The sequence below is a fragment of the Zea mays genome, chromosome 5 (genome assembly GCF_902167145.1).
Source record: "Zea mays cultivar B73 chromosome 5, Zm-B73-REFERENCE-NAM-5.0, whole genome shotgun sequence".
NCBI classification, from domain to species: Eukaryota; Viridiplantae; Streptophyta; class Magnoliopsida; order Poales; family Poaceae; genus Zea; species Zea mays.
The window spans coordinates 130,268,262-130,340,350 of NC_050100.1; the positions used below are offsets into that span (position 1 = coordinate 130,268,262).

A 72,089-nucleotide genomic window follows, 5' to 3' on the forward strand; every position below is an offset into this window, starting at 1 on the left:
TGAAGAAGCTCCAGTGGTCTTAATGTCGTCATCACATTCTTGTTGTGATGAGTGCTTCCCACCTGTTTTCCTGCCTGACACGCTGCGCAGCGTCTGTCTTTCTCAAAACAGACATCGGTTAGTCCTAATACATGATCTCCCTTTAGAAGCTTATGAAGGTTCTTCATCCCAACATGTGCTAGATGGTGATGCCACAGCCAGCCCATATTAGTCTTAGCGATTAAGCATGCATCTAGATCGGCATTCTCTTTCAAAAAGTCAACTAAATAGAGCTTGCCGTCTAATACACCCTTAAAAGCTAATAAACCATCACTCCTTCTAAAGACAAATACATCTACATTTGTGAATAAACAATTATAACTCATGTTACATAATTGACTCACAGATAACAAATTATATCCGAGCGATTCAACTAAAAACACATTAGAGATAGAATGCTCGGATGTGATGGCTATCTTTCCCAATCCTTTGACCTTGCCTTGGTTCTCATCTCCAAAGATGATCGAATCCTGGGAATCCTTGTTTTTGACGTAGGAGGTGAACATTTTCTTCTCCCCCGTCATGTGGTTTGTGCATCCGCTGTCGATAATCCAGCTTGAGCCCCCGGATGCATAAACCTGCAAGGCAATTTAAGTTTGGGTTTTAGGTACCCAACTCTTGTTGGGTCCTAAAAGGTTAGTCACAATATCTTTTGGAACCCAAATGCATGTTTTGTCTCCCTTGCATTTGGATCCCAACTTCCTAGCAACTACTTTTGCATTCTTACATAAAAGTACAAAGGAAGTATTGCAAGTATGGAAAACATTAGTAGGATCATTGCAAGTTCTCCTAGGCGCATGAGACATAGCATAATTATGCCTAGGCCTATTTCTACCATAAGCATAAGTAGAGGTAGAAGCAACCATAGTATGAGAAGTATGATAACCAGGTAAAACAACATGATCATAGCATCTATCATTATGAGCATGCCTAGTAAATTTCCTATCATACATATAGGCATGGTTCTTTTGAGAACTACTAGCCATAGGGGCCTTCCCTTTCTCCTTGTTGAGAACGGGAGTCTTTTGGCTTGTTAAGTTCTTGGTTTCCTTTCGAAAACCAAGTCCATCCTTAATTGAGGGGTGTCTACCAATGGTGTAGGCATCCCTAGCAAATTTTAATTTCTCAAAGTCATCTTTGCAAGTCTTAAGTTGAGCATTAAGACTTGCAACCTCATTGTTTAATTTAGCAATAGTGATAGCATGTTCATCAAAATTAACATCTTTACACCTATTGCAAATAACTACATGTTCTACACACGAACTAGTTGCATTTGCTTTCTCTAGTTTAGCATTAATTCATCATTTAACTCCTTTAGACTAGAGACAGATTCATGACAAGCAGACAACTGAGAGGATAACATTTCATTTCTTTTAATTTCTAGAGCAAGAGATTTTTGAACACTAACAAATTTATCATGTTCCTCATACAAGATATCTTCTTGCTTCTCTAGCAATCTATCCTTTTCATTAAGGGCATCAATTAATTCATTTTTTTGTCTACTTCATTTCTATCTAATCCTTTAAACAAATTAGTATAATCTACTTCATCATCAGATGACTCTTCATCACTAGAAGAAGTATACTTGGGAGAGTCCCGAGTACGTACCTTTTTCTCCTTAGCCATGAGGCAAGTATGGCGTTCGTTGGGGAAGAGCGAAGATTGTCAAAGGCCGAGGCAGCCAATCCTTCATCGTCGGAGTCGGATGAAGAGCAGTTAGAATCCCATTCCTTTCCAAGATGCGCCTCGCCCTTCGCCTTCTTGTAATTCTTCTTCTTCTCTTTCTTCCCATGCCTTTCATGTTCCTAGTCATTATCATTATCGGGGCATTGAGTTATGAGATGACCAGTCTTACCGCATTTGAAGCAGGAGCGCTTTCCCCTTGTTTTGTTCTTGTTGGGGTACTCCTTGCATCCTTTTAGCACGGTCTTGAAACGCTTGATGATGAGTGTCATCTCATTTTCATTTAGCCCGAATGCCTCTACGCCACCTTTCTTGGTAGCGCCTCCCTTCTGCTAGTTGCTTTTAGAGCAACGGGCTGTGGCTCGTAGACGGGCAGTGGACCGCTTAAAGCATCGTCCACATATCGAGCTTCTTTCACCATCATACGCCCGCTCACGAATTTTCCGAGGATTTCCTCGGGCATCATCTTAGTGTACCTGGGGTTTTCACGAATAAGGTTGACAAGATGGGGGTCAATAACCATAAATGACCTAAGCATGAGTCGGACGACATCATGATCCGTCCATCTTGTGCTTCCGTAGCTTCGGATTTTGTTGACCAGGGTCTTGAGCCTGTTGTAGGTTTGTGTTGGCTCCTCTCTCCTGATCATCGCGAACCTTCCTAGCTCACCTTCCACTAGTTCCATTTTGGTAATCATGGTGGCATCATTTCCCTTATGAGATATCTTGAGGGTGTTCCATATTTGTTTGGTGTTGTCCAAACCGCTCACCTTATTGTATTCATCCCTGCAAAGAGATGTTAACAAAACAGTAGTGGCTTGGGCATTTTTATGAATTTGTTCATTTATAAGCATAGGGTTATCAGTACTATCAAAATGCATCCCATTCTCTACAATTTCCCAAATACTAGGATGGAGAGAAAATAGATGACTACGCATTTTATGGCTCCAAAATGAATAGTCTTCTCCATCAAAGTGTGGAGGTTTTCCAAGAGGAATTGGTAGTAAATGCGCATTTGAATTGTATGGCATGCGAGAATAGTCAAAAGAGTAGTTCTGATTGACCGTTTTCTGTTTCGACAAAGAGTCGTCGTCGTCGCCTCTTGGTGAAGAAGAGGAGGCATCGCTATCGTAGTAGATGATCTTCTTGATGCGCCTCTTCTTCTTCCCGTCCCTCTTCTTGTGACTCGAGCCTGAGTCAGTGGGCTTGTCGTCTCTTGGCTCGTTGAAGAGGGACTCCTTCTCCTTGTTATTGACCACCATCCCCGTACCCTCAGCATCCATCTCTTCAGGCGATTAGTCCCTTAGATGAAGAGTACAGCTCCGATACCAATTGAGAGCACCTAGAGGGGGGTAAATAGGTGATCCTGTAAAATCAAAGACTAAATAGCCACAAACTTGATTATAAAGATGTTAGTGCGAGTTAATCAAGTTTATGGAGCGAGCTCTTACGAACACAAGCAATCACAGAGAGGAGCAACACAAGAGACACACGATTTTTATCCCGTGGTTCGGCCAGGTAACACTTGCCTACTTCCACGTTGTGGTGTCCCAATGGACGAGGGTTGCACTCAATCCCTTTCAAGTGATCCGATGATCAACTTGAATACCACGGTCTTTTCTCTTTTGAGTATTCTTCCCGTTTGCGAGGAATCTCCACAAGTTGGAGCCTCTCGCCCTTACAATATAGATCACAAAGAAAGCACAAGAGTAAGGGAGGGAAAACAATGCACACAAGATTCAATCCGTAGCACACACACGCACACAAGCCAAGACTTGAGCTCAAAGCACAGCATAGGGAGTTCACAACTCGAACGGAGCTCAAATCACTAACACAACGAATCAAATGCGTGGAGGCGGAGTCTGTATGTCTTAGTATGCTTAGAGAGTGCTTGATGTACTGCTCTATGCGCCAAGGGGTCCCTTTTATAGCCTCATGGCAGCTAAGAGCCGTTGGAGATCAATTTGGTAGGCAATTCTTGCCTTCTGTCGAGTGGTGACCAGACAGTCCGCTGCACCACCAGATAGCCACTATGGCAGTCCAGTGCACGATCTCCTTCCATATCAGGCGCATCCGATCGTTGGGCCTTGGGACCGGTTGGCGCACCGAACACTGTCCGGTGCACACCGGACAGTCCGGTGTGCCCAACTGACCGTTGGCGCGGACCACGTGTCGTGTGTTGATCGCGGGGATGACCGTTTGCCGCTGGCGCCGTTGGCTCACCGGACAGTCCGGTGAATTATAGCCACGTCGCCTTTCTCTTTTACCGAGAGCAGCAAGTTCACGGTTGACCAGCCTGGGGCACCGGACACTGTCCGGTGCACCACCGGACAGTCCGGTGTGCCAGGCCCGAGCTAGTATTGGCTGCTCTTTGCCAACTTTTCTCCAATTCAAATCTCCTTTTCTTGGCACTATTTCTAGCACTTAGATAACCATGTTAGTGTTCAAAAACAATTCACTAAGTCTAGAAACATACCTTGTTCTTGATTTCACACTTCTCACTCATTTGGCACATAAGAACTCACTCAATATGTGTTGGACATTTAATCACCAAAATACTTATAGAAATGGCCCAAGGGCACATTTCCCTTTCAACGACCAAACGACGACCCAGCACGGCCCGCTAGGCCCAACGCCTCAGGCACGGCACACCGGTCTACTGACCGTGCCGAGCCAGCCCGTCGAGCCATTTGGTTAAATCATCGTAAAATGTTAAAAAGCGGTGCAGGAGGTGGGATTTGAACCTACACCCCGATAGAAGAAGGGTGGGAGACACTGGTCGAAGCTATCTAACTAGTAGAACATCTTGCTCAACTGTTTATAATATTGAATATAAATTCTACATATGTATATATATATATGATTTTTTTGTAAAATAAAAAAATAATCGTGCCGGGCCAGCACTACGAGCCGAGGCTACGACCCAAGCACCACACGACGCTCGTGCCTGGTTGGCCCAGGCACTATTAAATGGGTTATTCCTCAGGCCGGCTTGCCAGACACGACCCTTTTGGCCATCTATACCTCCGCACGATAATGATGGTCCTCATCTTAGTTGCCACCACCTCGTTCACCATCTTGCTTCTTTTCTCTCTCCCCTCATGCCTCCACCTCCGCACCACCCCATTCTCGGCACAGGGCGTAGGAGCAGGTGCCTCCTCCCCGTATTCGTCCGACACCAGCCCGACACCGACTCGCGCAGTGGCTATTGCATGTCCACGAGGACGTTTCAAATCATGCGCGCACCATCGTTTTTGCCGTCGTCGGATGTCCCGTTTGTCTTCCCGGCCTTCGTCCTGTTCTTTCTCCCCAACCTGCTGCCCCCACCCACGGTCGTAGCTGCGACCCGACCGACGCTCGTCGACGCAGGTACAGGGCGAGTCGGTCATGCTCCTGGCCTTTCTCTGTGCGTGTCGTCGAGGAGGACATGGTGGCGCCTGCCACGCTTAGGTTATCTTGGCGATGAGGAGTCCAGGTCTGAGATATTGGACAACTAAGGCCCGTAGCATGGCAGCAGTCGGCATATGCTATGGAGTTGGTGGTGGTGTTGTGTCGCTTCGACATGTCCAGGGTTGGGAAGACACTCACATTCTCTCGCTCTTCTCGGACTGACGTCTAGTGCAGGTGCCTCTCGGTTTGGAGCAGCTCCGGCTGGGCTTCTTTCCCCGCTTGCGTGCTCTCTCCTTATATGTATCTAGCGGTATACTACCTATGTCGTCTCCAGATACCCAGGTCTTCGTCGTGTCCTTCTCCGGCAACGAACAGGTATGCCCGCCTCCTTCCTTCCCCTCCTCCTCTACGAAACCTTGGGTGTGGGGGAGGCGAGGGATGGGGTCTCTAATTTGCTACATATGGTACCCGTGCGTTCATAAAAAATATTATGCGAAAAGCGGAGACAATCAATAAAAAAACTTGAGATCTTTCTGATGGATAGTTTATGTGGGTATTATTGTGAGCCGTCGCAACACACATAAAAACCGACTAGTATATATATATATATAGTTATAGTATTAGGAGCCCTCGGCTTCCATTAATGCAGGGAGCCCCTGCCAGTCTAGTTGTGCCGGGTGCGGGTCGACGTGGCAGGTGGTCCGAGTACCGCGCACATGCACCGATTGAAGGTGGGTCGTACGTGCGCACCCTCTATTACCATTTATGCATCCGTTTCATTCAAATTACGTATGCATAAACACGTAACTGACACGGTGAGTGCGTATGCTCCGCGCGGGTTTTCTGGCTTCGTGGTCACGACCCGCGTTGTAGTTGGCCGCGTTTATACTTGCATATTATGACTCCAACCGTTTCATAAATTGACACGTCGATGCGGCTTGGTCGGTGTGGTGTAGTATTTGGGATTTATGATTGTATACTTCGATGTTAACAACTACATATCATTTTGGGATTTATTATATTACGCACTTTGGCGTGGGTCTTAATTAATTATTTTTTGTAAACTGTTTACGATACTTTGCACAGCTATTTATGCTTCTTATGATCACGCAGTTACCAAACCTTCACCCTGACTGTGCGCTGACTAGTGGACCCACAGTCCCTCGCCGCTCCCCCGCGGGCCGACCGAGCTAATAATTCAGCTCGGGTCCACCCACAACAGACAACAGACACAAACCCTAAAAAAATCAGTTCCTCCCCGTCGTCGTCATTCGCTCCTGCGATCGCCATCGACGACCCCCCCCACCTCTTCCACCGCCGTAATCTCCGCTGTTCATCGATTCACCGCCGTCGTTCTCCTTCCCTGGTACGTTTCCCCTCTCATTCTTTCGAGTTCCCCCCATTCTTTTACATAGTTCAGTCGCTAATGTCCATCAGGTTCGCCCCGCCCCTTCTACATCCCTTCAATTGATTCGAAATTAATTGAATCGCCTCATTATATGTAGTATCCGATAATGCCTTCCAATTTTTTCAATTGCTTATTTGTTACATTCTGTTCATGTTTATATAGGTACTGAGTGTTGTTTATAAACACAATATATTTTTTTTACAATAGCAATCAATAGATTAGTGATGTTATTGTACTGTGTTATTATTGTTGTTTCTGATAGTTATACTACATATACTTTTATTAATTATATTGCATAATTTATTTATGCACACTATGTACTGTTTTATTTAAATGTGAGTTTTCACATATCTGTTGTTATGCATTCCTTCTTCTCATTTACGTTGTCTACATCTGTTGTTATGCACAATACACACACTATACATACCCCAACAGTTTCATAATGTTATTTTTATTCAATTATTATGTATGGTATAGTATTATTTCCTGATGTTCTTTTTCATTTACTTAGTTTGTTCTACCCCAAAAAATGAAGTCAGTTGATCGTCCTCCCGCTAATCCCAAACACATAACAATTGAGTCAAGCCAAGAATTCTTTAGTGTTGAGATACCACGGCCGGCCTCTATTGGAGTTCCTCCAAACACAAAGCATTCTGATCAGTGTCCTGCACCTGTCGAGAAACCATCTGTTATTTATGAAGCCAATGAACAAACTGGATCTGGCAATGACGACGATGACTTCATGACACCTACAAAGAAGCGTAATGCTGCTGGAAGTCATATGAATATCTTACGGAAGACATGCACAAAGAGGCCGAAAGTAGTAGAAACTCCACGGCAGGTTATATGTTATACTTATGATTTCATATATATTAAATACTAATTAGTATTCAATAATTATGACCTGATACAACATATTAGATATTATTTAGTAGTATACAGTAAGGATGAATCTAGTCGAATTTTCACGTTAGGTTCCAAGTTCTGAATTGCATTTACAATATCATATTTATTTTACAACTCTTGGACACTTTTTTATTGTCTACAGATAATGCAGTTTAGTTTATTTAACTAGGTATTATGTTATTTTAGTTGCATCCCTTACATTATGAGTGCTAATTTTATAGCTCATGCCACATTTATTTCATTGTTTTCATAACATTTAACATACATTATTTTCAGAAACTCAATGTTAGATGCAACCCTCAGGATGTGATTATAACTATTAAGATATTGAATGAGAGGCAACGACAAGCCGTTGCTAGAAAAGGATTTTCCAATATTCTTGACATGACACTTGATGCACTGGGTAGCCGTTCTCATCTTCGTTGGTTGATGGATAAGTTGGACCACAAGGATATGACTATTCGCCCTAGAGTTGGCAAGGAACTAAAGATTACGAAAGAAACTGTCCACCTTATACTAGGCCTTCCGAATGCTGGCGGTGGTAAGCCACTAGGAATCGATGAAGCAGTGGCGGGCAATAACTTGAGGGCTGAACTTGGATTGCCCAAGGATGAGTTTGTTGTTGCATCTCTTCAGGACCGATTGAGAAAAGGAAATGATGATGACCTCTCTATCAGATGCTTCTTTTTGATATTGTTCAATAGATTGTTGTTCCCCACTTCCAGCTGGGGCATATCTAACCATGAAGTGTTATTGACGGAAGAAATGGACCGTTTCCACGAAATAGACTGGTGCCACTTAATTTTTAACGACCTATGTGAAGCTGCACAAAAGTGGCATACAAGAAGCACTTCTAATGTGTCCACGACGATATATGGATGCTCAGTTGTCATACTAGTAAGTAAATAACATTGGACTGTTCATTTTTTTCATATCGAATTGAATCTATTTTACTTGCTCAATTACCATCCATGATAGTATAAATTAGTTATTGTTTTTTTGTAGTTGTACTATTTGGACCACTTGCATGATGCTGCAGCCCCCCCAATAAACGTGGCACACCCCGCATAAAATTCTTTGATAAAAACATTATCCAAGCTCTGACAAAAGCTGATAAGAGGAAGCCACGCCAAAGCGGTGAACCTTTTGGCCATTGTGAGGTATGTCATCTGTACATAAAATAATAGGAATGCATTACCCTGCATAAATATGCATTTGCTGTTTTTAGGTGAATGTTTATGCATGTAGTATCTCTATTAGTTGTCGTACCATTCTGAATAAACTCGTAATAGACACCATATACTTCATTTTTCAGTGGGTAACACACTTTATTTATGGTTATCTTTCATGTATTTAATTATATTACAAATGTTTTTTTTCAGTTCCGAATCTTTTCTGAAACTTGCTATTCTGCTGTCCCTAGTGTGCAGTTTCAATCAGAGGTCAGTTTATGTCAAAACATACATCCCATATGTGTCCATAAATTCGATATGTACATTACAGATGTTTTATGTAATATTATATCCTTATGTTTCTAATAATTAATTATGATGCATTATCATTCATTACATCACAGCATAGGGACAGGACAAACATTTTTTATGTCCCTCGTCCCGATCCTTGTGGTCATCATACTATTCATATCCAGCTCCCTTTGATCAAGGATATGCTTTCAAGTAAGATAAAGCAGCTCCAACCACGTGACCGACCAAAATTCATTGAAAAGTTTGTTGAGTATGATTCTGAAGTTGGCAAAGCCTGTTCCATCATAAAAAGTACTCTTACCAAGATGGTTGTGAAGCAGTATGAACTAGCGGACACATTTGCTGAGTTAATTGATGATGTCCTTCGCGCAGAGTCTGGCGACCCAGACAATGTTGCGGAAGCGCCTCAAACAGATAAACCTCCAGATATATCTCAGCATATGTCGTCAGGTTACCTTCACTCATTGTCATTTATTCAATTCATGTACTTAACTCTATGCATTTATCAGTTCTTGCTGTTTGAATACTACAACTTTTTAATTACAGAGGAACAGATCCATGAGGGTACCCAGAATACCTAGGACATGACTATGCCTTCACAACCGAATACGGAGTTGACAGGTACCCAGTTTGAAGAAATACACGAAAAGCAACAACAAATGCGTCGTGCATTTGAGGGCTGCCCTGACGATTTGGAGACGAACATAACCCCAAATGCCGAAAACCAGGTATTTTATGCAGTCTGATTATGGTTACATTACATGTTAATTTCCAATTTTCATCCAAAATATTAGACAAAACCATAATAATGTATACAGGATTTCTGTTTTAATGTTGGCAATAATATGCCGAGCGACACAAACATGTCTCATCGACATGTACCAGACTGCAATCCTATGAGCTCATTTCCGTCTTCCCACTTGCCGATGTTTGACGCCACACCGCAAAAACATGTATATGTTTCAGCTTTGTTTTATCCATTGTTATCTCAATTATGGATTATATTTAATTGACACATGATTGAGGCTTAAAACATAGTATCATTGTTTCTTTGGGTCAGGGAGGAGACATTGGTCCATCTCATGACACTCCAACTTTCACGGGCCCCCTTTTTGATCAGACACCTAGTGGTCATGTAAGTAATCCAGTTATACATTTATTGCATGCTTGCTTCTCATAACTCATTCATAATTTACTATACTCTCTACCTGCATTGTGTTTCAGGTTGCAGATGGTGAGGAAACACATAGCTTGCACACTACACATGACCACTCTGTGCCACGTTTAACAGAATTGGACTGTGCTCGGTCGCTTCGTGATTTTTTGTGCTCCTCAAAAACTGACCCAAACAGGTTTTTCTTTAACTATTAAGTCAAAATAACATGTAGGTTGTTGCTTACATATATAATGAATAACATATCCTTTTTCATTATTATATAGGAAGATCATAGAATTCGATGAATGTATTGGAAATTGTCTCGATATACAACAATCATTTGCAGATGGGATGTGTCTGGATAATGTTTTCATGCAGTGTTTCATCATGGGTTTTCGCCATGACAAAAACAATAATTGCTCGTCCATCAACAAAGACAGATTTGTACTGGATGTCAATGTTGGTGTATGTACAATTCACTAATACCTATTTATTTTTGCAATTGTTTACATACAGTTTTATATGACACAGTAATTATGATTATGCAGATTCTCCTCAACTTTGAGGAGCATGAACGGTACAGTAAGTCTCCTCAGATTTTTTATCAAACTGTCCTTGATGCTTATCTCGACAAGACCCTGCCCCAACTGGACAATTTTGGTGACTACAAAACGGTATACTTATTTATCTTTGTATCAACGCTCTCCTGTTATGCAATTATATTCATCGCTCAGCTACACACTAATGTTATCATTCTGTTTATATAACTCCTGATATTTGACAGATTATGGTCCCTATTCTTCATATGGGACATTGGACATTGTATGTCATAAATATCCAGTTACGATGTATTCACATTTTAGATTCAAATCCATATGGTCCGGAGTTGGGTGGTACTTCATGGAAGATGTTTCATTACTCCCAAAAGGACATAGGGACCAGGAAACTACCATGGGCTAGGGTTATAATGAACAGATTGAACAAATCTTTGCAACAAGTCCGGCCCAATTCACGCATCCCAAAATTTGGAAATTTCCCAATTGACATGCCACCTATGTGTCCCACCATGATAGCTGGATCTAATGACTGTGGCTTTTTTGTCATGAGATACATCCAGTACTATGACCATACGGATGGTTCTATCAAGCAATTTATAAAACGAGTGAGTCATTTTATGATTATGCTGTTTGTATTTATACATTCAACATTTCAGATATAACTTATTCACCTCAGGATAATGTGTATTATGCAGGAAAACTCTGGTGACCTACGATCTCTGGCTCTACATTACCTCACCTTCCATAGCAAGAACAAGTGCCTCCCGTTGCCTCCAGAAATTCAAAGATTCAAGTTTGGACGCTAGCTGTGTCGCTGGATCAACATTTTGTGAATCGCAACTGTTTGATATGGAACAAACATTTTGTGGCTTCCTTGTTATGGAACAAGATGTTGTGAAGCCAAACCTCCTTGTTGCATGTCTATGTAACCGTATTGAAACTTTCTATGTTTTTCACCCAAGCTATCAAGACACTCATGTCTAATGCAGTTTTTAGATATAAATTTGGCCTATGTGTGTTAAACAAGTTATGAAACATCTTCAGTTCAAATTTCGACTGTTTGGTCATATTTATATCAGTGATGTACTCACTAGTTATTGTTATTCTCTGATTTCTTCACAAATCTATTATTTACCAGTATGTGTCACAAATTCTTATGTCTAATAAGAATTACGCTGTTTTGTTAGTTCATTTACGCAAATTTGTACCCAGTTTACAATAATTTTAATTACATACGAATTACGCTGTTTTGTTAGCTCAATTATGCAAATCTGTACAGCCTTATTGTTTTGTCAATAACTACTGGTATCATTTGTCTACTCGCACACATGTGTAATAAAAATTATGTTACTACATTAAATCACAATTTATTGTGTCGTTTGTTTTCTTCACAAAGACATTTTTAGCCAGTTTTTGCCACCAAAATTTGTATAGCGTCGAATTACGCTGTTTTCATAACACATTTACGCATATTTCGTATACAGTTTACACAACATTTCAATACATGCAGTAAATCATTATTACTTATACTTTGTGAATATCGACTGGTTCCAGCATTTATAAATTCACCCATAGTTGTAATAACAAGTATGGCACTACATTACATTTGTCATAAAATATGAAATCATCTACTCCCCACTAGATGAATCATTGTCTGTGACACCTCCTTGATGTTTTTTTGAAGTGCATGCCTCATTCCAGTTTGGAGCGCTAGATGAACCCTTGTTCCTAGAACCTATGGGCCGCCCTCTCTTTCGACCAGTAAGGCTGGCCAACCGAAGCCTATTCTCCTCCACGGATAGACAAGTGCGACTATTGTGACCATCAGCAATTCCACACCTTTGACACTTTCTGTTCTTTTTTTGTCTTCTTTTGCCCCCAACTTAATAACTCTTTTTTCGGTATCACTGATTGTTCTGCCCTTTGGCTTCGCGTTATCCGGTCTTCTCAAGCTTACTCCACTCACATTAAAATCTAGCTTCTACAATTAAGAAAAAAAATATGATATTTTTAAATATTAGTACTTAAATCCAATTATGTGTATGTAATTTTAAATAATATACATGCACATGCGTTTTTAATAGCACCATTACCTTTTTAATCGTCAAATCTGTACCACTCACATCAATCAGTGCTGTGCTAGTGGTCAATTGTCCATAATCGTGCTGCACACATATACCATTATTAATCATTCATAATCAGCAACAAGGTCCAATCGTTACTATTTTGTATTACAACAACTTTTTCCTCTTTTATAATCATGTATTACCTGTTCCAATATTTGTTGTGGCATAACACATTGGGTATCGCTCACACCACCTTCTTGTAAAGTAGGCACCAATTGAATTACCTGTCAAATAATACGATTGACAGTAAATAGGTTTGTTTATGACAAACAGTACACACCATTATACATAGTAAACATCATATAACATATTACACATACACCAGCCTGCGCCATTCTTGTCGTTATATTATCTCCCATCATGTCTCTTACATCATTCCTGTCGCCCTGTATCAGGCAAGTTTCTCATACTTTCCATTCACCAAAACTTATAACTCAGTATATCAATTAAAATACACGGCTATTACAATTAATATATTAAATACCTGTATTCCTTCGCCATCACTAGTACTATCATCACCTTCAATATCTGGCTCCAACCGTGAAAGTAGCAAAAGCAGTTCATCCATCATCTCCAGGGCTCTATCATATCCAGCCTTTGAAAGACTTGCATGATGTACTACTTTCATTGACTTTTTAAGCAACATCTTCTGCCTATATGATTTAGTCTCACCGTCTTTACCCTTCAAATTCTTATCATCCCTTGAAAAAGTCACATCTTGTATAGCAGAGTAGGTGTATCTCTGAAGGATGTATTCCGAAGGTATTCGATCAATTTGAAGATGCATAAATGTTCGTAAAAGATGCACACAAAGCAGACCTACAACAAAGCATGTAAAAAATGTCTTCGTTTATGTTCACTCATTATAATTAAACATTTTGATTCAACAATTACGCAATATGACATACCTGTATGCTCCCAATGCTTGCATTCACATTCATACTTTCCAGCATCTACATCAGCCATTACTTTGAATTGGTGTTGCCCCCACACAATCTTATTTGACCTTGAAGTATGCTGAACCACCCATTCATTCACACCACCATCTGGATCATGTGATATCTTGTATGCAGTAGCATATTTTAAAGACTCGTGAAACTTATTCATTACAGCCCTTGTGTATGTCCTCGCTACACGTATCTCAAACATATACAATGTATTTGTTTCCTTTTGACCCTACAGTAGACAAAATTATACGTTATAATACGGTACGTTAAATATTATGATATAATAATATTCTATGTACTCACCATGCATCCTAGTGCCTCTTTTGCCTCTTTCATCTTCCTACTGTGTAGAAGCTTCAACATTTGCTTGGCGAATTGATGTAGTGGCGTGTTTGCATCGACATGAGCACTTTTGACGAGTTTGTTCATGCTCTCGCTACGCTGTGTAGAGACCATCAACCCACAATAATCATGTTTAAAAAAAGCTGGTATCCAATCTTTACGAATTTCATACATTCTGGAAAGACTGATGTTATCATGTAGATGGAAATCATCAATCAGCATTGCCCAGGCAGTCTCAAACTCAGTTACAGTTAAAGGATGATGTATTATAGATTGGAACCTTGTTTTGAAATCCTCTTCCTCAAATCTAGCGTACAACTCGTTCAAATACGGCATATACCTGTTCTGAACATGCCACAAACACAAACGATGGATTGTGTTTGGAAATACCCTGCCTAGTGCAACTGGCATTGCTGGATCTTGATCTGAAATCATATATTTTCACAACATTATGCAACACATTACCAACTATAATTACATTCAATACAATCATAGTAGAACGTAATAATTGTTTAGCTTATTAATCATACCTGTAAGCATTACTCATGGTCCTTCAGCTCCCATGCATGTTTTGAATGCATTGAAAACCCACTCGAATGTGTCTACAGTTTCGTCACCCAACAATGTGAAACCAAATACGGTGCACTGCTGATGGTGGTTACAACCAACAAACATTCCCAGGGGTTTGTCATATAGATTTGTCTTATGAGTTGTATCAAAGGTAACTGCATCTCCAAAGTCAATGTAATCTGCTTGCTGGCTAGCATGGGACCAAAAAATGCTCAAAATCTTTCCTTCTTGGTCTAGTTGGAAGTCAAAGAAAAATTGTGGGTTATCTTTTTTACACAATGCAAAAAAAAGATAGGAGCTTAGACACATCATTGGCATTTCTTTCTCTTTGTCGCGCTTTCTTCCTGTGAACATTAAACAATATGCCATATTCAATACGTACACAACGTCATTATGTCATTATATCAGTGTAAATAACAAAATGACTTACAGGTTGATCATGTCTTGTGTAGTTAACGGTACATTCTCTGGTCCACCATGCATTTCTGAAACAAAATCCATAATACAGTGTTGCGGAATCCTGCTTTCTTGCATCGCACTAAGGAACTCCATGTATTCTGGATCATGTGTCTTGTTGCACTGTAACTGATTCTTTTCTGTATCCTTTCTGAAGAACTCATGATTATGTTCCAAATGAATAAGATCAATCCGCACTGAAATGATATTCTCTTTGGCATCGTCATAGATTTTTTAAAGTTTCATTCCAGCTCTGCATTGTGTTCGCTTGGAAATTGTATTTCGCACTTTTGGAGTACCATTTCCTCTTTCGACACGCTTGCCTTCCATTGAACAATTCAACCACTTGCAATTTTTTCTCTCCCTATATCTCTTCAATGGAAATCCAACTTCATATGCATATCGGCTATAAAATTTGTATGCCTCGTCCACATTACTAAATGTCATACACACCTTCGGTACCAATCGTTGATCTATACTATCATCCTATTCAATTGATGGAGTCGTCATGCAGTGCACATATATTCAATTAATGTCATACACATTATCCCTTTGTATTCGGTGAAATCATAACTTGCACGGAAATTGTATAACAAAATACATGGGTATTCCTTTGAACTTACATGGCTTTGGAGAATGTGTGGTGTGTCCTGCTCATGTTCACCAATTGTCCGCATGGGTATCCGCTGACTTGTTCCCACCAAACTTGGATGAACTGTGTTGCCTTCTTCAACAATTCCTGGCGCCGGTAACGCAGCCGGTGGAGTTACAGCATTCCGGCCATCGGTCGTACAGGGTGTCGTCATCGCCGTATCTTCTCCACACTGTTGCGATCCCCTGGCCGTCTCCTTTGTGTATGCCCTAACTCTTTGTTGGGGACTTGTTCTCAAAAGCTATGAATTAAGAACAAGGCAACATAAAATGTTAAATGTCAACGTCCTTCGTCCATGAAACATTATTCCCTTGAGGATAATGAGCCTTGGACGAAGGTAGATAAAAGTATAATTACGAAGCTTAAGTCTTCGTAATAAAATTTCAATAGATATTATAAGACAACATAAAATAAAGGGTATAAAAGTGGTAAATAAATCATAGACGATTATATTATATTTATTCAATATATTGAATCATTGAATACAATAATACCTCTGCCTTGGCAAAGGTTGGTTTCCGAAAGATGCGATTGCAATTACCAGAAAAGCGTGAACAGTAAAGGAATACTGTTCACTATTTATAGGCACAGGACACAGCCTGTGAGGAATTACAATTATGCCCCTCATAAAAGTTTACAACATTGACTTAGACCTTTATGGACTAAAAGGTCATTCTATCTTTAAGTCGGTTTGTAATACCGAAGCTTCATGAAGAGGAACCTTCGGCCGTCTCATACAAACAGCTTCAGCCGAGAGCCGCTTCTTCCTAGAAGACCTTCGGCGACGAAGCATATACCCAACAGTAGCCCCTTTCGCGGTGCTAGATCGTTTTTCGTAACGAGCTTGATCCGTGAAAAAAGTCTCTTAAGCTTCGGAGCGCCGAAGGTCTAAAAAACACCTTCCCTGAGCTCGTTGTCGAGAAACGATTCAATTTCCCAGCGCGTAGCGGCCCCACCTTGCAGAGTTACTGTTTGGTCTCTGCGGTCCACCACGCAGTGAGTGCGAGCGGGTGTCCGCCTGGTGTAAAAATCCTGGCGCTTCGCCTTCTTACCTGCAGTACTATATAAACAGACGAGTAGGTGTGAAGTTACCACAGCATTCATTGCTATTTGCACTGTTTTGATGCCAAAATTTTTAACCATCGCCGAAGCTTGTCTGTCGGAATCGAACGAAGCTCCAGTTTGAAGCGTGCTTCATCAGAAGAAAAAACTTCGAAAGGAAAAAGTATTAAATTTCCACAAATTCATAATTAAATGGCCAGAGTGCGTTCTACCGCCAGGGTTGAGCGTGAGGGGGGCGAAGCTGAAGCTTCGGAGACTGTTCCCATCTCCGAAGCCATGCAACGATCCGGGCTGATGACTTCGGAAAAGATTCCTAGTGATGATGCAGAACAAGCAATCGCTGAAGCAGAAGAAGAAGATATTGAGGAAACTGATCCCGAAGATGATTATCGTATTGCCAAGCCAAGCAAACCCAGCCACTTGGACTTCGGGAAATCTACTGTTTCGAAGGCTGATCTCTCCAAGATGGTAAAGGCGGGCTTTTTTACTGAAAATCAGAAGAAGCTATTGCGCTTCGGGGGAGAAGAGACTACCCCAAAGCCGGAGAAGGATGAAATTGTTATTTTCAAAAGCTTTCTAAAGGCTGGATTAAGATTCCCCCTACATGGGATTATTGCAGAGGTACTGAAGAGATTCGGTATCTATTTTCACCAGCTGACCCCTAACGCTATCGTTAGGCTTAGTGTTTATATCTGGGCACTCCGAAGCCAAGCAGTGGAGCCATTTGCGGACAGCTTTTGCCGGGTTCACGAGTTGCATTATCAGACGAAGGCTAGAAAGGATGGATTGCACGACAATTTTGGTTGCTATAACTTCGCCTATCGAAAAACCACAAAGTTTCCTGTAATCAGCTACCGAAGCAAATGGGCAGCAGGCTGGAAGTCAGAGTGGTTCTATGTCAAGGTTGATGACGACAAGGAAAAGCTTGTGCAAAGTCCACTCGAACTAATCTTCGGAGAAACCCGACCTCGCTGCAACATGACACCCGAAGGTCCAACACAACAAGCAATGAATGAATTCAGAATTATTGCAGAGCATATCAGCACAAGGGACCTGGTTCAGGAGTTTTTGGCTTTCAAAGTTTTTCCCAATTTGAAAGAATGGGAAATGCCGAAGCTAAAGGGGGAAAAGAAAGAAGGTGAACTTGTACGTTTACCTTACTATTTCAAGTTTAAAAAGTACTTTAAAACACCTTGCCAAGAGTGGCTAGATACAATTGAAGTAATGTGCAATGAAATACTTGGCAATTATTCCAAAAAAGAAGATCAATTGATGACCGCAGCCTTCGGCACCCGTCCAAAGCGAAGGCTAAATCGAGTGCTGGACGCCTTGGGCTTTGAATACCCTGACTATGAAAATCTGAACAAAGGTGCCGGAGGCCAGAAAAGGAAAAGGATAACCGAAGCCTCAAATGAAGATGAAAAAGAGACACCAAAGAAGAAAATTCCAAAGAAGAGGAAAGCATCTTCTCCGAAACGAAAAATATCCGACGAAGAAAAATCCCCCGCATCACCCTCTGCCACTGATGTGGAGGCAATTTTGAAGGTAATGACTGAATCCCTGCCTGCGAAGCTAAGTCCTTTGGGGCCTCAACTGACAAAGTTTTTTCAGAAGGAAAAGGAGCCCGAAAAAATGAAGAAAACGACTAAAGTGAAGAGACAGAGGATCATCGGTGTGACAGAGGTAATTGACAAGACACCGCCAAGAGCTTCAGCTCAAAAAACACCAGCGACTGTGGAAGGGACAGATATTGAAATTACACCTTCGGAGGTCGCGGCTGCCGAAGCTGCCTCAGCTGAAGATTTGAACCTGGAGAGCACAATCGAACACATTGACAGAATACTGCTAGATATGGCTGCAGAAGAAGCTACCACCGCAGCCGAAGAGGCCGTAACCGCAGCGTCGGGGAAAGGGAAGGAAATTGCTGATGAAGCTTCAGAAAACGAAGCCTTCATGTTCCAGAATTTAGTTGGAGGAAAACTGTCTAAAGCTGAAATAGAAGAGCTTAGAGAGTATGCCAAATCCTGCGGATACAAACCTGGAGCACTCCTCTTCGGAGGCATTAATGATGAAAAATTAGATTGTATTCGAGATCAAACTGGAGCCAAAGTTATCGGTACTCTGTCAAAGAGTATCGGTTTTCCGAAGCTAGAAACAGACATCAGCCGCTACCGACGACAACATATCGTTGGTAGTTTATTTTATTCCAATTTCAAGGTGAACTACTTTTCCCTTAGCTTTTATTGTTTCTAATAATGAAAACATGTCTGACGAAGGTTGTTTTCGTGCAGAGTATGCTGTTGAGCAAAGCCTTGAAAATGCAGCAAGATTTTGAAGATAAGAAGCACGAAGTTATAATTGAAAATTTGGAAAGCAGAATAAAGGAGCAATCAGATGCTATCGAGAAAAAGAATTTTGAGCTCCAGGCGACCGAAGGTTTATTGGCGGAAGCTGAAGCAAAAATAACAGAACTGAACACGAAGCTTCTCCGCCAATCTGAGCAGTTTGAACGAGAAAAACAAGATCTTAATGCAAAACTTGAAGCCAAAGCTCAACAAAATTCAGATTTGATAAAACTATTGACGAGCCTTCAAGAAAAATGTTTGGAATTTAGCAACAAATGCATTCAACGATTAAGAAAAATTTTCCACTCAGTTGGAGCCAGCAGTGAAAAATTCACCCCCTCAGCTGAAGATCTACCGAAAACCTTCGAACATATTGAGGGTGAGATTGACGAACTCGACGAAGTCATAGCTGGGCACGGTGACTTCTGTGCCTGGGTGGCTTCTCGGGGCACTGCTGCAGCTTTCCTAAAAGCTGGCTGCGATCATGAAAAGATTGTCAATAGGCCAAATTTCACTTTATCACCATCAATCCTAGATGACATTCCTGATCTCGCCCGAAGTATCTCTAATAGATTTGTAAAAATGATATGGACAAAAGGTGGGCGAGAGAAGGCTGGAGACGAAGCTCGGAGTCATCTTGAACCAGTAAGAAATCATACCTTGTGCTTACCTCTTCCTGCAGGCTCGATTTTGACTTACAACAACCTTATTCATGTAGGATGACGAAGCCGAAGCCGATGATTAAAAAAGACGCCGAAGCTGAAGCTCCTTGGAGACTAAATAGTAGACTGTAGACAGTACTTGAGAAACTTTTGAGATAACTTTTATAAATGTAACTAAAACTTGTCTTTAATGAATTCTGTTCATACCTTGTAATATATCCTTATCCTTCCATTGATGTATGAGACGTGCTTTGATGTGGACGAAATTTTCTTTTTTGAGCCGAAGGCGAAAAAACACCTTCCCTTCTTTTCGTACGCAGCGAAGCATAGAAAACAACATTTCCCTTCTTTCCGAAGCTCTCCTTTTTGTACACGAAGCTCTTCCTTCCTTTTTTTTTCTTTTTGCCGAAGGAAGCACTTATGCCATGATGATGATTATCCTACATATGCCTGGATGGATGTTTATGAATGCAAATGCTATGATGTAATGTGATGTGCAGATGAATGTCCAAACGCGTATCCGAAGCCATACTCATAGCCATTATTTCCTTAGAGACAATCACACATCAGCTCTGCATTCCCTTAGGAACGACTTTGGAGCTTCTTCGCCTTTTACTTTTGGCGGAATCAGCGTTGACTTTTCGCTGTAAGCTCTGCATTCCCTTAGGAACGACTTTGGAGCTTCTTCGCCTTTTACTTTTGGCGGAATCAGCGTTGACTTTTCGCTGTAAGCTCTGCATTCCCTTAGGAACGACTTTGGAGCTTCTTCGCCTTTTACTTTTCGGCACTCGATGGTGCACTTTCAGCTTTTATATTTACATTCCTTGGGGGATTTTGCTCTTATAGAACTAAAAAAGGAAATTACATATGATGGCCCCATTAAAAACCTTTCTCCCCCTTTAGAAAGGAAAAGGGTGCCATAAAAAAGAAAAAACATAAAAAATTACATCAAGTTACACATAATATCGCCGAAGCTCATCCGCATTCCAAGATCTAGGAATGTCGTTGCCGTCCATATCCTTCAATCTGTATGAACCGGGTCTTGACGAAGATGCTACTAAGAAAGGTCCGTCCCATTTCAGCTGCAACTTGCCCACTGTGTCTGGGTTGGCCACTCTCCGAAGCACCAAATGTCCTGACTCAATATTCTTTAGCCGAACTTTTCTATCTCGCCACTTGATTGTTTCGGCTTGATATTTATTGATATTCTCCACAGCTTGAAGCCTGATCCCTTCTAAAGCATCTTTTTCCACAGAATAAGCATCTTCAGAACCTGATTCTGCCGAAGCTACTATTCTTATTGATCCAGTTTTTGCTTCCTTCGGAGTTATTGCTTCGTCACCGAATAATAACTTGAATGGAGTAAAGCCTGTAGACCTTGATGTTGTTGTGTTGTGGCTCCACACCACTTTGGTTAACTGATCTGGCCACTTTCCCCTGGGTTGATTGAAGATTAACTTCATTATTCCTGTCATTATAATGCCGTTGGCTCTTTCAACGAGCCCATTTGACTCCGGATGTCTGACTGATGCAAAATGGATCTTCGTACCAATTTGCTCACAGAAATCTCTGAAAGCTTCGGAGTCGAACTGTGTTCCATTATCCACAGTGATGGCCTTTGGTACTCCGAAACGACAAACAATATTCTGCCAGAAAAACTTTTGAATGGTGGCCGAAGTTATTGTGGCTAAAGGCTTTGCCTCAATCCATTTGGAAAAATATTTCACAGCCACTACAACATATCTTAAGTTCCCTTGGGCCGGTGGTAGTGGACCCAACAAGTCAAGGCCCCACCTTTGCAATGGCCAGATGGGTTGTATGAGTTGTGTCAAGGACGAAGGTTGTTTTTGATCTCTTGCACATTTCTGACAACCTTCGCATTTTTGAACTAATTCCGCTGCATCCGAAGCTGCCTTCGGCCAATAAAACCCTTGACGGAAAACTTTTCCAAGTAACGGCCTAGATCCAATGTGAGATCCACACAGGCCTGCATGTATTTCTTTCATCAACTCTATGCCTTCGGTTCTAGATAAACAATTGAGTAGCGGAGCACAAACTCCATGCTTGTACAACTCCCCTTCTATCATGACATATGGACGAGCTCTTGCCTCTATCCTTCTGTTATAAGTTTCGTCATCTGAAAGGAATTTTCCCTGAAGGTAAGAGATGATCTCAGTTCTCCAATCTTCGCTATAAACAGGAGATATATTGAGAACTGCTCTTTCAAGAAGTTCTACCGAAGGTGCTTTTATTGTTTCAAAAAACACATCCGAAGGTAAAGGCAGCCCATGTGCTGCTGACTTAGCTAGCAAATCAGCATGCTCATTTTGTCCTCGAGGGATATTTTTGACAGAAAATCCTTCGAAGGAAGCTTCAACTCTTCGAACCATATCCAGATATTTTTCAAGCTTCGAATCTTTAGCCTTGCAACTTTTGTCAATATGACCCGAAACGACCTGGGAATCAGTTTTAAGTATGGCCTTTCTGATTCCCATTGCTTTTAACTTCCAAAGACCCAGAAGCAGGGCTTCGTACTCGGCAATGTTATTTGTGCAACTAAAATCAAGTTTTGCCGCATAGCAAGTTTTAACTTTGGAAGGTGAAACCAACACAGCAGCCGCTCCCGCTCCGAAGGTTCCCCAAGACCCATCGCAAAACACTATCCATGCTTCGGCGTCTTTATTTGTTTCTTCCTCCTGAGCCCCTGGCGTCCAGTCAGCAATGAAGTCTGCTAACGCCTGGGACTGAATCGAAGATCTATGAACATATTCAATACAAAATTCGTTGAGCTCTGCAGCCCATTTTCCAATCCTTCCAGTAGCTTCTCGGTTCCTCATAATATCCTTCAGAGGTTGTGAAGAAGGAACAATTATGTTGTAAGCTTGAAAATAGTGTCGAAGCTTCCTGGATGCCATCAAAACAGCATATAACACCTTCTCTAATTCTGTGTAGTTTTTCTTTGATATACTAAGAACTTCAGATACAAAATACACTGGGACCTGCTTCCTGACTTGGCCATCAAGCTTCTCCTGGACAAGTGCTGCACTTACCGCTGAGTGCGAAGCTGCCACATATAATAACAAAGGAGCCCCTGGCGTTGGTGGAGTTAGTGTTGTTAGATCTATCAAATACTGCTTCAGCTCCTCGAAGGCTTTTTGTTGGCTTGGTCCCCATTGAAAGACTTCGGCTGATTTCAGCACTTCGAAGAATGGTAAGTTTCTCTCTGCTGATCTGGATATGAATCTATTGAGAGATTCCAACCTCCCTGTCAATCTTTGAGCCCCCTTTTTTGTAGTTGGTGGCTCCATCCGAAGTATAGCTTCAATTTTACTTGGATTAGCTTCAATTCCCTTTGTTGAAACCAAGCATCCAAGAAATTTCCCCTTCTTTACTCCGAAGACGCATTTTTCTGGATTCAACTTTAAGCCAGCTTGTCTGAAACTGGCGAAGGTCTCCTGCAAATCAGCAATATGATTCTCCTGTTTCGTGCTTTTTACAATGATGTCATCAACATAAGTTAGCACATTTCTGCCTATCTGAGACTGGAGAACCTTCGCAGTCATTCTGCTGAAACTTCCTCCAGCGTTTTTGAGCCCCTCAGGCATCCGAAGATAGCAATATGTGCCACTTGGAGTTATGAAGCTAGTCTTCGGCTCATCTTCCTTCTTCATCCAGATTTGGTGGTAGCCTGAATAACAGTCTAACAGACTCATGAGCTCTGAAGAAGCTGCTGCATCAACTAAAGAGTCTATTCTTGGCAATGGGAATTCATCCTTCGGACAAGCCTTGTTAAGATCTGTAAAATCGATACACATTCGCCACTTGCCATTGGCCTTTTTTACCATAACAGTGTTAGCTAGCCATTCTGGGTACTTTACTTCTCTGATAACTCCTGCACTGAGGAGTCTTTTGACTTCGTTACGAGCACCTTCGGCCTTATCATCTGACATTTTCCGAAGCCTCTGCTTTCTGGGTCTGAAGGATGGATCAACATTGAGCGAGTGCTCAATAACATCCCTATTAACTCCGTAGAGATCATTGGCTGACCATGCAAAAACATCCTTGTTGTTGAACAAAAACCTTATCAAGGTTTTCTCTTGCTCTTCGGATAATTGAGAGCCCAACAGCACCCTCTGCTCTGCTATGTCCTCACATAAGAGCATGGGCTTCGGCTGATCTGCTGAAGCTGCTTTCTCCCTTCTGAATTTGTATTGTTCACAAGCTTCAGCTCCATCTATGTTATGGATTGCTTTTGAGTCAGTCCAGTTTCCTTCGGCCCTTCTGGCAGCTTCCTGACTTCCATGAATAGCGATGGGTCCTTGATCCGAAGGTATCTTCATGCAGAGATAAGCAGGATGAAGAATTGCTTCGAAAGCATTGAGGGTGCCACGACCAATAATTGCATTGTAAGGGTATTCCATGTCAACAATGTCAAACACAACTTGCTCAGTTCTAGTGTTGTTGATGAAGCCGAAGGTTACTGACATGGTGATCTTACCCAGTGCTACAATCTGTCTTCCTCCGAAGCCACAGAGAGGATGTGTAGCATCATGAATCTTATCTTCTGGCTCTTGCATTTGTCTGAAGGCCTTAGCAAATATGATATCAGCTGCACTGCCTGTGTCAACCAAGACATTGTGGACCAGAAATCCTTTGATAACACAAGAGATAACCATGGCATCGTTGTGTGGGTAATCCTTGAGCTGAAGGTCCTCTTGGGAGAAGGTAATAGGAATGTGAGACCATCTTGACTTGATGAAGGGTCCTAGCACCCCAACATGCTGCACCCTTCTCTGTGCTTCCTTCTTTTGTTTCTTGTTGGCTGGCTCTGAGGACGAACCACCTGTGATCGGGAGCACCAGCTTCGGGTCCGAAGCAGCTCCAGCTTGATCGTTGAACGAAGCCATCAGCTCAAAAAGTGGAAGTGAGTTCACCGGAGGTGGGCGCCAATGTTGGGGACTTGTTCTCAAAAGCTATGAATTAAGAACAAGGCAACATAAAATGTTAAATGTCAACGTCCTTCGTCCATGAAACATTATTCCCTTGAGGATAATGAGCCTTGGACGAAGGTAGATGAAAGTATAATTACGAAGCTTAAGTCTTCGTAATAAAATTTCAATAGATATTATAAGACAACATAAAATAAAGGGTATAAAAGTGGTAAATAAATCATAGACGAATTATATTATATTTATTCAATATATTGAATCATTGAATACAATAATACCTCTGCCTTGGCAAAGGTTGGTTTCCGAAAGATGCGATTGCAATTACCAGAAAAGCGTGAACAGTAAAGGAATACTGTTCACTATTTATAGGCACAGGACATAGCCTGTGAGGAATTACAATTATGCCCCTCATAAAAGTTTACAACATTGACTCAGACCTTTATGGACTAAAAGGTCATTCTATCTTTAAGTCGGTTTGTAATACCGAAGCTTCATGAAGAGGAACCTTCGGCCGTCTCATACAAACAGCTTCAGCCGAGAGCCGCTTCTTCCTAGAAGACCTTCGGCGACGAAGCATATACCCAACACTCTTCGAGAGCTATGAACAAAAGCTGCGGCGGCTGTGTGTAGGCCGTTTTTTTTTCACCTCCTATACTCGCCTAAACCGTCCTGGCCTATATTCATGGCATGATCCAATATCCTGCGCGATTTGCTGCGCAGTTTGCATGTCGCGAGATTTACGTGAACTATCCGTTACGATTACATGACCATTGTGTTACATTTCCATAAACATGCATCACCCCATCGTGCGACCGCCCCACGTTCCCGAACGACGCGCGCGTCACCCCACTACCCGATCTGACCACTCTCGTCCCGTCAGATGCGAATTTACGCAGCCAATAACGGCAAAATACGCAAGCATAACGCGCGTCCCACGTCTACACACCCGACCCCCGGCCCCTCGTTACCATTTATGCATCTTTTTCATTCAAATTCCGTATGCATAAACGCCCCACCTTGAATCGATGCATGCGTGGGTAGTCCCACCACCTGCCACGTCGACCCGCGCCGAATTTACGCAGCCAATAACGGCAAAATACGCAAGCATAACGCGCGACTCACGTCTCCCCACCCGAGCCCCGGCCCCACGTTACCATTTATGCAGCTTTTTCATTCAAATTCCGTATGCATAAACGCCCCACCTTGAATCGGTACCTGCGCGCGGTAGTCCCACCACCTGCCACGTCGACCCGCGCCCCGCACACCTAGCCAGGCCGGGGGCCGGGATTCTCTCTAGTAATGGAAGCCCTGGGCTTCCATTATATATATATATATATATATATATATATATATATATATATATATATATATATATATATATATATATATATATATATATATATATATATATATATATATATATATATGCGCGCGCGTGTTTCTATAAATGTATACACGAGAATTTAAGTAACCTATGAATAACTAAATCACTTAAAGTAAATATTATTTGTCATATTAAAATAAACCTAGAGATAGAGATAAGTTTTAATAGTTTAAATGATGCATATCGTTTATTATATTAAAATTAATAGCACTTACATTACTAATTAATCAGAGATATAAGTTTTATGGTTTTCATGTTTAAGGATAATATAAAATATTTTATATTTTTCGATCATGATATGGAATCGGATAGAGAAATACCTTAAGAAATGGATATATCTATCTTGTATCCATATTAAATTGGAATAAGGATCTGGATATCCATTTAAAATGAATATCTATATCAAATCTTTTGAATCTTTTAACATGTGGATCTATCGTCCCAAGCTCCTTGTACAGTCATCTATCTAATATATGACGCACGTGCATAGTTCGCATATTGACACCGACGGGGCGACCTGCCTCACACGATTGCGACCCCACCAGCAGGCTTCTCGAAGCCGTGCCATCATCCCGTGCTTCTGCTCCAACTAAAAGCTTAGGGGCCTAAATATTTATACTCTCCATATTTTAATTTAGAAAACGTTTAAATTATTTCCTTTAGACGATTTCTATATAACCCTCTAAACTACTTTTTAGTTTAATTTATCCCTCTACCTTATTTTAAGTTGGTTCAATCTTCCTCTTAAGAAAATTTATCTTTTTTATTTCTTTATGTATATATTGAGTTCCCGGTTTAAATTGTTAGTTAGTAGCTAATTGTCGGGTATGAAAATTAGGGTACCGAGATTACACCCCTAAAATGTGCTTAACCCCTAAAACACCATCAAGGTACGTCCACGAAGACGAAGGATCATAAGTCGCGCTTCGTCCGAGGCCCCTCTCAGGGGTCTCCACAAACTCCGCCTCGAACGGGGTGTGTTCTCGGGAGAATCCTGGTTTCGGGCAAGGTGCCCTCACCCCATAACGGTGGTCTCCGCCTCGCCCAAGCTCGCCTCGGGTCAGGGAAACAAACTCAGGGCAAGACTAAGCCCTAAACCCTAAAGTCAACCGGGGACAACATCATTCAATACGCATACCTACTCCACGAAGGGCTGCAGGTGTACAAGAGCGACAAGACCGGAGTCCTGTCAAAGATTCACCAACTATGATTACGCATGCGACCACTGTTCCTGCACGCCGTCTGCCGACTTTCGATGGGACGTACAATACGACCGGAGCACAGGCAAGCCCTCGAGCGCAAACTCCGCCTCGCCTGAAGTAAAACTCGACCTTGGGACAAACTCTGGCTCGCCCGAGCCCGGTCTCGTCTACCCACTCCCTACAAATCCCACAGAAGGCCACTCCTTCAACTGTGGCACACGTCTTTGAATCCAGAACGGGTTCGGTTGTGACCTCGGGCGGACTTCCGCCTCGCCCAAGCCCGGCTCTGACTTCGATATCCGCAACGGGAAGGCGCCTAATGTCATCAGACACTGCAGAGCTAACACACTACTTAAGGGGCTTTTTCCTATAATTAGTACTGTGTCAACCACTATGGTATGGACAACCCCCTCGCCAGGGGGCTCGGATGCGTGACCGAGCCCTCGGCCCTGGCCTCATCTCTCAGCAGAAATCGAGCAAACACAAGTCAACAACAAGTACGAAACCATACTTTAGACTATACCGTCTACAGGACCACGGTGACACCTCCTCAAAGTGTGCGGCCAACTCCAGTACTCTAGGCAGCCGCTCCTGAGGCTATAAATAGGGTAGCCTACGACTTCAGGAGGACAGACGAACACTTCATAGTTTTCTCCTCCACCACGGTATTGGCACTTGCCTTAATCAACCACAGGGACTTAGGATCCTTCCCTCTCCCGCTCACCTTATATTCCCTACTACAAGCAGTTAGGTGCAAGCAATATAACTCTCATCCCCCTCTACTGGAAGTAGGGCCTCTTCTTGCCCGAACCAGGATAAAAGACTTGTGTCAACTTGCAACACCATTTGGGTTAGGGGCACACAACATTATTTCACTGGTTGGTTAGGTACTCGGGTCCAAACACCGACACTAATGTCATAACTTATCCTAGAAAATTATATTATTGTTGGTCACCTATGTTGGATTCATGTGTCAAACCAAAACAGGATAACACAATTAAGTTTATTATGTCTTCTCTCTATCTCCACTCACAAAGAGACGAAGAAACACAGGGAGAAGGCTAAACAAACGCGGATAACGCAAAGAGAAAAATGTAAGGAAAGCGGTGAGTTCTAAGATGTATTCATTAAGCTTTATCATTGTTTCTCCATTATAATTTGTTATATCGTTACCTTCGGGATATGTGGATGTTGCCCGAAGATATTTATGCTCAATGAGCTTCGAAGAAAGAGCATTCCAAGCCAATAGAGAGTACGTGGGCAGCAAAAAGGTTGTCCCTTTGTGTGGGCACTGTACACCTATTTGTAGGGACACAGTGACACACATCTTTGTCTGAAATAATATTTGTGCCCCTAAACTTTATACACACAAACTACGGAATCCAATGAGGGTACTTTCCTTTACAAAACATGTCGTGCAAGTCTGTTCAACCTCCCTTAGCTCTGGTGACACCAAAGTTGACTAAAAGTTGTCTAGAGGGGGGTGAATAGGTGCAATATAAAATTTATAAACTTAAACGCAAACTTCAATCCCGGGTTAGCGCTAGAGCGAGTATAAAGTCAATCAGAGTGCGGGGGATGTGTTCTCTTGCCAAGAGCTGCACTAATGATTATGGAATTACTTGGGTGCAACTCAAATTGATGTGATCAAATGCAAGCAATAGAACAAGAGAGAGAGAGGGGAGACGAGAACCAAATCACAAAGCATAGCTTAAAGCAATGAACACGAGAGATTTGTTCCCAAGGTTTGGTTATGAAGAACCTACTCTCCGCTGAGGAGTCCACATAGGACGGGTTTATTCAACCCTTTCTCTCAAATAGTCACTTAGATTAATTGAGTGCTTTTTATTAATCACGAGGGTCACTCAGACCCAGTAAGGATCACCACACACTTAGGTGTCTCTTGCTAGTTTTACATGTCAATGAGATTTAGACGAGGGAGGAAGAAAGCACGATCAAGAAATCCAAGCAACAAGAGCAATAAGAACACACAAGATCACACTCTCTATATTTTCTTCAAGGCACTAAGCATTAAAGATTACATAAGGCTTTTAAGTGTGGCTTGAAGTGAAGTATTGCTCTATGAATGAGAGTTGTGAAAGATTGAATGCCATTCAAGAGGGTGGTTGGGGTGTATTTATAGCCACCAACCACTTTCTAGCTGTTGCCACCTTACTGCCACACAAAAACGGTCCGCGTGCCTGGCCCGGACGTCCGCCCTTCACATCATTGGTTGTATTGCAATGGTTTGTTATAACGGCTATATCAACGACATAATTACATTAAATGTGTTGTCAGAAGTTAGATAAATTATGTCGTGGACGATCTGGTCGTGCTTCCGGACGGTCCACGTGGACGCTATAATTCATTTTACAAAACCCAGCACCTTCGGTTGGATTGATCTTCAACGGGTGGACGGTCCGCGTATAGTGTCGGACGGTACGTGACTTTCCTTCGGACAATCCACAGTAGAAATGTGCATTTGCCATAGCTCCTGTCCAAAGTTCATCGAGGTGTTGCAGACGTTATTCCAGACGATCCGTACTAGAGCCTTGGACGATTCGTGATATGCTGTTTTGAGGGTTCATCTTCCTTGAAGTATTTTCTGAGTACCTGAATTTATAACTTAACAAACTAGTTAGCTTGATTGGTTACAGTGGTCGTCAGTTACCAAAATAAGTGTGGAAATGATTTTTGGGCCTATTTCCCTTTCAATGACATTCGGTTCTTTTGAAACCCTTCACCCAAGCTCTAGCGACGAAGCTGCTACTACCCTTTTCTGGCAACGAAGATTCCATAGATGAAGCTTATGTAATTACCCCGAATCAAACTTGGAAACAAAAAGAATTCACGATTTGAGGACCTTCGGTAAAGGCACATCCTCAAAAGTAGCCCCTCGGGGGGTTAGATTGTTTTCTATAACGGGATCAAACCACAAATAAGTTGAAATGACGGGGCCTTATACCTAAGGTAAAAAAGACCTTCCTTGAAGGCGTTATCGAAAACATATATGCTCAAATAAGTTTTAACGAAGGAATTGTGAAAAAATGATTAGAACGACCCACTATTCAGCGTGTGATTATCAACTACCTTCTCAACTTCTATGCTTTTCGGGTATATAATCATACCTAGATGAATCTTATGTGTATGAAATGTTATTTTGTGAGTTGTAGGAATTCACAAAAAATAAGGAGAATTTTGACCTTCCTGTAATTCATTATGTTTGACGACTTTGTGTGGTCATCGGACATAAGAGTATGAGGTCCGACGACTATCCGTTGGCCATCTGACATACCATTCACTTAAGTCTGATGGCCTGTATGCAGCAGTGGATATAAGTTGGTTATGTCCGACGACCCGCATGCAGACCATCGGACATAACGCTGTAGGACCCATTGGATGCCATCACGGCCATCACATAGTTTAGCCGCCAACGTCCCCTAGCGGTCGTCAGACATAACTTATCTCTGACAGCAACAATCAGAGATAGGCCCTAATCCATCGAATTATGTACATACATATATGCCACTATATAATCCACCAGTTTAAACTTTGCAAAACCCGCCAAACCAAATCACCCCACACCCATAACCTCCAGTAAATCCACCAAACAAATTGCACCAAGACATAACATAGTATTAAAACCAACGGTTCAGATCGCTGGATAACCCCCTCATACTTAAATCCAATGAACAATATTATTTGGATCATCCCTTATCACTTATCCTTCATCCCCCATCAAACGTGGCTGTGTCACCCCCAGCCTCCCCTCCCCAGTCTCCCGCGTCCTCGCCGCCCTCTCCTCCTCGCTCGTGTCGCTTCCGCCAGACCAGCAACCCTTCCCATCGTGTTGCTTCCATCGTCGACCCCTCCTTTCCACAGGATCGCAGCATTAACAGACGCTATATACTAGTGTGTGTACATACATACATACACACACTAGCCAATTGCCCGTGTTTTATTGCTACGATTGTTATATATCATATAAATATGTATTGAGATATCAATTCAATTATAATTATTGTTTATTTCTAAACACTGGGGTAAGTGTCATCTGGTGGTTAGCCCCAAATTTATGGAGTAGGGGGGCATGGGGTTGGAGTGCTCGCTTTGTACTATTTTTTGCGCGATGTGGTAGCGGGATCGGGTGATAGGCAAGGGCAGTAGCTAGCTGCATGTGCGCTGGGGTCCACAAGACAGTAGGTGAGAGGCGTGGGCGTTGGGTGTGGGGCTCACAGAGCACGGCACCGAGGTGGGACGGGAAAACCATTTGAAACGTGTTATTTGGAATGTGCTATTTATCTATCAACAAATTTGTTCCAAAAAATCCATCAATACGTGCTACGGCCTACGACTACGATTATGGATAATTAATATAAATATAAGTTTTGGGGTAAGAAAAAGATAAGAGGAGAGCGATCTATAGGCCCCATATATACTTTTTGCATTCGATGATTTAAAAACTGATAATTTTTTTTGAAGAAATATGTTGATACATAAATAGCATTATCCTTATTATTTTCAATATTCTTCAAGTTCAAGGTGATACTAGTCATGCTCCCTCCACCCAGCACTGTAACTTTCCATAAAATATACTTAATTATTATTGCCCTAATCCGCCCCTTCCCACTCCACCATCTAATTGATGCCTACCATTTTTATGGGACACCACATTACCCTTGTCTTTGTTACTGTGACTGTCGTAAGACTTTTATTTGTAGATGGAGAGATGGAATAGCCGATTATATGCTATAAATAAATTAGAGGCGTGGTGACCGAAGATTTATTATTATTATTATTATCCAATGTAGATATGATCTGAATAAAATAGTTTTGAACCGTGGACGCGTCTGTTGGGTCTCTGCAGACAGCTATATACCGAAGGACCCAAAAAAAAAAGAAAACGAAACAAAAAGATAGCAGAAACGATAGGCCAAAAAGTCAACTATGGAAGCTGGTCCACGCATACGTAAACCATGGGTACGTTGCAGCTACTACGTACGTATACTATTGCTTAAGAGTTAAGAGGTTGGAGAGTAATGATGATGTGTAACTGCTGTACGTAGCAATCCCTTCGCCTTTTTGGCCCCATCCAATCAACGTCGTGGGACTAGCCATCTCAATGCAGGCTGTAGACACACTATCCGAATCTGGTTCTTTTCTGATTATTTTTTAGTTTTTTTTACCGAGTATGATGGATAAAAAGTACTCAGTAAAAAAATCGTTGCTGGTACAACATTTTTTTTGCGAGTGTTATATTTAGCAAAGTCTTCGTTGAATGTTTTTCAGGTTTTACGGATTGCTTCAGACACTCGACAAAACAACAGTTTTCGGTAATGATAGAGTTTAAAATATAAAAAATAGAAATGAGTGATCTGATGAAGAAGATAGCCCGACATCCTATCCTACTCGAGTGCAGCAAAGATCGATTATACGTAGCCGTATCATCCACCAGATTTACACGACACACATACGCGGCGAAGCTTCGCCGAGACAACATGATCAGAGAAGTAATTAAACAGATATATAATAGAGTAGAAGGAATAAATAAACAAAAAAAGGGGGGTGGGAACCGAGAGAAGAGGAAAAGCGAGATCAAAAGGTAGCTAGCGAGCGGTCCACATTTCGTCCCTGGGCTGGGTCCAGCACGTTAGCGATATATAGAGAGGTCAGTTACAGAGGAGGAGACGCCACAGCTACAGAGTCAGAAAGAAATGCCTGTGGCTGTGGACTTGTGGTGGACGCGGACGGACCTGGTGGTGTCATGTGTTGTGTGCAGCGACTCGACAGAGAGAGGCGGCGCTGTAGAAAGAAAGGGTCTTGTGTGCTGCGTCCTCCCTCTATTTAAGGGGGCCCTTGGGCGCCCTGTTTTCTTCCTCCCGCCCGATACATTTCTCGTACATCGCTCTCGCTCTCGCTCTCTCTCCTGCTGTCCACGACCGACCAAAGGCGCCGGGCACAGACTCTTCGTCGGATCCAAGAGAAGCTCGCGCCCTCCCCGACCATGGTCTCGGCGGATACCATCCGTACGGCTATCGGCGTCATCGGTGAGTCCCCTGGTCGTCCATTTCATTATTGTTGTCAACTTTGACGAACAGCATACGCCGTACGCATGCATGACGAGCATATCCTCCGGCCGATCACGCGCGGTGGCGCCTGCTGTTTTACATGTCTTTTTTTTTTGTTCCACGTTCTCCTCCTCAGTTTGCTGTTTTACTATCACCGTTGATTTTTTAAATTTTTTTAACTATTCCTCTTGTTTAAAAAATAATGAGTTATCATATTTTTTATTTATTTTATTATTTAAGGTAATTTGTTCTTAACTTAAAATTTTACATTTTTGAATTAATATTTTAAATAAGACGAGTTATCAATGTTTCGAAAAAAATCAACGGTGTCATATTTTTTTTTTTGTAAAATGGAGTAAGCTAGCTTATATGTACATCATTAACTTAATTGCGTTGGTGTTGCTGCAGGCAATGGCACCGCCCTTGTGCTCTTCCTCTCCCCGGTGTAAGAATTTATCGATTCTGCTTCTGCTTGTTATTTTTTATCTACAAATCAAAATAATAAAAAAATAATAAAAACTAGTACTACGCAATCCAGCTTTCTCCTTATAAAGAAATCAATGGATAAATTTAAAAAAAGCAGAGCATCAAACCAAGAAGAAAAACTGATGTCACGAACTTGACAGTTGACTTTTCGCGCAAACAAACAAACAAACACTACGTACTGTGCTCTGCTTATGGATACATACATGCATACTAGTAGCTCATATATGCGTACAAATGCGCCCCGCAGGCCCACCTTCGTGGGCATCTGGAAGAAGCGTGCGGTGGAGCAGTACTCGCCGATCCCGTACGTGGCGACGCTGCTGAACTGCATGATGTGGGTGCTGTACGGGCTGCCGCTGGTGCACCCGCACAGCATGCTGGTGGTGACCATCAACGGCACCGGCATGCTCATCCAGCTGACCTACGTGGCGCTCTTCATCCTCTGCTCCGCGGGGGCGGTGCGCCGCAGGGTCGTGCTCCTGTTCGCCGCCGAGGTCGCCTTCGTCGTCGCCTTGGCCGCGCTGGTGCTCACCCTGGCGCACACGCACGAGCGCAGGTCCATGCTCGTCGGCATCGTCTCCGTCTTCTTCGGCACCGGCATGTACGCTGCGCCGCTCTCGGTCATGGTACGTACGTTGTTTTCACATACATGTCGTTGATTCTTTCTCTCTATGATATGACACGAAGGTAATGTTTGTTTGTTTTCTTACTTACTTACTTACTTGGTGTCTCTGATCTGCTGTGTGTGTCTCTTTTTTTGTATATGGTTGATCAGAAATTGGTGATCCAGACAAAGAGCGTGGAATACATGCCCCTGTTCCTGTCCCTGGCCTCCCTCGCCAACAGCATCTGCTGGACCGCCTACGCGCTCATCCGCTTCGACCTCTACATCACCGTAAGCGACTATTACTAGTATAACGTGTGTGTTGGATAAATTTTACATTCATTTTTGTTTAAACACCTAGTATGCATTCGAACTACCCCGAGCCGCTGTAGCTACTACTACATCATCAGTGGGAATCTGGCAGTAACAAGTCAGGGCATGCATGCTTCAGTTAGCAGGTGGCAACCGTAGTAAACGAGAGAGACCAGTCTTTTAGTAATACATGTAGTGTGCTTGGGCGTTGGGGTCGTCGTCGGTTGATACTTGATAGCAACGTCGCCATCGGAGAACAACGTAACTGAACAGTGCCAATCATTCCCATTCGCCCTAGCGAGAGCTAGCCCCTGCAGCCACCTCTAGTCCAAGTCCAACTACACCTACGACACAAGCCGTGTTGGATGCATGCACTTGATGACATGACGACTCCACCGTCCACCATTCTCTATCCGGCCGGTCTGGACGTACAGGGTGCCGGCTCCGTTCTGGCGCCGTCGCGTTGGCGTCCGCCCGCAGCTACCTGGTGTGGTGGTCGATACTCCCAATGCCGGCAGCAGCAGCGCCATCAGCTTGGATTCATCAAATGCATTTGCATACGTACACCAGTACAAATATATCCCTTGGGTCATCAGCTATCAGCAGGCTAGCTACCAGCAGTACACTTGTACTCGGCGGCCAATTACAGCTGGTTCTTGGATCCTAGCTAGCTATACAGCCTCAGCTCTGCTGTTTTCTTTCTTTCTTTCTTTCTTTCTTTCTTTCTAAACGTACGTACGTATAATGATCGTCAACGATATGATCTCGCATATGCAGATCCCCAACGGGCTGGGCGTGCTGTTCGCGCTGGGTCAGCTGGGCCTGTACGCCATGTTCTACAAGAACACCAAGCAGATCATGGAGGCACGCAGGCGCAAGGCCGACCAGCAGTCAACCATGATGGAGGTGGTCACCGACGCCTCCGCCACGCCGCCCCCGCCACCCAACAACAACAACGGCGGCGGCGGCGGCAACGGCTACTGATCGCATGCAACAGGAAGGACGACGACGATCGACCAGCAAGCAAAAGCCACATACATAGCGTCGTCGTAGCGCCCCGCCGCCCACCGAATGCTTGTTGTTCCGATTCCGATCTCCCCAAGGGGACGATGCTCCGTTGCATTCTCTGCATATCCTACTAATATAACGAAACGAAACAAAACAAAAGACAGCACAAAAGGGCTTGCTGGGTTTCACATTTACCATATATAATCGTCTGCTGCTGTCTTGTTGCTGGTATCACTGCTATTGGAAACCCTTCTTGCTTGTTCTCTCTTCATTCCGCCCGCCGCGTAGGCGTAGCTAGCTGATCGATCGATTTTCACGTCATTTATTGCTCGGCCTTCTTTTAATTTTCCAGTTTCTGTATATACTCCCTTTCATTTTCAGGATGCTCAGTTGTAGGTGAGGTAGTAGTAAGCGTTTGGATTTTTTTCTAGTAGATGAATAGAAGGAAACAATACCCCTCATCTCTATGCTCCTCGTCACCAACAGCAAAAATGCTATTTCCAGTTAGCAACATCTAAACTTGTATCTACAACACTTGAATTAGTTCCTAGACTGTCTCATCTGAAGTAACTTCACAAATTTCGATTATTTTGTTACTCTCCAAAATTAGAACATGATAGCCACGTGAATGTACAGGGAAAAGAATTCCAAAAACAATACCATCAGTTGATCTAGATTCAAATTTATCTTTCTAGATTTTAGCACAGATCAGTATTTGCATCCAAACGCACATGGATGAAAAATGGACTATGTCTTATTTCATTATAATAGTGGCTTTAGTATTTGATAAACTTTGGGCTTACTTTGGTCCTCCAATATCTCCCCCGTTGAAATCAAATGACAAAAAGAAAAAAAAAAGATTTTAAGCACATAGAAAAGGTCAAAAACTTGTGGTCCTTCAAAAGAATTTCTCCTTTAGAGAAAGTCCTCCCATTTGGTGAAGTAATCTCCACTAATAAAAAAGATATACTTCTCTGTCGAAAAACTCTCCTCCTTTTTAAACAATTCTCTACCTTTGGAAAGAATTTTTTTTCCTTTTTTTAGAAAAAATAAATTTTAAAACATGAGAAGATCACAAAAGATTTTTTACTTTATTATATAGACTAAACTCCTCATGTACGCACACATATTTATATGATAAAAGTTAATCTATGAATACTAATAAGAATGGAAACCATATGCATATTCATAAGGGGGCAAATAATATCTAATAATTAATTATAGTCTATATAACATGGAGAAGGCATGTTAGTGTAGCAAAAAAACTTATACAAATTCTAATACCAATCGCAATATGATATCAATTAGCAGTGGAAGTGCATTGCCTTTCTTTGGGATTCCCATTTGCCTTCTGTCATCAGGGGAAATTTGTTGGGGATTGTTCGGCAGCTGACATGCAAGGAGGCGACATGTGCACTGCTACTAGGATTGTCCCTCCTCATTGAGACTCCAGATGTGGGGATCCTAGGGGTGCCACCTGGCTTGACCTGCACCCATGGAGGGTGTGCTGATGTCAATATATCTCTCTACAAATACACAAAAATAAATTAAACGTTAAATTTTGACCAGATCATGTGGATAACCATGTGTTGTTTGCACTGATCGGCTCACTTGAGCTGTTCGACATCTTTCTAGGTTAGTAATAATCAAATTTAGTAAAAGTAATTATGCATTAAAAGTGATAGATGAGAGAAATAAACTTGTGAAAGGATCACGATGTCCAAGTGTGGGGGACAGATATCCCCGGGTCCACTAGAAGGTAAGAAGGCCTCGTGAGAGGCTTTAGGCCTGTTATCTCGCTAGACCATCCCTTCGTGAGCCAGGAGAAAACTGCTGGCGGAATGGGCCAGCACGAGAAAGAAGCAGACTCAGGCCCAAGCGACTTGTGGGACTTAAGCGCTATCCACAGCGCCCACCCGACTTTCCCGCGTGCGACGACCTTAAATATCAGAGCGAATTAGGGATAAGTCGACAAGATTATAGGAAGACAGTTCAGTCGGTTCACTATTGTTTAGGAGCATATCATCATCACATACGTATGTAGTGCCCCACGGTCGAATATATAAGGTCTAGGGGGTACCCCATCATTTCCAAGTCAATCACCAGCCCATCTCACTAGTTTCTCTCCATTCTGGAGATTCCTCTTGTAACCCACCACATAAAGATCCTCACCAAGAAGTAGGGTATTACGCCTCTCCAAGCGTCCCGAACCTGTAGAAAATCACCTGTCGTCTCTCGTGCATCTCGCACGAACCATTGAGTTACAGTCAACAGCACCGTCCTACCCAAAAGCACCGCGAGGGGTAACCCCGGGTGTGCGGCCGGGCTCCAAACACTAACACCAAGAGGGGGTGAATCGGACTTTTCTAAAATTCTAACAAAAGGTTAAACCCTAAGCATGAGCCCAACTTCACCCAAACTACTAGCAAACAAGTAAAAGGTACGAAATAGAGAACAACTCTAAGTCATTATTGCAAATACTAACTAAGCAAATACACAAAGTAAAATGCTCAAAGTAAACGAGGAAAGTAAAGTAGGGACAAGAAGACTCCTCCAATTTTTCCCGAGGTATCGAAGAGTCGGCACTCTCCACTAGTCCTCGTTGGAGCATTCGCGCAAGGGTATCGCTCCCCTTGGTCCTCGCAAGAACCAAATGATTACTATGAGATATTCCTTTGCTTCTCCGGCGCGGTGGATTCCTCATGATCGCATACAATCGTCGAGTCGAGTCACCAACAATTCCTCTAGGGTGATCACCGAACTCCAATCGCCACTGAGCTATCTAGGTGATGCCGATCACCAAGAGTAATAAGCCATAGACCTTCACTTGACCAAGAGAGGCCTAATGCATGTGGTGTGTGCTCTAGGTGGTTCTCATGCGCACTAATGAGGTCCTAACACGGGATTATGATTTTGCTAATCACCTCACTATGCTTTGTGGACTTGCAATGCTCTAGCAATGAATACAAGTGTGTTGGGGCTACAAGACACTCGTAATGGCTGGTGGAGGGGGTATAAATACATCCACTAACCAAAAGTAGCTGTTACTGTAGGCTGCTACACATGGGCGCACCGGACTGTCCGGTGCACTTTTAACAGCTAGTTTTGACAACTAGCCGTTGCTCTGATGTCGCACCGGATAGACCGGTGACGGGCTAAAAATCAACTTCACGAACTGTGTGCTCTCGAGTTTCTTGGTTGGGAATCGGGGGTTGGGCGAGATTGAACCATTAGACGAGATCATTTTCTCCCTAGACCTTTACGGTCAGGGGTCGGGCAGAACGAAAAACGTCTATCATGTTGTGTGGTGGTTGAAAGGGAAATGTGCACTTAGGCCATTTCTAAGTATTTTGGTGATTAAGTGTCCAACTCAAGTGCTTAAGTGTTAAATTGTGCCAAGGACTCAAGAAGTGCAAATCAAGATTAAAGGTATGTTTCTAGACTTAGTACATTATTTTGAAGACTAATGTATTGTGTCTAAGTGCTAGAAACAGGAGAAACAACTTTGGAGAAGTTGGCTGTAAAAAAGGCTGCTCGGTCTGGGTGCACCGGACTGTCCGGTGGTGCACCGGACAGTGTCCGGTGCGCTAGGCTGGCGTCTGTCAACTAGCTGCTCTCGGGACTTCGACGGCGGTGTACGGCTATAAATCACCGGACTGTCCGGTGGTGCACCGGACTGTCCGGTGAGCCAACGGTCGGCCGCGTAATCCGCGCGGGACACGTGGCAGAGCCAACGGTCAGAAGGGGGCACCAGACTGTCCGATGTGCACCGGACAGTGTCCGGTGCGCCAACGGCTCTGAAACTCCAACGGTCGGCTTCGCCAAAGAAGGAAAGAAATCCGCACCGGACTGTCCGGTGCGCCAGGCGACAGAAGGCAAGAATTGCCTTCTTGAAATGCTCTCAACGGCTCCTAGCTGCCTTGGGGCTATAAAAGGGACCCCTAGGCGCATGGAGGAGTACACCAAGCATTCCTTGAGCATTTGTGATCACTCACACTTCATTCTTGCGCACTTGTTCGACATTCTTAATGATTTGAGCTCCGTTCTAGTGAGAACCTTGTGATACTCTTTGAGCTCAAGTCTTGGTCTTGTGTGTGCGTATTTGCTGTGGATTTGAGTGTGTTGCTTCTCTCCCTTACTCTAGTGCTTCATTGTGATTCTTATTGTAAGGGCGAGAGACTCCAAGTTGTGGAGATTCCTCGCAAACGGGAAAGAGTAAAGTAAAGAAGAACATCGTGGTATTCAAGTTGATCATTGGATCAGTTGAGAGGAGTTGAGTGCAACTCTCGTCCGTTGGGACGCCACAACGTGGAGTAGGCAAGTTTTGTACTTGGCCGAACCACGGGATAAATCCTCGTGTCTCTTGTGCTTGTCCTTATTGTTTCTATTGTGCTTCACAAGAGCTCTCCTCTCTACTCACTTGATTTCATTGTTCTAACTCTTAATCAAGTTTGTGGTGTGAAGTTTTAAGTTTTACAGGATCACCTATTCACCCCCCCCTCTAGGTGCTCTCAATTGCTATCAGAGCCGTTCTCTTCAAGAAAGGGACTAATCGCCCGAAGAGATGGATCCTAAGGGCAAGGGGATGGTGGTCAATGATAAGGAGAAGGAGTCCTTCGTCAATGATCCAAAGGATGACAAGCCTACTGACTCAGGCTCAGGCCACAAAAGAAAAGACGGGAGGAAGAAGAAGACAAGGCGCATCAAGGAGATAGTCTACTATGACAGCGACGAATCTTCCTCTTCCCAAAAGGACGACGACAACGACTACGAGAAAAAGAAGACGATTAATTCAAACTTTTCCTTTGATTATTCTCGTATTCCGCAAAGTTCCAATGCTCACTTGCTTTCCATTCCCCTCGGTAAACCTCCCCACTTTGATGGAGAGGACTACGGATTTTGGAGTCAAAAATGCGTAGCCACTTGTTCTCTCTCCATCCAAATATATGGGAGATAGTAGAAAATGGAATGCACTTTGATAGTACGGATAGTCCCATGTTCATTAATGAGCAAATTCACAAAAATGCACAAGCTACTACTGTTCTTCTAGCTTCATTGTGCAGGGATGAATACCATAAAGTGAGCGGCTTGGATAATGCCAAGCAGATTTGGGACACCCTCAAAATCTCACATGAGGGGAACTACGTCACCATGCTCACCAAGATGGAGTTGGTGGAGGGCGAACTTGGGAGATTCGCAATGATCAGGGGCGAGGAGCCAACCCAGACGTACAACCGGCTCAAGACCCTCGTCAACAAAATAAGGAGCTATGGAAGCACGCGATGGACGGACCACGACGTCGTTCGCCTAATGCTAAGGTCTTTTACTGTCCTTGATCCACATCTTGTGAACAATATTCGGGAGAATCCTAGGTACACCAAGATGACGCCCGAAGAGATACTTGGAAAGTTTGTAAGCGGGCGGATGATGATCAAGGAGGCAAGATACGTTGACGATGCGTTGAACGGTCCAATTCACGAGCCTCAAACCATTGCTCTCAAAGCAACGAGGAGCAAGGAGGCGCTACCTAGCAAGGTGGCACAAGTTGAGGCGGCTGGACTTAATGATGAAGAAATGGCCCTCATCATCAAGCGCTTCAAGACGGCGCTAAGGGGTCGCAAGGAGCATCCCAACAAGACCAAGACAAAGGCGAAGCACTCATGCTTCAAATGTGGTAAGATTGGTCATTTTATCGCTAATTGTCCCGATAATGATAGTGACCAGGAACAAGGGAACAAGAGGGAAAAGAAGAAGGCTTACAAGAAAGCTAAGGGCGAGGCACACCTTGGAAAGGAGTGGGACTCGGATTGTTCGTCGTCCGACTCCGACAACGAAGGACTCGCCGCCACCGCCTTCAACAAGTCGGCCCTCTTCCCCAACGAGCATCACACCTGCCTCATGGCAAGGGAAAAGAAGGTAAGCACTCGTAATACTAGTACTTACGCTTCCTCAAGTGATGAAGAATCTAGCGATGATGAAATAGACTACTCATGTTTATTCAAGGGCCTAGATAGAACTAAGGTTGATAAAATTAATGAATTAATTGATGCCTTGAATGATAAGAATAGGTTATTAGAAAAGCAAGAGGATCTCTTGTATGAAGAACATGATAAGTTTGTAGAGGCACAAAAATCCCTTGCTGTAGAAATTAAAAGAAATGAAATATTTTCTTGTGAATTGTCTACATGCCATGACTCTATTTCTAGCTTAAAGAGCATAAATGATGATTTGAATGCTAAGTTAGAAATAGCTAATAAATCAACATCTTATGTAGAACATGTTGTAGTTTGCAATAGGTGTAAAGACTTTAATGTTGATGCTTGTAGTGAACACCTAGTTTCAATTTCTAAATTGAATGATGAAGTGGCTAGTCTTAATGCCCAACTTAAGACTAGCAAGAGTGAATTTGACAAACTAAAATCTGCAAGGGATGCCTACACGATTGGTAGACACCCCTCAATTAAAGATGGTCTTGGCTTCAAGAGGGAAGTCAAGAACTTAACAAGCCATAAGGCTTCCATCTCCGCCAAGGAGAAAGGGAAGGCCCCTATGGCTAGTAGTGCTCAAAAGAACCATGCTTTCATGTATCATGATAGGAGACATTCTAGGAATGTTTATAGAAGTTATGATTCTCATGCCATGATTGCTTCTAGTTCTTCTATTATGCATGATAGAAATTTGGCTAGGAAAAATGTTGTTCATCATATGCCTAGAAGAAATATTGTTCATGTTCCTAGGAAAGTAATGAATGAACCTTCTACAATTTATTATGCTTGCAATGCTTCCTTTGCTATTTGTAGAAAGGATAAGAAGGTAATTGCTAGGAAATTAGGGGCCAAATGTAAGGGAGACAAGACTTGCATTTGGGTCCCTAAGACTATTGTAACTAAACTTGTAGGACCCAACATGAGTTGGGTACCTAAGACCCAAGCCTAAATTTGCCTTGCAGGTTTATGCATCCGGGGGCTCAAGCTGGATTATCGACAGCGGATGCACAAACCACATGACGGGGGAAAAGAGGATGTTCTCTTCCTACGTCAAGAATAAGGATCCCCAAGATTCAATCATATTCGGTGATGGGAACCAAGGCAAGGTGAAAGGGTTAGGAAAAATTGCTATTTCATCCGAGCACTCTATTTCTAATGTGTTCTTGGTTGAGTCGCTTGGATATAACTTGTTGTCTGTGAGTCAACTTTGTAATATGGGATATAACTGTTTATTCACAAATGTAGATGTGTCTGTCTTTAGAAGAAGTGATGGTTCATTAGCTTTTAAGGGTGTACTAGACGGCAAACTTTATTTAGTTGATTTTGCAAAAGAGGAGGCCGGTCTAGATGCATGCTTAATTGCTAAGACTAGCATGGGCTAGCTGTGGCATCGCCGTTTAGCACATGTGGGGATCAAGAACCTTCACAAGCTTCTAAAGGGAGAACACGTGATAGGTCTAACTAATGTAACTTTCGAAAAAGATAGACCTTGTGCAGCTTGTCAAGCAGGTAAACAAGTGGGAAGCTCTCATCACGCCAAAAATGTGATGACAACATCAAGACCCCTGGAGTTACTTCATATGGACCTTTTCGGACCCGTCGCCTATCTAAGCATAGGAGGAAGTAAGTATGGTCTTGTTATAGTTGATGATTTTTCCCGCTTCACTTGGGTATTCTTTTTGCAGGATAAATCTGAAACCCAAGGGACCCTCAAGCGCTTCCTAAGGAGAGCTCAAAATGAGTTTGAGCTCAAGGTGAAGAAGATAAGGAGCGACAACGGGTCCAAGTTCAAGAACCTTCAAGTGGAGGAGTACCTTGAGGAGGAAGGAATCAAGCACGAGTTCTCCGCTCCCTACACACCACAACAAAATGGTGTGGTAGAGAGGAAGAACGGGACGCTTATAGACATGGCAAGGACGATGCTTGGAGAGTTCAAGACCCCCGAGCGGTTTTGGTCGGAAGCCGTGAACACGGCTTGCCACACCATCAACCGGGTCTACCTTCATCGCCTCCTCAAGAAGACGTCATACGAGCTACTAACCGGTAACAAACCCAATGTTTCGTATTTCCGAGTTTTTGGGAGTAAATGCTATATTCTAGTGAAGAAGGGTAGGAATTCCAAATTTGCTCCTAAAGCGGTAGAAGGGTTTTTGTTAGGTTATGACTCAAATACAAAGGCGTATAGAGTCTTCAACAAATCATCAGGTTTGGTTGAAGTCTCTAGCGACGTTGTATTTGATGAGACTAATGGCTCTCCAAGAGAGCAAGTTGTTGATCTTGATGATGTAGATGAAGAAGACGTTCCAACGGCCGCAATACGCACCATGGCGATTGGAGATGTGCGACCACAGGAACAAAAGGAGCAAGATCAACCTTCTTCCTCAACAATGGTGCATCCCCCAACTCAAGACGATGAACAGGTTCATCAAGAAGAGGTGTGTGATCAAGGGGGAGCACAAGATGTTCATGTGATAGAGGAAGAAGCGCAACCGGCACCTCCAACCCAAGTTCGAGCGACGATTCAAAGGGATCATCCCGTCGACCAAATTTTGGGTGACATAAGCAAGGGAGTAACTACTCGTTCTAGATTAGTTAATTTTTGTGAGCATTACGCCATTACTCCTTTGTCTCTTCTATTGAGCCTTTCAGGGTAGAAGAAGCCTTGCAAGATCCGGACTGGGTGTTGGCCATGCAGGAAGAGCTCAACAACTTCAAGAGAAATGAAGTATGGACACTGGTGCCTCATCCCAAGCAAAATGTTGTGGGAACCAAGTGGGTGTTCCGCAACAAACAAGACGAGCACGGGGTGGTGACAAGGAACAAGGCACGACTTGTGGCAAAAGGTTATGCCCAAGTCACAGGTTTGGACTTTGAGGAGACTTTTGCTCCTGTGGCTAGGTTAGAGTCAATTCGCATATTGTTAGCCTATGCTACTCACCATTCTTTCAGGTTGTTCCAAATGGATGTGAAGAGCGCTTTCCTCAACGGGCCAATCAAGGAGGAGTTGTACGTTGAGCAACCCCCTGGCTTCGAGGATGAACGGTACTATCGGTGTTTCGAGACCGGGGGGGGGTCCCTAAGACGACGAGTGAATGTCGCCGCGTGCCCCAGCCCAGATGGGTCGACGCGAGGCCGAGCGCGAAGGGGGGAAGTGAGGTGGCCGGAGACAGGCGTGAGAGAGGTGGAAATCCCGCGGCCTTCGTGTTCGTCCCGCGCCCAGGTCGGGTGCGCTTGCAATAGGGGGTTACAAGCGTCCACGCGGGAGAGGGAGCGAGCGGCTTCAAGCGAGCGCCTGTCTCGTCCTCGTCCCCGCGCGGCCAACCTTCTCTAAGAGGGCCCTAGTCCTTCCTTTTATAGGCGTAAGGAGAGGATCCAGGTGTACAATGGGGGGTGTAGCAGAGTGCTACGTGTCTAGCGGAGGAGAGCTAGCGCCCTAAGTACATGCCGTTGTGGCAGCCGGAGAGATTTTGGCACCCAGCTGGTGTGATGTCGTGGCCGTCGGAGGAGTGCCGGAGCCTGGCGGAGGGACAGCTGTCGGAGCTGTTGAGTCCTTGCTGACGTCCTCTTGCTTCCGTAAGGGGGCTGAGAGCCGCCGTCGTCACAGAGTATGCGGGGCGCCATAATTGCCTATCTGGCGGAGCGAGCCCGATGGGACGCCGGTCTTGTTCCCGTGGCCCGAGTCAGCTCGGGGTAGGGTGATGATGGCGCCTCCTGTTGACGTGGCTGGTCTGCGCCCTAGGTTGGGTGATGTGTAAGCTCCTTCGAAGCCGAGGTCGAGTCTGTCTTCCGTGGCCGAGGTCGAGTCCGAGCCCCTGGGTCGGGCGAGGCGGAGACCGACAGCTGAGGCCAGGGCGGAGTCCGAGCCCCGTGGGTCGGGCGACGCGGAGTTCGTCGTCTTCTGGGGCTGAGCCCAAGTCCGAGCCCTGGGTCGGGTGAAGCGGAGTTCGCCGTCTTCTGGGACTTAGCCCGAGTCCGAGCCTTGGGTCGGGCGGAGCGGAGTTCGCCGTCTTCCGGGGCTTAGCCCGAGTCCGAGCCCTGGGTCGGGCGGAGCGGAGTTCGCCGTCTTCCGGGGCTTAGCCCGATTCCGAGCCCTGGGTCGGGTGGAGCGGAGTTCGCCGTCTTCCGGAGCTTAGCCTGAGTCCGAGCCCTGGGTCGGGCGGAGCGGAGTTCGCCGTCTTCCGGGGCTTAGCCCGAGTCTGAGCCTTGGGTCGGGCGGAGCGGAGTTCGCCGTCTTTCGGGGCTTAGCCCTAGTCCGAGCCCTGGGTCGGGCGGAGCGGAGCTTCCTATGGTGCCTGCGGCCGGGCCTGACTGCCTATCAGCCTCACTCTGTCAAGTGGCACCGCAGTTGGAGCGGCGCAGACGGCACTGTCTTTTTGTCAGGCCGGCCAGTGCGGCGGCGAAGTGACAGCGGTCACTTCGGCTCTGTCGGCTGAAGGGCGCGCGTCAGGATAAAGGTGTCAGGCCACCTTTGCATTAAATGCTCCTGCGATTTGGTCGGTCGGTGCGGCGATTTGGTCAGGGTTGCTTCTTGGCGAAGACAGGGCCTCAGGCGAGCCGGAAATATGTTCGCCGCTGGAGAGGGGCCTCGGGCGAGGCGGAGATCCTTCGGGGTCGGCTGCCCTTGTCCGAGGCTAGGCTCGGGCGAGGCGTGATCAAGTCCCTCGAATGGACTGATCCCTGACTTAATCGCACCCATCAGGCCTTTGCAGCTTTATGCTGATGGGGGTTACCAGCTGAGAATTAGGAGCCTTGAGGGTACCCCTAATTATGGTCCCCGACAGGTACCCCGACCACGTATGTAAGCTCTCTAAGGCGCTCTATGGACTTAAGCAAGCCCCAAGAGCATGGTATGAATGCCTTAGAGACTTTTTAATTGCTAATGCTTTCAATGTGGGGAAAGCCGATCCGACTTTATTCACTAAGACTTGTGATGGTGATTTATTTGTGTGCCAAATTTATGTCGATGACATAATATTTGGTTCTACTAACCAAAAGTCTTGTGAAGAGTTCAGCAGGGTGATGACTCAAAAGTTTGAGATGTCGATGATGGGCGAGTTAAGCTATTTCCTTGGGTTCCAAGTGAAGCAACTCAAGGATGGGACCTTCATCTCCCAAACGAAGTACACGCAAGACTTGATCAAGCGGTTTGGGATGAAGGATGCCAAGCCCGCAAAGACTCCAATGGGAACCGACGGACACACCGACCTCAACAAAGGAGGTAAGTCCGTTGATCAAAAGGCATACCAGTGTATGATAGGGTCCTTACTTTATTTATGTGCTAGTAGACCGAATATTATGCTTAGCGTATGCATGTGTGCTAGATTTCAATCCGATCCAAGGGAGTGTCACTTAGTGGCCGTGAAGCGGATTCTTAGATATTTAGTCGCTACGCCTTGCTTCGGGATATGGTATCCAAAGGGGTCTACCTTTGACTTAATTGGATATTCAGACTCCGACTATGCTGGATGTAAGGTCGATAGGAAGAGTACATCGGGGACGTGCCAATTTTTAGGAAGGTCCCTGGTGTCGTGGAGTTCTAAGAAACAAACTTTCGTTGCCCTATCCACCGCTGAGGCCGAGTATGTTGTCGCAGGACAGTGTTGTGCGCAACTACTTTGGATGAGGCAAACCCTCCGGGACTTTGGCTACAATCTGAGCAAAGTGCCACTCCTATGTGATAATGAGAGTGCTATCCGCATGGCGGATAATCCTGTTGAACACAGCCGCACAAAGCACATTGACATCCGGCATCACTTTTTGAGAGACCACCAGCAAAAGGGGGATATCGAAATGTTTTATGTTAGCACCGATGTTGGGGACTTGTTCTCAAATGCTATGAGTTAAGAACAAGGCAACATAGAAAATGTTAATCGTTAAAGTCCTTCGTCTTTCGAAGCATTATTTCCCTTAGGATATAATGGTTCTTGGACGAAGGTTATGAAAGGCGTACCTTCATAACTTTATCATACAACGACGAAGGAGGAAATATAAAGAATATAAAAGCCAACATAAACAATTATGTATTATTATCATGCATAGACAGAAATATCGTTGAATTACAAGTGTACCTTTAACTGGAAGGAGATGATAGTACAAGCGTGACGCAGAAAGCGAATGCCCAGTCAGCGTGAACAGTACGGGGGTACTGTTCACCTATTTATAGGCACGGGACACAACCCATACAAAATTACATTCATGCCCTTTACACTTGATAATAATTCTATAGTAATCTGTCGAGGTCTAAATAGCCTTTTCATCTTTAAGTCGGTTTCACTTTTTGCTGCCGCGCCGAAGCTTTCCTGCTCACACCTTCGGTGCTGTATCAACCTTCGTATTATTCTGGTCTACTGTGATGCCGACTTGAGTCCGAAGATACCTGTTCACACATTATACTCCAGAAATACTGTTAAATCCTGTTTTTGAGGACCTTCGGAAGCCGAAGGTCCCCAACAGTAGCCCCTCGCAATATTAATAATAAATTTAGATTGCGACATGGACGAATGCTTTTCGCCGAAGGTCCGAAAAAACACCTTCCCTTTGCTAGAATAGCAACATTCACTGACAAGCGGGGTCTTTCAATTTTCAACGCTCTTGGCGTATAAATACGGTCATACCGCAAACTCATTTGACACGCTCTCTGGCCAACTGCTCCTGCTCACTCAATTTTTAGCTCTTGCACACTACGATTTGCTAAGCTTTTAGTTTTGAAGCTTCAGCTTTGGAAATAGTTTTTTAGTATCTTTGAAGATGTCCGAAGGTAAGAAGACTGCTGCTGAGACGAAGCTGAGCCTCGACGAAGAGAAAAATTTGGGGTTTCTTATAGCGATGTCAAAGACCAATACAGAAAAAATCACCAAGGAGATTCTGGAAGGTTTGTCTGAGGATACTGGTGACAGTGACAGTTATGATGTGGACAGTGGTGGTGAAGACTCCGAAGATCGTCCCTGGCAACCAAGCCATTCAGTTTATGGTAAATCAACTATCAAAGAGAATCATCTTGTCAATATGAGAGGAAGGTATTTCCGGGATATGTCCATTGTGAGGGCGGACGAAGGGGAAAAAACTTGCCCACATCCTGAAGAGAATGAAGTCGTAGTGTACCGAAGCTTTTTGAAAGCTGGACTGCGATTTCCCTTGAGCAGCTTCGTTGTAGAGGTGCTGAAAATATTCGAAATCTATCTCCATCAACTTACCCCCGAGGCAATTATAAGGCTGAATATCTTCGTGTGGGCCGTGAGAAGCTAAGGTCTGAAGCCTGATGCAAAAAGCTTCTGCAATATACACGAACTATCATACGAGACAAAACCTTGGGGTAAGGAACAGTATCACAATAATTTTGGCTGCTACAGTTTCGTTTCTCGGTCCGGGTCAAGCTGCCCCGTGCCAACCTTTCGGAAGAGATGGCCCGGCGACTGGATGACAGAATGGTTTTATGTGAAGAATGATCTGACAGTACGAGAAGATATTAAAGGTATAATTATGCGCCCTATTTGGCAAAGCTTCGGCCTTCGGAGGCCGAAGGTTGAAATGAATGAAGCGGCCGAAGAATGCCAGAGGGCCTTCGGCGTTATCTGTTCTTTTATTGGAACGAGAGACTTAGTACAAGAGCATATTGCCTTCAGGGTATGGCCGCTCGCGGAGAAATGGGAGATGCCGCAAGAAACCATAAAAGAGGCCGACGAAGGTGGACTTATCAGGTTGAAGTACACTTTTAAATTTGGAGATAAATTCGTTGAGCCAGATGATGACTGGTTAAAAAGCATTGAAAATTTAAGTGATGAACTACTTGGGGCTTATTCGAAGGCCGAAGACACTGCAATGTCAGCAGCCTTCGGAGGCCGAAAAAAGAAGAGGCTGAATCGGGTATTTGATGCAATCGTTTTTGTCTACCCTGACTATTGCTATCCCATTCGAAGGCAGAAGAGAAAAAACACAACCTCTGCAAAAGAAGAAGCTGCAACTGCTCCTAGCGAGCCAGAACCGAAAAGAAAGAAGATAAAGGTCCTCACACATCGGCCGCGCTATATTGAACCAGCTTCGGTGCCTGAGTTTACCGGAGAAACTTCTTCGGCCACCGAAGCTGAAAAACCAACCGAGCCAACCTTGCTGCCAGAAGTCGCAGAAACGGCCGTAGTGCCAACAAAGATAGAATTGGAACAATCAAAGATTTTGTTATCAGAAACGAAAGAGAAGGCCGAAGCGCCGTCCACAGAAAAAATGGAAGAGGTAAAAGAAGCAACTGAGGGATCGAAAACATCAGAAGTTTTGAGCCCTGCAGCAAATATTGAGACAGTAAAAAATCAAAAAGTGCCAGTAGTGACTCCGAAAAGAAAGAGAATGGCTAATGTGCTAGATGTACTGGAAACGATCAAATCTTCAAGCACACCTCCGAAGAAGGCTGCTGTCATTCCTGAAACAACAACTGAAATTTCTGATACTAAAGCTCCAGAGCAAGAAACTGAAGCCGAAGCTGGGTCCTCAGAGCCCGCAAAGATAAAATCCTTGGAAAGTAAGGCAGAAAAAATAACAAAGCCAACTTTTGTTGAAGAAATCGGTGTCATTGCCCCCGAAGCATCCCCCAAAATTCGTGATTATATTGTTCGTCATGCTTCGGGGAAAAAACTATCAGAAAAAGAAGAGCAAGAGGCCTAGCGCTACGCCCAAAAACTGAAGTATCCAAAGGGGGCGTTAATATTCAATGGCAGTGGAGAAGAAGACTTTTTGTATTGTCTCCCTGACAGCAAGGAGATTTCTGTCTGTCGGGAGATGAGCAAGAGCTTCGGATTCCCAACTTTAGAAGACGGGCTCTCGGTGCTGTCGAAGAACGATCTGGCCGACAGCCTGGCTTACAATAGCTTAAAGGTGCGACAAATGAGATCCTTGTATTTTTTGTTGAGTCCAAAATTTTTCGTTTGTTTAAACCTATTGACGCACACATATTTCTCTTTGCAGGGCCTGATACTTAGCAATGCCCTCAGAGCACAGAAAGATGCTGAAGACGAAGGGTGTTCTATAGCCCTGAGCAACCTTCGTTCCGAAGTTATTGAACTGAGGAACGAAGGTCTTGAAAAAGATAAAATATTACACTCATTGATAAATAAAATAAAGGAAGACGAAGCTGCTTTTAAAGATCAAGCTGAAGCCCAGAAGCGCGAAATTGAAGATCTTCGGAAACAACTGGCCAGAGCCAAGGAAGAACGCATACTTGAAGAAACAAAGCGAGAACTCAGCGACCAATGGGCAGATCACTTAGAAGGAACTGTTGAAGAGCTTCGATCGTCCAAGAAGAGATGCTATATCAAATCTATAGAGTGTGTTAAGAAGTTAAAGGCTAGCTTCACCAGAGTCGGCGCATTCTCAAGCGAGGAAAACTTTACGAGAGGCAATCCCGAAGGTCCCATCGAATGGATCGACCATGAAGCTGAAGCCTTCGAAGAAATTTTAAATAGCCGTGGAGATATATGTGCTTTCTCGGGCGCCAGAGGGATTGCCACCATTTTAGAGAAAAAGGGTTGTGAACATATAAAAATTTTAGCACAATCCGAAGCTGCTTTGTCTTTTGAAGATGCAAGAGATCCTTCGGTCGAAGCTAGCATGGTCGGTGGAAAATTTTTCACCGACATCTGGGATAATGGTGGCCGAGAAATGGCAGGAGAAATTATTCAAAGAAGTGAAAAGGGCATTCATGATGCTAGAGAAGTAGCTGAGGCTGCTGAAAAGAGCGCAGAGCCCGAAGGTCAATTAGGTATTAACTAATAGTTTTTATCGTGTTGTAATCTTAAGCTTTAAGATTTGTTTGCGATTTGTAATAGCAATGTAGCCGTATCCTGTCCTACTTCAGATCCTGCTAAAGCGTCTTCGGGCCCTCAGCCGAAAGGAGACGACGAAATTAAAAAGATGGCTGAAGATATTATGGACGAAGTCGTCAATCGGCTCCTGAACGAGGCTGCAGAAGTCGTTTTGAAAGAAGATTAAGTATTTTTGTAAAAACTTCTGAAATGTAATATACTCTAACATTTTGTAAACCCTAATGTAATATACCTATTTTTGTTACTCCATTCTTTACGATGCATGAAACTTTACACGTACCGCTTTTGAGTCTTTGACGAAAAAACACCTTCCCTTCTTTTCATGCTTCGTGAAGAAGAATTTTTCTTTGTCACAACAATATCCAGTGTTCTGATGAATAATATCCAGGCTTCGTGAAGATATTTTCCGAAGCTACACTTCCGAAGATCAATGATGTACCTTTTTGTGACATTATGATTTTTCCCTTTTTCCAAAGCGTTCTTCTGTAGATTGATAACGTGTCCACCTCTTGTGCCATATGCAAAATGATGTATGATGCTTATGCTATGCGAAATGATGCGATGATGTTATGTTATGTGAGATGATGTTTGTTCCGAAGATACATACGCATTCCTGCAATAAAACACAATCTTTTATAAGCCTCCCTTAGGAGCTTCTTCGCCTTTTACTTCAGCGGAATCAGCGTTTATTTTTCGCTGTAAGCCTCCCTTAGGAGCTTCTTCGCCTTTTACTTTTAGCGGTATTCGCGTTGACTTTTCGCGCTTCGCCTTTTACTTAGGCGGTATCAGCGTTGACTTTTCGCTGTATGCTCTGCATTCCCTTTGGAACGACTTTGGAGCAGAAAACTTACACTGCGCTCCCTTTGGAACGACTTTTTTGTGACTTCGGCAAACTTACTCTGCGTTCCTTAGAACGACTTTTTGTTGCTTCGAAGAATTTTCGATAGTTCGAAGGTCCTCTTTGTTATCACAAGTCTTTAAACTTCAACAATTTAAGCCTGTGAAAAATATATTTTCCTTGTGGGAATCAACGAAACTATTTACATCAAACCTAAACAATGTCCTTTATTGCAGAAAATAAAACTGAATGAAAAAGATTACTATTAAGGTAGGATATTTGTCAATAGATGTGCTTTGACTCTGGTACAGTGCTGTTGACTGTACGAGCTTCGGACTGCTCTTTGAAGTCCCTCTGATGTGGAGCATACTGGCTCCCTTCTGGCTGCTGGCCTTGTTGCAACGGTGGTGGAGGCGGAGGCTGTTGCCAGGAAGCTTGAGGTTGACTTGCCGAAGCAACAGAAACTGCAGGGTGGTTGCCCACATATTCTGGGATGTAGGGCGAATGATACGAAGCTGTATGCATGACCTGCTTCGGCTGAGCTTGTTGTGCTGCGGCTTCGGCTATTTCCTTTTGCTTCTGAATAGTAACATGGCACATCCTGGTGGTATGGCCTTTGTTTTCACCGCAGAATAAGCAAAAGATTCTTCTTGGTTGATCGCCAAATCTTCCTCCGAAGCCCCTGGCGCCTCTGCCTCTTGGAGCTGGTGGTCGGAAGGAGTTTTGTTGTTGCCCCGAAGCCTGTGAGGAACATTGTGGCCTTTGCTGTTGGCTTCCTCTGTCATCATTTTGTGTAGAGTTATGAATTGATCTCACGTGCCTCGGGTAGAACCTTCCTCCGAAGCCCCTGGTCATTTCAGAAAACCTGAAAGCCTCCTCCCTTCTTTGGCGAAAATCATTGTCGGCCCGAATGTACTCGTCCATCTTCTGGAGCAGCTTCTCCAAAGTTTGAGGAGGCTTCCTAGCGAAGTACTGAGCTGACGGTCCTGGCCGAAGCCCCTTGATCATGGCCTCAATGACAATTTCATTGGGCACCGTTGGTGCCTATGCCCTCAAACGCAAGAACCTCCGGACATACGCCTGAAGGTATTCTTCGTGGTCCTGGGTGCACTGGAACAAAGCTTGAGCAGTAACCGGCTTCGTCTGAAACCCTTGGAAGCTAGTTAACAACAAGTCCTTCAGCTTCTGCCATGTAGTGATCGTTCCTGGTCGAAGGGAGGAATACCAGGTTTGAGCAACACTCCTGACAGCCATAACAAAAGATTTGGCCATGACTGCAGCATTGCCACCATACGAAGATACTGTTGCTTCGTAGCTCATCAAAAACTGCTTCGGGTCTGAATGACCATCGAATATGGGAAGCTGAGGCGGCTTGTAGGACGGAGGCCAAGGTGTAGCCTGTAGCTCAGCGGACAGAGGAGAAGCATCATCAAAAACAAAATTCCCATGATGGAAATTGTCATACCAGTCATCTTCGTTGGGAAAACCCTCCTGATGAAGGTCTTGGTGCTGAGGCCTTCGGTGCTGCTCATCCTGAGCAAGATGACAAACTTCTTGAGAGGCTTCGTCTATTTGCCTCTGCAGTTCAGCTAGTCTGGCCATCTTTTCTTTCTTCCTCTGCACCTGTTGATGAAGCATCTCCATGTCCCTGATTTCTTGATCTATCTCGTCCTCTGGTGGTGACGGACTAACAGCCTTCCTTTTCTGGCTTCGGGCCTCCCGAAGAGAGACAATCTCCTGATTGTGGTCCAGCGGTTGAAGAGCTGCAGTGCCAGTTGCTGAAGCTTTCTTCGGCGCCATAACGAAGGTTTTATGATCGCCGAAGGTGTTCAGAAAACTCAAAGAGTGGAAGTGAGTTCACCGGAGGTGGGCGCCAATGTTGGGGACTTGTTCTCAAATGCTATGAGTTAAGAACAAGGCAACATAGAAAATGTTAATCGTTAAAGTCCTTCGTCTTTCGAAGCATTATTTCCCTTAGGATATAATGGTTCTTGGACGAAGGTTATGAAAGGCGTACCTTCATAACTTTATCATACAACGACGAAGGAGGAAATATAAAGAATATAAAAGCCAACATAAACAATTATGTATTATTATCATGCATAGACAGAAATATCGTTGAATTACAAGTGTACCTTTAACTGGAAGGAGATGATAGTACAAGCGTGACGCAGAAAGCGAATGCCCAGTCAGCGTGAACAATACGGGGGTACTGTTCACCTATTTATAGGCACGGGACACAACCCATACAAAATTACATTCATGCCCTTTACACTTGATAATAATTCTATAGTAATCTGTCGAGGTCTAAATAGCCTTTTCATCTTTAAGTCGGTTTCACTTTTTGCTGCCGCGCCGAAGCTTTCCTGCTCACACCTTCGGCGCTGTATCAACCTTCGTATTATTCTGGTCTACTGTGATGCCGACTTGAGTCCGAAGATACCTGTTCACACATTATACTCCAGAAATACTGTTAAATCCTGTTTTTGAGGACCTTCGGAAGCCGAAGGTCCCCAACAACCGAGAACCAGCTAGCCGGTATCTTTACCAAGCCTTTAGATGAGTCGACCTTTTGCAGGCTGCGTAGCGAGCTAAATGTCTTAGATTCGTGGAACTTGGATTGATTTATAGCATACATGTGTTCATGCCTTTGATCATGTTCCTTATGCATTTTGTTGTTTATTTATGGTGCTCAAGTTGTACAAACACTCCCCGGACCTCAAAAGTCCATGTGTGAGTGATCCACATATTTAGGGGGAGATGTGCTACAACTTGACCCTTTTCGACTAACTGTGTGCTTGAGTTTGCTTGATTTAGTCTCAAAGGTGGATTGAAAGGGAAAAGGTGGACTTGGATCATGCAAGACTTCCACTGCACTCCGATGAGATGGTAACTTACTCCAAGTTCATCTCAATATCCTTATTGCCTTTGTACTCTTATTTGAAGATTTTGGTGAGGCAATGGGGTTTAAGGGCCAAGATTGATCCCGTTTTGGTGCTTAATGCCAAAGGGGGAGAAAATAAGGCCAAAGCAACAAATGGATTAGCTACCACTTGAGAATTTTGAAAATAGTAGAATAGAGTTTGGAGAAGTTGGCTGTAAAAAAGGCTGCTCGGTCTGGGTGCACCGGACTGTCCGGTGGTGCACCGGACAGTGTCTGGTGCGCCAGGCTAGCGTCTGTCAACTGGCTGCTCTCGGGACTTCGACGACGGTGTACGGCTATAAATCACCGGACTGTCTGGTGGTGCACCGGACTGCCCGGTGAGCCAACAGTCGGCCCGGCCAACGGTCGGCCACGTAATCCGCGCGCGACACGTGGCAGAGCCAACAGTCAGAAGGGGGCACCGGACTGTCCGGTGTGCATCGGACAGTGTCTGGTGCGCCAACGTCTCTGAAACTCCAACGGTCGGCTTCGCCAAAGAAGGAAAGAAATCCGCACCGGACAGTGTCCGGTGGTGCACCGGACTGTCCGGTGCGCCAGGCGACAGAAGGCAAGAATTGCCTTCTTGAAATGCTCTCAACGGCTCCTAGCTGCCTTGGGGCTATAAAAGGGACCCCTAGGCGCATGGAGGAGTACACCAAGCATTCCTTGAGCATTTGTGATCACTCACACTTCATTCTTGCGCGCTTGTTCGACATTCTTAGTGATTTGAGCTCCGTTCTAGTGAGAACCTTGTGATACTGTTTGAGCTCAAGTCTTGGTCTTGTGTGTGCGTATTTGCTGTGGATTTGAGTGTGTTGCTTCTCTCCCTTACTCTAGTGCTTCATTGTGATTCTTATTGTAAGGGCGAGAGACTCCAGGTTGTGGAGATTCCTCGCAAACGGGAAAGAGTAAAGTAAAGAAGAACACCGTGGTATTCAAGTTGATCATTGGATCACTTGAGAGGAGTTGAGTGCAACTCTCATCCGTTGGGACGCCACAACGTGGAGTAGGCAAGTTTTGTACTTGGCCGAACCACGGGATAAATCCTCGTGTCTCTTGTGCTTGTCCTTATTGTTTCTATTGTCCTTCACAAGAGCTCTCCTCTCTACTCACTTGATTTCATTGTTCTAACTCTTAATCAAGTTTGTAGTGTGAAGTTTTAAGTTTTACAGGATCACCTATTCACCCCCCTCTAGGTGCTCTCAGTGGTCAGATGAGACGAGGTTGGTCCTAGAAGGTTTAGTTGGATTTAATCATTTCAACACTCGTTTCATCTCGTTGATTTCGAGACGTGTTATACTCGTAGTATTCTCCCCTGACACACTTAATCGATTACCATAATGCATTGATCTTGATGTGTGACCTTGTCAAGGGGTGGAACCTAGAAAAGCTAAAGAAGAAGTAGAGAACAAAGGGGAGATTGTTAGAGGTATTCTTTAACTTGGTAATGGAAAGCCGAGTTGGAGCTTATCCTTTCCTCTTGGCACGATAATCTAGTGCCCTAATTGAGGGGGCAAACTGTCTCATGGTTGTGATCTGGGTCATAAGAAGCATCACATAAATACACAACATGGGCTGGCATGACAGCCAAAACTTCCTTCATTTGCAAACCTGAGCCACCACATTTCCAATGGATCCGATCTCATTTGCGCTTCTCTAGTGACTAGAAACGCAATAACCCTTGGCCTCCATGGAGCCGACGACCCCATTGTTATCGGACTCAGAGGAGCCAGTGACTCACCTTGGACAGGGAGCACTACAGGAAACTGAGAAACATCCGACGACCAAATTATATCTGATGGCCGCCCAGAGAGCCGTCAGACGTAAGGTTATCTCTGATGGCGTCCAACAGCCGTCGGATGCATAACTTATTTCCGACGGCTGTCAGATAAGCCGTCGGACGTAAGGTTATCTTTGTCGGCTTATGTGTCAGCCGTTGGAAATAAGGTTATTTCTATTTCTGACGACTTGTCTCGAAGTGGTCGGAAATAAGTAATTTTAAGCTGGACAGCGCTCGACCGTGCCGTTTCATTTCCCACACTCACGCCCACCCTTTCATTTCCCACGCTGTTGCCGCCGCCACTAGCCGTCATCGGAGCCAGCGGTCACCCTCGCCTGACTCATCGGAGCTTGGAGGTTGTCGGGGCATAACATTTGTGGAGTCCACTAGCGAGCGTTACGGCCATTAAAGGTCACAAATGCCGATGGCCCTTTCCGGCCATCGGATATAATTTATGTCCAACGACAGCCGTCGGACATAGTGCTATTTATGATATTAAGGTCGAGAAACGGCTGTCGTCGGAAATAAGGCGAAGGCCGTCGGAAATAGGTTATTTCCAATGGTATAGGTCTTATTTTCGACGGCTTTGGCTGTCAGAAATTATCTGTTTTACTATTGCGGAGGACAAGATGGTGATGGCCAGATAGAAGACGACTTTAGATTGAGGCAAGACTATAGGATACTAATGCCGGATGCAATGGTGTTTGCCAACACCGCGATCAACATGGGACATGAACATATAACAAACGGATTCTCTCCCCTCATCCTCTCGTATCAAGTTCCAAGTTTTTATACATCATTGAAGCTCATCAGATTGGTAAATTTTGGACTCAGTTGGATCTTAAGGGTCTTAGTTTTCTATCACTTCCCTCTCATGTTAAAAGTTTGACTATTTAGATGCACTTCGTCTCTCATGCTACCCTATTAGATGAGGATCACTAGCTAGCAATCTAGGCTTCTCGTTACCTTGAACCCCGTGCCTTTGCTTTCCAATTGCAGGAGGCCCTAGGTGTACTAGCACCGATCTTCAAAATTTCTAAGTAAACATCATGACGTATAGTTTGACAAGTGAAGAATCAATATTCTCTACGGTACTCAAAAGTTGACTTATGATAGCCTAGGAGCATATATAGCATCCTGGCATGGGAGAGCATAGGACCTGGTCATGTCTCAAAATAATTGTTATCCTCGCTTTTAAAAGTCAACTACTTAAATATTAATGAAAAATATTAGTTTATAATATATAGTTAGTAATATTTGGATTTATTTTCATAATAAACACATTTAAGAATTTAAATATTGTTAATATTTATAAATTTAATTAAACTTAAGAAATTTTGGCTGACGATATGAATATCATAGTACGAACTGTTTTCGGACGTAGGACATACTGCTGATATATCTTTACTCTCTATTAAGATGGTAGTGTAGACCAAAGGTGAAACCATGCCCCACCTCCTCCCGCGTGATGCCCCCACAGCCCCACACCGATGCTTGGCGCCGCGATTTCCACCGTATCCCCGTTCTCGGCGCCATTTACCAGCATGTGACGAGATGATAAGGCGACTCTCTGCCCCGACGCGAACTTGGTCATGTATGTTCCTCTGCGCCGCAGCATGTGGTCGCGGTCTGTTATGTATGCATGCAAGACATAGCATAGGACGAGCTCCGCCATCGACTACTGTAGCACAGAGTCGGTCACAGACCAAACAAACGTCATGCATGCCATTGTTTGTCCTGCTGCGTTGCTTACAACCTTGTTATCCATATGTGACCTTCCCATCTCATCATTGCCCGACAAAAAACTTGCGTTCAACAATGGAGCTAGATCACCATTTCTATTGACAAGAAAAGGAATAACATGACCAGGGGAATGGACAAAGAATACCACTTCTTTGGACCGATTGGTGAAGAAGAAGTGTTCCTTTCCTTGCTAAAGAGCAGGTGATCAATGTGACAGAAGATTCCGATTAGTAGTTAGATTTTCTGATAGACTGATTATTACATGACGTGACAAAGGCGAGAGGTGAAAAGGTCAGCAGGCTAGGACAGAGTAAAAATTACCCTCGTGTTGCGTGTGCGTAAACCGGGTAGATCTGGATAGAATAGAGTGATGCCTTCTCTAAACTCTGCCCTCCTTGCATATAAAATAGATTATACTACCTATTAAGACTGTATTGTAGACCACGAGTGGAACCATGCCCCCACCTCTGCCCCTAGCGTACAATGCCCCCACGACCCTACATCGACGTGCAGCGTTGGGATTTCTGCTATATCCCGTCCTAGGCGCCTCTCGTTCCATTCGCGCCCTCACCATCGCTAGGCACACGCCGTACCCGCCTTGCGCCCTCACCCTCGCCCTCCACGCCGTGCCCCAGCCAGCAACTTTCACAGACATCATGCCAGCCGCCCTCCGCTATCTCCGCCTGGATAAAGTCCACGCCATGCGTGTCTTCTCCCCTACCAAACAACTTCCGCCCATACCGGTGGATGTCGCGCCAATCGCCCTCCGCAACAACCCCCTCCATACTCATCCCAACTGCATCACATGCCCTTAGGGCTAGACGAAATGCTCATGGCTCGTCGGCTCTCTCGCGGTTTGTGGTCAGTTCGGCTCGTTTGAATTTTTTCGCGAGCTAAACAAGCTATCATATTTCAGCAAAACGAAACTATATCCATATCATTTACATAAAAATTGATGAACATGTTATATGTATGTGTGGTGTATATAGCCTATAAGTTAAACTAATGATTGATGAACTGTGCCCATGTATTAAATTGGTCTATGCGAATATAACTGTGGGTTAAACTGATGAACATGTGTGTGAATTGTGAATTGATGAGTGATGAGTTGTGTTAATTTGGTGTTACATTGATGTGGTCTATGAAACTATGAGTATAATTACTATTTTCTATTGTTAAATTAGTTTGAAATTAACTAGAAATTGATTCGTATATACATTTGTCTTTTCTGCTCTAGCTCGCGAGCTAAACGAGCCAGCTCAAGCTCGTAAATGAGCCGAGCCGAGCTAACTCTGTGACTCATTAGCTTAATGAGCCGAGCCAGCTCATTGGCTTAACGAACTAGCTCGAACTCGGACGAGTCGAGCCGAACTGGCTCGATATCCAGCCCTACATGCCCTCAAGCCACCCATATATCTAAGTAAATGTCACAGAGGGCACGGTCATCGAGGTGCTCAGCGCGCGGATGCTAAGGCCGAAGGAGGATTGCAGACGCAAGGACATTGTAGGTACAACTCTCGATCAAATTTGTGTCTCCTCGTGCCAGGATGTCATAGGTATAGTTCATTGTGCGCTATTCTAATGTTCTCATGAGATTCAGTTTGAATTTGGTTGATTTGGTCGTTTGTTTAGTCTTATCGAGGTTCCTTAATACATGTTGCCAAACTCTCTTTTCATGATTGAATCCTATCAAGTGTATGATTCACTATTTGGTTGTAATAAGATTGCAGTTTCCCACAATTATGGTATGTAGAGGCATTACAACTGGGCAACTTGAAACAACGAACAAATGCAGTTGATTTGAATAATCTTGTTCTAGAGATTATAGCAATAAAGTTGCACTTTGTATGGAATTCTTTTATAAATATCAGACTATAATATCATGTGACATTTAATTTATTTTGTTCTCATGGTAGCCCTATGTAACACCCTGAATTTGGGGGTATAAAATTTCTTTTCTAATATCCACCAAATTCAGGTGTTACACCTCTCTTCTCATCTTCCCCAATCTCCACTTTCTCTTTTCTATAGAAGAAGAGTGATTATTTTTATTGGTAAATGTAATTATAATCTAGTAGGCTAAACTCCAAGGGAGTATGAAATGTTGCTTCATGCTGAACCCTAAACTCCACTTTTGTTTGATGCATATGCTTGAGGGTGCCAATTTGAATTTGTGGCATATTTTGAGTCAAATGGAGTAAATAAAAAAAGAAAAGGGAAAACAATTCTCGAAATAAAAGAAAAGAGTAAAGTAGCCCGTGATCCCTTTCCCCCTCGGCCCAGCCGGCCCACCCCGCGCGGCCTACCTCTGCTCCTCCCTCAACCCTAGCGCGTGCCCAGCCGCCGCCACCAGTGCGCGCTCGCCCGGCCGCCTGCGCGCACCCGCCCTGCTGCACGTCGCGCGCCCCTCCCCTCTCCCCTCTCCCCTTCGAACCGTCTCTTCCCCGACGCGAGGACCCGACGCCCCAGCGTGCAGCCTCGTCGGCGCTCTCGCCCCTATAGCAGGCACCCATGCGCGGTCTGCGGCTCGCGGCGCGCGGCCTGGCGTGGTCCCTGCTGGGCGCGGCCAGCGGCTCATGGCGCGCGGCCGACCGAGCTCACCCCTGCAGCCCGCACGGGCCATGGCCCCGGCGAGGAGCCCCTTGGGCCCTGCTCGCGGTGCGCTGCCGTGCTGCAGCCATGGCTGAGGCCCCCCCCCCCCCCCCCCCCGAGGCACGGCCTGGAGGTTCCTGGGCGCAACCGAGCCGCCCCTGCCCATGCACCCCTCCGGTTCAGTGCCCCCTCGCCGAGCAGCCACAACCTCGGTCGTGGTCGGCCCTGCTGCGCCCCATTCTCCTCTTCCTCGTCCTTGGCGAGTTCAGCCATGGCCGTCGTGGGCACTTGCACTACGTTGCGCGCCCGGTAGCCCCCCACGTGCGGATCCCCCACCGTCGTCGTGACGCTCGTGCTCGTCCTAGCCCTGATCGCCGGAGGCCACTGTCGAGAGGCCTAGCTCAACGCCGTGGACGCCGTCGCCGGGTGATGGGGCCCGAGCCATCTAGTACGGCCAGCCCAACGACGCCGGCCCCGACGACAACAGAGACGGTGATCACCACGACATGAACTACCCGGTATCCAAATACCACTTCGACCTCAGTGCCACGGTGTTCAGTAGGTTGGCCAATCCCGGCCCCAACGACAAGCTCCGCCACTCTAGCATCATCGACATCGAGTTCACCAGGATTCATCGTCGACATTGGGGTTTCGAATCTAGTTTGGTTGCGCGGAGGCATGTTATGTGGTGACCTCTGGATCTGTGTTGCCGATGTGGTGCTCCATCTCGACAATAGGAAAGTATCTTTCCCCTATTTTTTCCTTGTCTTTGTGGTGCTAATCTTGTATGTCATGTGATTGGTAAATGAAGGTGTCAAAAGAAATTAAATTGTCTAGGATATACGCATAGCGTAATTTAGGTGGCTTTCCATTTGTGTGACATAAGAATTAGAGTAAAATGCAAGGATGCTAGGTGTTTGTGTTCTAGGTGGTAGAATAGATGAAGCCTATATGCGGGGTTAAGTAATTTCTGGGTGTATGCGTAGCGTGATTAATGTCAACTCGGAGGTTCTGAATTATCACTCGTTTATAATAAACACGATATTTGTTAGTGATCCTCTGGTGTCGCGCACGTGTTTTGCACGTGGTTACGTGATGATCCACGTGTCGTCCACGCTCGTCATTTACGCTGTTCCGCGCGGTCGCACACGTTATCAAATCCGTGTCGCCCCACTCGCGTTACTTTAACTTCATAACATTATCATCAACATATTAATAATAGTATTTCATCACGTCATAAGTCTATATTATTTAATCAGCTATCTATTCGATACTTATTAAAATGACCTTCTAATTAAAATTGTTTTATAGTTTTTTAACTCATGCTTTTATAAATAAATGTTAATCAACCTGATTAATATCAGCCTAAATATTGTTAATTAATTGTTTGTTTGTTGTTGTTCGTATACGACATCTTTTGCGTGTCATCGTGCTGATCACACGTGTAGTCGCGTCGGCTCGCGCGTATCGCGCGTTGTTTCTCGTGCCGTCCGCGCACAGTTCCACGCAGTGTCGCGTGTCGTCACACGTCTTTCGCGTGTTGTCGCGCGTGTTATTAAATTGTTTTCGCTTATGATCATTCGTATTAATTAATCACCTATGTAGCTATTAACTATTAGAATATCAAATTAATCAAAAATAAGCAGTGACGTTAATTTATATTTTGTAAATGTCCTAGCTATTACTTGCGTAGCGTAAATGTTATAACTTTTAGACCGTAGCTTCGACGATCGCGTTTCTTTCCTCGCGTGACCATAGAAGCGAGCTTTATTTTGTATTGCACGTTCTTATATTGTTTTCCTTTGTATAGTGTGATGTTCTTATACTTGTATATGTTTGTTTGTTTGTTCCTGTTTGTATTCGTTATGCGTCGCGAATAGACTGCGACCCTTTTCCGAGCTTCGAGGAATCAAGGATTGAGCTCCGGCGACCAAGAGGTCAAAACTTAACGAGTTCTACGAAGTTGAATATCCTGAGCATCTGTTGGGTGAAGGAAAGTGTCCCTTGACCTATCTCTGTCCTATACATTCTTTAATTCACCTCCCGTATTTCACAGTTATACCTAAGGATTGACTAGCTTTTGTTATCCATGTCCTTGTATACCTATTTAGGTTGGATTATTATTGTTTAACTTTATGCTATTTCTCAACTCTAATCAATGAACATGATGAGGATTATCAATGATACGACGTTTCCCTCCTTTCTTATGATGTTATACTTGTGGTATTCAAGGGGGCTCGAGCGGTTTCTCGAGTGCCTCTCCGTAAGGACCTGTTCATTGGATGACCGCCCGGGAAAACTAAAAGGGAATTAGGCTTACACATTTTTCCTAATTGATTTTGGTGGTTGAATTGCCCAACCCAAATAATTGGACTAACTAGTTTGCTCTAGTCTATAAGTTTTACAGGTGCCAAAGGTTCACAATAAGCCAATAAAAAGACCAAGAAAGGGTTCAAACAAAGAGAGCAAAAGACATCCCGAAAGGCACCCTGGTCTGGCTCACCGGACTGTCCGGTGCACCACCGGACAGTGTCCGGTGCACCAGGGCACTCGACGCTGAACTCGCTACCTTCGGGAAATTCCAAGGGCTCTCCGCTATAATTCACCGGACTGTCCGGTGAAACCGGACAGTGTCCGGTGTCACACTGGACTGTCCAGTGTGCCAGCGGAGCAACGGCTACTTCGCGCGCAACGGTCGTCTGCAACCGCATTCAATGCACTACAGTGCGCGCCAGAGTCAGAGCACGAGCAGTTGGCGCACCGGACAGTCTACAGGACCTGTCCGGTGCACCACCGGACAGCCCAGAGGCCCCACAAGTCAGAGCTCCAACGGTCGAACCCCAACGATCTGCTGACGTGGCTGGCGCACCGGACTGTCCGGTGCGCCATGCGATAGCAGCCTTCCAACAACCATTTTTGGTGGTTGAGGCTATAAATACCCCAACCACCCCACATTCAATGGCATCCAAGTTTCTACACTTCTACACCTTACAAGAGCTATAGCATTCATTACAAGACACACCAAAGAGATCAAATCTTCTCCCAACTCCACATAAAGCTTTAGTGATTAGAGAGAGAGATTTGTTGTGTTCATTTGAGCTCTTGTGCTTGGATTGCTTCTTTTCTTTCTCATTCTTCTTGTGATCAAACTCAATTGTAACCAAGGCAAGAGACACCAATTGTGTGGTGGTCCTTGTGGGAACTTCGTGTTCCGTTTGATTGAGAAGCGAAGCTCACTCGGTCTAAGTGACCGTTTGAGAGAGGGAAAGGGTTGAAAGAGACCCGGTCTTTGTGACCACCTCAACGGGGAGTAGGTTTGAAAGAACCGAACCTCGGTAAAACAAATCATCGTGTCTCGCTCTTTATTTGCTCACGATTTATTTCGCACCCTCTCTCTCGGACTCGTTTATATTTCTAACGCTAACCCGGCTTGTAGTTGTGCTTAAGTTTATAAATTTCAGATTCGCCCTATTCACCCCCTCTCTAGGCGACTTTCAATTGGTATCAGAGCCCGGTGCTTCATTAGAGCCTAACCGCTCGAAGTGATGTCAGGAGCATCCGCCAAGAGGGATCTCGGGACCGGCGACAAGTCCGCAAGCTCGGGAAGAACGCACTCAAGGGAGTCCGTCCACAAGCATAAGGAGGAATCCTCTTCCTCCATCAAGTCCCATCGAATGGGTGACAAGAAGAAGAAAATGAGAAAGGTGGTCTACTACGAGACCGACTCTTCATCACCCTCCACCTCCGGCTCGGAATCGACCTCCACCACTTCAAAGCGCCATGAGCGCAAGAAGTATAGTAAGATGTCCTTTCGCTATCCTCGCATTTCTAGACACACTCCATTACTCTCCGTTCCATTAGGCAAACCACCTATGTTTGAAGGTGAAGATTATTCTATGTGGAGTGATAAAATGAGGCATCACCTAACCTCACTCCACAAAAGCATATGGGATATTGTTGAGTATGGAGTGCAGGTACCAAAGAAGGGAGACAAGGATTACAACTCGGAGGAGGTCGAACAAATCCAACACTTCAACTCCCAAGCCACAACTATACTCCTCGCCTCTCTAAGTCGAGAGGAGTATAATAAAGTGCAAGGGTTGAAGAGCGCAAAGGAGATTTGGGACGTGCTAAAGACCGCGCACGAAGGAGACGAGGTGACCAAGATCACCAAGCAGGAGACGATCGAGGGGGAGCTCGGTCGCTTCCGGCTTCACCAAGGGGAGGAGCCACAAGACATGTACAACCGGCTCAAAACCTTGGTGAACCAAGTGCGCAACCTCGGGAGCAAAAAATGGGATGACCATGAAATGGTTAAGGTTATTCTTAGATCACTTGTTTTCCTTAACCCTACTCAAGTTCAATTAATTCAGGGTAATCCTAGATATACACTAATGACTCCCGATGAAGTAATAGGGAATTTTGTGAGCTTTGAGTTGATGATTAAAGGCTCAAAGAAAATCATCGAGCTAGATGGCCCCTCTACGCCCGAAGCACAACCGGTTGCATTCAAGGCGACGGAGGAGAAGAAAGAGGAATCTACATCAAGTAGACCACCCATCGATGCCTCCAAGCTCGACAACGAGGAAATGGCGCTCATCATCAAGAGCTTCCACCAAATCCTCAAGCAAAGGAGGGGGAAGGATTACAAGCCCCGCTCCAAGAAAGTTTGCTACAAGTGTGGTAAGCCCGATCATTTTATTGCAAAATATCCACTATCTAGTGACAGTGACAGGGGCGACGACAAGAAGGGAAAGAGGAGAGAAAAGAAGAGGTATCACAAGAAGAGAGGCGGCGATGCCCATGTGTGCCGCGAATGGGACTCCGACGAGAGCTCCAGCGACTCCTCCGACGAGGACACCGCCAACATCGCCGTCACCAAGGGCCTCCTCTTCCCCAACGTCGGCCACAAGTGCCTCATGGCAAAGGACGGTAAAAGGAAGAAGGTAAAATCAAAATCCTCCACTAAATATGAAACCTCTAGTGATGAGGATAATTGTAGTGATGAGGAGGATAACTTACGCACCCTTTTTGCCAACCTAAACATGCAACAAAAGGAAAAACTAAATGAATTAATTAGTGCTATTCATGAGAAGGATGATCTCTTGGACTCTCAAGAGGACTTCCTAATTAAAGAAAACAAGAAGCATGTTAAGGTTAAGAATGCTTATGCTCTAGAAGTAGAAAAATGTGAAAAATTATCTAGTGAGCTAAGCACTTGCCATGATACTATTGCCAACCTTAGAAATGAAAATGCTAAACTTATTGCTAAGGTTGATTCTAATACTTGTGATGATTCAATTTCCAATCTTAGAGATGAAAATGCAAATTTGCTTGCTAGGATTGAAAAATTGGATGATTCTCTTGCTAGCCTTAAGATTGAAAATGAAAAATTAATTGCTAAGGCTAAAGAATTAGATGTTTGCAATGCTTCCATTTCCGATCTTAGAGATAACAATGACATTTTACGTGCTAAGATTGTTGAACATAATTCTTGCAAACCCTCTACATCTACCATTGAGCATGTCACTATTTGCACTAGATGTAGAGATATTAACATTGATGCTATTCATGATCATATGGCTTTAATTAAACAACAAAATGATCATATAGCAAAATTAGATGCTAAAATTGCCGAGCATGACTTAGAAAATGAAAAATTTAAATTTGCTAGAAGCATGCTCTATAGTGGGAGACGCCCTGGCATCAAGGATGGCATTGGCTTCCAAAAGGGGGACAATGTCAAACTTAATTCCCCTCCTAAAAGATTGTCTAATTTTGTTAAGGGCAAGGCTCCCATGCCTCAGGATAACGAGGGTTACATTTTGTACCCTGCCGGTTATCCCGAGAGCAAAATTAGGAGAATTCATTCTAGGAAGTCTCACTCTGGCCCTAATCATGCTTTTATGTATAAGGGTGGGACATCTAGTTCTAGGCAATCAACTCATGCAAAATTGCCTAAGAAGAAAACTCCTAAGGCATCAAATGATTCTAACTTTTCATTTAAAACCTTTGATGCATCTTATGTTTTAACTAACAAATCTGGCAAGGTAGTTGCCAAGTATGTTGGGGGCAAACACAAGGGATCAAAGACTTGTGTTTGGGTACCCAAAGTTCTTGTATCTAATGTCAAAGGACCCAAAACCATTTGGGTACCTAAAATCAAGAACTAAACTTGTTTTGTAGGTTTATGCATCCGGGGGCTCAAGTTGGATCATCGATAGCGGGTGCACAAACCATATGACAGGGGAGAAGAAAATGTTGTCCTCCTATGAGAAAAACCAAGATCCCCAACGAGCTATCACATTCGGGGATGGAAATCAAGGTTTGGTCAAAGGATTGGGTAAAATTGCTATATCACCTGACCATTCCATTTCCAATGTTTTTCTTGTAGATTCTTTAGATTACAACTTGCTTTCAGTTTCGCAATTATGTAAAATGGGCTACAACTATCTTTTTACGGATACAGGTGTTACTGTCTTTAGAAGAAGTGATGATTCAGTAGCATTTAAGGGAGTGTTAGAGGGTCAGCTATACTTAGTAGATTTTGATAGAGCTGAACTCGACACTTGCTTAATTGCTAAGACTAACGTCGGCTGGCTCTGGCATCGCTGACTAGCACATGTTGGAATGAAGAATCTTCACAAGCTTCTAAAGGGAGAACACATTTTGGGACTAACACGTGTTCATTTTGAGAAAGACAGGATTTGTAGCGCATGTCAGGCAGGGAAGCAAGTTGGCGTTCATCATCCACACAAGAACATCATGACGACTGACAGGCCACTCGAGCTCCTACACATGGATCTATTCGGCCCGATTGCTTACATAAGCATCGGCGGGAGTAAGTACTGTCTAGTTATTGTGGATGATTATTTTCGCTTCACTTGGGTGTTCTTTTTGCAGGAAAAATCTCATACCCAAGAGACCTTAAAGGGATTCTTGAGACGGGCTTAAAATGAGTTCGGCTTAAGGATCAAGAAAATAAGAAGCGACAACGGAACGGAGTTCAAGAATTCTCAAATCGAAGGCTTCCTTGAGGAGGAGGGCATCAAGCATGAGTTCTCTTCTCCCTACACCCCACAGCAAAATGGTGTAGTGGAGAGGAAGAATCGAACTCTATTGGACATGGCAAGAACCATGCTTGATGAATACAAGACTTCGGATCGGTTTTGGGCCGAGGCGGTCAACACCGCCTGTTACGCCATCAACCGGTTATATCTACACCAAATCCTCAAGAAGACATCATACGAACTCCTAACCGGTAAAAAGCCCAATGTTTCATATTTTAGAGTCTTTGGTAGCAAATGCTTTATTCTTGTTAAAAGAGGTAGAAAATCTAAATTTGCTCCTAAGACTGTAGAAGGCTTTTTACTAGGATATGATTCAAACACAAGGGCATATAGAGTCTTTAACAAGTCCTCAGGACTAGTTGAAGTTTCTTGTGACGTTGTGTTTGATGAGACTAACGGCTCTCAAGTAGAGCAAGTTGATCTTGATGAGATAGGTGATGAAGAGGCTCCGTGCGTCGCGCTAAGGAACATGTCCATTGGGGATGTGTGTCCTAAGGAATCCAAAGAGCCTCCACAAACACAAGATCAACCATCTTCCTCAATGCAAGCATCTCCACCAACTCAAGATGAGGATGAGGCTCAAAATGATGAAGGAGAAGATCAAGTAGTTGAGCCACCTCAAGAGGAGAGCAATGATCAAGGGGGAGATACCCATGATCAAAATGAGGAAGATGAACAAGCTCCAAGACCGCCACACCCAAGAGTCCACCAAGCAATCCAACGAGATCACCCCGTGAACACCATCCTCGGTGATATTCAAAAGGGGGTAACTACTCAATCTCGTGTTGCTCATTTTTGTGAACACTACTCTTTTGTTTCCTCCATTGAGCCACACAGGATAGAGGAAGCACTTCAAGATTCAGATTGGGTGGTGGCGATGCAAGAGGAGCTCAACAACTTCACTAGGAACGAGGTATGGCATTTAGTTCCACGTCCTAATCAAAATGTTGTAGGAACCAAGTGGGTCTTCCGCAACAAGCAAGATGAGCATGGTGTAGTGACAGGAAACAAAGCCCGACTTGTGGCCAAAGGATATTCACAAGTCGAAGGTTTGGATTTCGGTGAAACCTATGCACCCGTAGCTAGGCTTGAATCAATTCGCATATTACTTGCCTGTGCTACTTACCATGACTTTAAGCTTTACCAAATGGACGTGAAAAGTGCCTTCCTCAATGGACCAATCAAGGAGGAGGTCTATGTTGAGCAACCTCCCGGCTTTGAAGATAGTGAGTACCCTAACCATGTTTATAAACTCTCTAAGGCGCTTTATGGGCTCAAGCAAGTCCCAAGAGCATGGTATGAATGCCTAAGAGATTTTCTTATCACTAATGGCTTCAAAGTCGGAAAGGCTGATCCTACTTTATTTACTAAAACTCTTGACAATGATTTGTTTGTATGCCAAATTTATGTTGATGATATTATATTTGGGTCTACTAACGAATCTACATGTGAGGAATTTAGTAGGATCATGACATAGAAATTTGAGATGTCTATGATTGGGGAGTTGAAGTATTTCTTGGGATTTTAAGTGAAGCAACTCCAAGAGGGCACCTTCATTAGCCAAACAAAGTACATTCAAGACATTCTAAACAAGTTTGGAATGAAGGATGCCAAGCCCATCAAGACACCCATGGGAACCAATGGGCATCTCGACCTCGACACGGAAGGTAAATCCGTCGATCAAAAGGTATACCGGTCGATGATAGGTTCGTTACTCTACTTATGTGCATCTCGACCGGACATTATGCTTTCCGTATGCATGTGTGCAAGATTCCATGCCGACCCTAAGGAAGCTCACCTTACGGCCGTAAAACGAATCTTGAGATATTTAGTTTATACTCCTAAGTTTGGGCTTTGGTACCCTCGGGGATCCACATTTGATTTGATTGGTTATTCGGATGCCGATTGGGCGGGGTGTAAAATTAATAGAAAGAGCACATCGGGGACTTGCCAGTTCTTGGGAAGGTCCTTGGTGTCTTGGGCTTCAAAGAAGCAAAATTCTGTAGCTCTTTCTACCGCCGAAGCTGAGTATATTGCCGCAGGCCATTGTTGCACGCAATTGCTTTGGATAAGGCAAACCCTTAGGGACTATGGTTACAAATTAACCAAAGTTCCTCTTCTATGTGATAATGAGAGTGCAATCCGCATGGCGGATAATCCCGTTGAACATAGCCGCACTAAACACATAGCCATTCGGTATCATTTTCTAAGGGATCACCAACAAAAGGGAGATATCGAGATTGCATATATTAACACTAAGGAACAATTAGCCGATATCTTTACCAAGCCACTAGATGAACAAACTTTTAACAAACTTAGGCATGAGCTAAATATTCTTGATTCTAGGAATTTCTTTTGATGTCTTGCATACATAGCTCATTAATATACCTTTGATCATATCTCTTTCATGTGCTATGACTAATGTGTTCTCAAGTATATTTCAAACCAAGTCATAGGTGTATTGAAAGGGACTTGGAGTCTTCGGCGAAGACAAAGGCTTCCACTCCACTCCATAACTCATCCTTCGCCGTCGCTCCGAGCAACTCTCCAACTTTGGTATAATCTTCACTCATATTGTGTTTGCCAAAGGAGGAGAAAGTAGTTAGAAAAGGGCTTATATTTCACTCAAGTATCCGTTTTTGGCGATTCATTCCAAAGGGGGAGAAAGTATTAGCCCAAAGCAAAAGGACCGCACCACCATCTATTTTTAAAAAAGTTTTAAAATGATGAACTTCTCAATTGATATCTTATTCAAAAGGGGGAGAAAGTAGCACTTTCAAAATTGGTATCTTAAAAACCCTCTTGAACACTAAGAGCAGGAATTTATTGAGGGGGAGTTTTGTTTTAGTCAAAGGAAAAGCATTTGAAACAGGGGGAGAAAATTCCAAATCTTGAAAATGCTTCTCAAAATCTTATTCATTTACCTTTGACTATTTGCAAAAGAACTTTTAAATGAATTTACAAAAGAATTTGCAAAAACAAAACATGTGGTGCAAGCGTGGTCCAAAATGTTAAAGTAAAGAAACAATCCATGCATATCTTATGAAAATATTTATTGGCTCAATTCTAAGTAACCTTTGCACTTACAATTATGCAAACTAGTTCAATTTTGCACTTCTATATTTGCTTTGGTCTGTGTTGGCATCAATCACCAAAAAGGGGGAGATTGAAAGGGAATTAGGCTTACACCTTTTTCCTAATTGATTTTGGTGGTTGAATTGCCCAACACAAATAATTGGACTAACTAGTTTGCTCTAGTCTATAAGTTTTACAGGTGCCAAAGGTTCACAATAAGCCAATAAAAAGACCAAGAAAGGGTTCAAACAAGGAGAGCAAAAGACATCCCGAAAGGCACACTGGTCTGGCTCACCGGACAGTGTCCGGTGCACCAGGGCACTCGACTCTGAACTCGCTACCTTAGGGAAATTTCAAGGGCTCTCCGCTATAATTCACCAGACTGTCCGGTGTGCCAGCGGAGCAACGGCTACTTCGCGCGCAACGGTCGTCTGCAACCGCATTCAATGCACTACAGTGTGCGCCAGAGTAAGAG

At 44.1% G+C, this 72,089-nt stretch overlaps 1 protein-coding gene across 1 annotated transcript; it reads left to right on the forward strand.

The window, feature by feature from the left end:
* The first annotated feature begins 33,211 nt into the window (after positions 1-33,211).
* On the forward strand, positions 33,212-36,030 carry LOC100273706 (uncharacterized). The gene is made up of 5 exons (NM_001148118.2): positions 33,212-33,366; positions 33,796-33,832; positions 34,121-34,499; positions 34,649-34,768; positions 35,567-36,030. The coding sequence occupies exons 1-5, from the start codon at positions 33,324-33,326 to the stop codon at positions 35,771-35,773; spliced, it is 786 nt and encodes a 261-aa protein (NP_001141590.1). The 5' UTR covers positions 33,212-33,323; the 3' UTR covers positions 35,774-36,030.
* The last annotated feature ends 36,059 nt before the right edge of the window (positions 36,031-72,089 follow it).

Bases quoted from the DNA above. Each gene is read 5' to 3' on its own strand.
- LOC100273706 (NM_001148118.2), top strand. From the start codon at position 33,324: ATGGTCTCGGCGGATACCATCCGTACGGCTATCGGCGTCATCG. The intron at 34,500-34,648 runs GTACGTACGTTG...ATGGTTGATCAG, and splicing joins CTGCGCCGCTCTCGGTCATG to AAATTGGTGATCCAGACAAA. The intron at 34,769-35,566 runs GTAAGCGACTAT...TCGCATATGCAG, and splicing joins GCTTCGACCTCTACATCACC to ATCCCCAACGGGCTGGGCGT.